At 46.2% G+C, this 69248-nt stretch overlaps 7 protein-coding genes, 2 long non-coding RNA genes and 2 pseudogenes across 10 annotated transcripts; 5 read left to right on the top strand and 6 right to left on the bottom strand.

Moving 5' to 3' along the window:
* Window positions 1-3226: 3226 nt before the first annotated feature.
* On the bottom strand, window positions 3227-5216 carry LOC112881561. The gene is made up of 3 exons (XM_025946305.1): window positions 4919-5216; window positions 4725-4816; window positions 3227-4007 (listed from the first exon to the last, which is right to left on the bottom strand). Exons 1-3 carry the CDS (start codon window positions 5192-5194, stop codon window positions 3887-3889), a joined length of 489 nt encoding a protein of 162 aa, XP_025802090.1. The 5' UTR covers window positions 5195-5216; the 3' UTR covers window positions 3227-3886.
* On the bottom strand, window positions 4806-6244 carry LOC112881560. The gene is made up of 2 exons (XM_025946304.1): window positions 5949-6244; window positions 4806-5858 (listed from the first exon to the last, which is right to left on the bottom strand). Exons 1-2 carry the CDS (start codon window positions 6111-6113, stop codon window positions 5451-5453), a joined length of 573 nt encoding a protein of 190 aa, XP_025802089.1. The 5' UTR covers window positions 6114-6244; the 3' UTR covers window positions 4806-5450.
* A 241-nt stretch (window positions 6245-6485) lies between these two features.
* On the bottom strand, window positions 6486-10710 carry LOC112881559 (uncharacterized protein ycf45). The gene is made up of 9 exons (XM_025946303.1): window positions 10173-10710; window positions 9660-9874; window positions 9356-9506; window positions 9040-9231; window positions 8582-8744; window positions 8117-8418; window positions 7616-7792; window positions 7372-7530; window positions 6486-7002 (listed from the first exon to the last, which is right to left on the bottom strand). Exons 1-9 carry the CDS (start codon window positions 10587-10589, stop codon window positions 6700-6702), a joined length of 2079 nt encoding a protein of 692 aa, XP_025802088.1. The 5' UTR covers window positions 10590-10710; the 3' UTR covers window positions 6486-6699.
* Window positions 10711-13989: 3279 nt separating this feature from the next.
* On the top strand, window positions 13990-18590 carry LOC112883360 (SEC12-like protein 1). The gene is made up of 10 exons (XM_025948651.1): window positions 13990-14319; window positions 14414-14517; window positions 15781-15913; window positions 16224-16315; window positions 16556-16655; window positions 16755-16827; window positions 16912-17032; window positions 17472-17591; window positions 17969-18039; window positions 18136-18590. Exons 1-10 carry the CDS (start codon window positions 14119-14121, stop codon window positions 18312-18314), a joined length of 1194 nt encoding a protein of 397 aa, XP_025804436.1. The 5' UTR covers window positions 13990-14118; the 3' UTR covers window positions 18315-18590.
* Window positions 18591-28023: 9433 nt separating this feature from the next.
* LOC112880218 lies at window positions 28024-29325 on the top strand. The gene has a single exon (XM_025944725.1). It carries the CDS (start codon window positions 28024-28026, stop codon window positions 29323-29325), a length of 1302 nt encoding a protein of 433 aa, XP_025800510.1.
* A 4313-nt stretch (window positions 29326-33638) lies between these two features.
* On the top strand, window positions 33639-34944 carry LOC112880220 (putative F-box protein At3g16210). The gene is made up of 2 exons (XM_025944727.1): window positions 33639-34375; window positions 34744-34944. Exons 1-2 carry the CDS (start codon window positions 33731-33733, stop codon window positions 34942-34944), a joined length of 846 nt encoding a protein of 281 aa, XP_025800512.1. The 5' UTR covers window positions 33639-33730.
* Window positions 34945-36531: 1587 nt separating this feature from the next.
* On the top strand, window positions 36532-40770 carry LOC112880652. 2 transcript variants are annotated; one of them, XR_003226411.1, is made up of 3 exons: window positions 36532-36725; window positions 37747-39480; window positions 39659-40770. It is a non-coding gene; the product is annotated as an uncharacterized LOC112880652 (long non-coding RNA). The 2 variants fall into 2 exon arrangements; XR_003226412.1 differs by having other exon boundaries at window positions 37814-39480.
* LOC112880651 (probable LRR receptor-like serine/threonine-protein kinase At3g47570) lies at window positions 38548-42091 on the bottom strand. The gene is made up of 2 exons (XM_025945383.1): window positions 39288-42091; window positions 38548-39206 (listed from the first exon to the last, which is right to left on the bottom strand). Exons 1-2 carry the CDS (start codon window positions 42052-42054, stop codon window positions 38833-38835), a joined length of 3141 nt encoding a protein of 1046 aa, XP_025801168.1. The 5' UTR covers window positions 42055-42091; the 3' UTR covers window positions 38548-38832.
* LOC112880653 lies at window positions 40812-43024 on the top strand. The gene is made up of 3 exons (XR_003226413.1): window positions 40812-42091; window positions 42183-42290; window positions 42427-43024. It is a non-coding gene; the product is annotated as an uncharacterized LOC112880653 (long non-coding RNA).
* Window positions 43025-54659: 11635 nt separating this feature from the next.
* Window positions 54660-57342, bottom strand: LOC112879314 (annotated as a pseudogene).
* Window positions 57343-68509: 11167 nt separating this feature from the next.
* Window positions 68510-69248, bottom strand: part of LOC112882128 — an 8638-nt pseudogene continuing 7899 nt past the window's right edge.

Here is a 69248-nt window from a genome sequence, read left to right on the forward strand (position 1 = left end):
CGGGATGTCGTCCACAACAAGGGTCCTCGTGTGGCCTATGGCGGGCATAGGAGCCATCCACGAGAAGGTGAGCACGCTAAGAAAGCCGGCGCCAGCGAGCAAGGATATGGACGTGTCGGTGGCGTTGCCGCTGCTCTCATCGGTTGCCTCGTGCGCCGATCAGCAGAGGCTCCTCGGAAGCATAGCCGCGTCCATCCCTCCTCCCGAGGAACCCGGCTAGGAGTAGAACCACTGCTACAATAATAAAGATGGCGTCGAGCGCCCACGACCGGCTGAACATGAGAGCCCGTCGAGGCACGCCACCGTGTGGACACCGACGGCGACGACGGAGAGCAGCATGAACAGCGCCCGCCAGAGCTTGAACGGCGCTGGGAACCGCTCCTGGTGCAGCTGCCGCCCGAAGTCGAACTGCATGGACGCGGCGAGCAGCAGCCATGGTCCAAACATATGTTAAATACAAGGAGAAATATTAGAAAAGAGAGAAAATATATTTAATAGCAAAGAAATTACGTGTCATATATTTGGAGGTATATTTTTACGAAGTTGATGTTAGAAGTAGTAAAATTGGGAAGCGTGATGTTTAGAGTGTTGGATATGCAATTGTCTCTCAGAGACCGAGTGACCGAGCAAGCAAATGGGTCGTGTGTTTTTCTATACGAAAGAACCTGGCTGGAGTTCACGGTGTGCGTTCGGATTTTGGGCTGGGCCTGGCGCCTGAGCGGATGGGCTGCAATGTCCCTAGTCCTCTGTCGGTCTCTCTCTGTGTCCATCGTCCGTGTCACACATGAAATGGCTCTGTTTATATTTCTTAAAAAAAGATGAAATGGCTCTATTTATTTTTCTTAAAAATATGAAATGGCTCTATTTATTTATTTTTTAAATGAAGTGGCTCTGCTAGTGCATAAGGCCAAGTCTGCTGACAAATTTTTTTTGCGATTAAGTCTGCTGATAACATGTTTCGCATGAGGTCTGATTTATCCACTAAAAATTTCAGCAGAAAATACAACCACCTCTGCAGTCTGCCGCCTACCAGACTGCGTGATAGAAAAAATCTATATAACCCTCTAATATTGTACACCCTGAGCTACCCAAAACCATTTAATCTCCCCCCTAAGTGGTTTTCCTTAGTGGTTTTGCCTTGTTGGCACATGGTGGGGCCCACATGCCAGGGCTTGAATGCATTACTATAACTTAAAACAGTTATAGGGGGTTATTTGCAAAAGTGTAAAGACATAAGAAATATATGAATATTTATAGGGTTATCTAAGCGCCTTTTTGAAAAAAAAAGGCTTTCTCTTCCCTGGATTGGCTGCCTGGTTCACTTGGCCGAGGCTTCTCGGCGCCCGACGGCAAGGTCTGCAGCTGGGTGGGTGCGGAGGCGAGGCCTGCGGCTGGGCGGGAAGCGGCTCGGCGGGCAGAAGCGAGGCCCGCGGCGGGGCAAGCTGCAGCGTGGCAAGTGAGGGCGAGGCCAGCGGCCGGGCGGGTAGCGGCGCGGCCGGCGGGAGTGAGGCCCGCAACAAGGTGGGCAGCGGCATGGCCGGCGGAGGCGAGGCCAGTGGCAGGACAGGCGGGGGTGAGGCCAGCGGCTGGGCAGACAGCGGCGCGGCGGGCGGGGCGAGGCCCGCGCTCGAGAGGGCAGCGGTGAAGCATGTGGCGGCCGGGCTGGCAGCGACGAGGCCGCCACGCCAGGCTGCAACGCGACGACCGGTCGGGAGAGCCTATCACCGTGGGCGAGTCAAGCACAATAGATGAAAAAGGGGAAGGTTGAAGAAAGATATGACAAGTGGGTCCATACCAGCATGGCATGTTATGGTGGTAAAACCGCCTAGCAAAACCACTAAAACGGGTCATTTGAATGGTATTGCATAGTTTAAGGTGTATAAAATCCGGTTTTATGTTAGTGGGGTGGAATAGTCCATTTGCTGTAGATTGAGAGGTTATGTAGACTTTTTCCCTACGTGATTGTGTCCAGTGCTAAGAGTCTGCATCCAAATCTATTGGCTCCCAGCCTCCCATGTCCCAGCTACGAGGTTCGGATCAAGTTCCACTACCATTTGATCTTGTCGCCAGCAGGAACGCTGTTTCTGGACTTCAGAAACTTGTCAGCAGCATCACCGACACATCAACCTTGCATAAAAGAGGAAATGAGAATTCTGATAATTCAGTTCTCAAGTTGCATACAAAAGAAAAACTGTTTAAGCAAGCTCATAATGTCAGAACTAGAAATGCAATTGATAGTAAAACCATTCCTGAAATATAATACGGGATAGCTCGTACGTGAGGGGATCGAAGTGTGAGAGAGAGAAACGCGAGGAGGGGAGGAGGCGGTGGTAGCTCACCTGCCGTAGGATACGGTTGGGGCGGCGGCGGCGCCGGCCGGTGGCTCGTGAGAAGAAACGTATGGGTACGGGAGGGAGCGCCGTGGGAGCGAGAAATTTGGATATTTGACATGCAATTCGTACCTCTCATTTTTTAACATCGAATTATTTCAATTTGGGGATTATGTCTCTTTTTTATGCAAAATTACAAGCCGAATTCATACATTGGCGAGAATTCAAATTGACTCTTTAAAAGGTCTTCTGTGTGAATTGTGGAGTCTATTGCTAGTAGTAATTTTCTTTTTTCTTTTTTTTTTTGACTTTGCTAGTAGTAATTTTCTTGGTGTTATTTTAGGATGGGGTAGTTTTGATGTAGCGTGTCTGCGTGTAGCAAATTTCTTGTACCAACAAATTCAGGATAACCAAACTCTACCGGACCTGCAAATTCAGGCCCAAATCGGATCGGGCGCCAACTATTTTCAGTGCAAAAATAAATGTTTTGACATCACATCGAGCTCGATCTTTTTCAAGCCACAAAATTGTGAACACTCTTCGAGCCTGTCGAATATCACCTTGGAAGAAGTTCTCGAGCATTAGGCTGCCATGGCGATGCTAGAACACTCTTTTCAAAGATGAAATGGCTCTAATAGTATCATGAGTTCCCATTTGTCCACCCAAATTTACTGGCCCCCAGCTACGAGGTTCAGAACACCTGGGAGCTAGAAGCTCTTTGATCTTGCAGTCTACAGGACCGCTTTGTCTGGACGTCAGAAACTTGCTAGCATCAACGACACATCAACCTTGCTCAGGAAACGAAACGAGAATTCAGTTCTCAAGTTCCATACAGAGGAACACTGTTTAAGCAAGCCTAGTAACAACACAACTAGAAATGCAATTGCCACTAAAATTAAATCATTTCAGAAATTGTACGGAGTAGCATTGGTTACACCGGGAACATGCGTGCAATTCAGTTAAATCACAGGAACAGGATGCGACTTAATGCCAATAAAGCAGCACAGTTCCTGACTTCAAGTCATATGCAGTAAATAAACCATTTATTTCAGCATTGAAAGTTCTCAAGTATCGTACTGGACACGAAGCTTTTTTTAGATGTTCTTGAGATTAGGGACCATTTGGTAGGGCTCCGCCTCCTCTGGTGGAGCAGCTTCTCTGGCAGAAAAGAAGTCGTTTTGAAAAATATTTGGCAAAACAGCTTCACCCTATTTTCATTAAGGATTAAAGAGGTCAAATGTCCAATATGCCCTTAGCTATTTTTTATTTTCTCTTCCATTCTTTTCTTTTTTATTTTCTTTCCTTCCATTCTCTCTCATCCATTTCCTCCTCCCGTGCACCTCCTTCGCCAACGCCCGCGCCTCCTCCTCCTCCCACCAGCGGCGGCCTCCGCCCGCGCCTCCTCCTCCCGGCGGCAGTGGCCTCAGCCCGCGCCTTTCTGCTTGCGTCGCCAGCCTTCACCCGCGCCTCGCTGCCCCTCGCGAGGACAAGGAGGTCCAACAGCGCGCGGAGCCGTGTGGAGCCACATTTTCTGGCTCCGCCTCCATCCCTAGGCTCTAGAGAGCGTATTTTGGGGGCTCCTCCGGTGGAGCCGCCTCCCCGCACCCCGTTTGGCAGGGCTTCGCGTGGAGCTGGAGCTGGAGCCGGTTTTGAAGCCCTGCCAAAGAGGCTCTTAATCTGCACATGAAGCTAACTTGTATAGTTAAATGAAGTAGCTGTTGAGGCACCATGTTGCCAGCTAATAGCTGTAGCAATATAGAACAGGCCTATAGCTAAACAGGACAGTCATTTTTTGTAGCACTGATAGATCACACATCAAATATAAATAAACTCTGCACAGTCATGCAATTAACATCAACCATATAGTTTTGAGGTTAATGCAGAGAGCTTTTAATTTTAAACTCTCTATTACCATGCATTGCTGGTAACATCTCGAAAATCTAGTCTTTCAGTATAAATAAACATGCAGTGTACTGAAGGGGAGAAAACACAGAGAGCAATCACTCACTAGTGAAGCCAAGGAAAAAGAGTCCATTATATATATAAGGAGACTTATAATTGTGGAACACAAAGGTAGGATTTGTCAGATTTAACCTTGATCCAGAGCATCATAGGTTCTGCAACTACATTCATCGAGTCTAGGAGTAAAGCAGCTTACATATGCATGTCTCAGCAGGCTTGATGTTGTTAATTGGACCACAGAGGCACAGACATGACAAATCCAAGCAGCAACAAAATGTCACTTACTAATTCTACTAGATGTACCCAGTTACTAGCTTACTCCATACTTGGAAGATCTGATTTCAGATGAACATCCCAACAAGTAGCCCACAAGCAACAATGTTTCAGGGCTTATTTTCAAGCACTGACAACTCCAAGTAGTAGGGAACATACCGAGTGATGCACCGATAGCCATGTCCAAGAGTGCAGAGATGACTCACTTCCTTGCTGTCCATGTGATATGATATCAGCTTTCTGTTACAGTGCTGAACAAGATAAACCAAATTGTGATCTGGGTGAATTGCAACCACATTGTAGTCTTTGAATACTTGGCAACTCCTCTTCCCAAACAGATGAAAAAAGCTTACAGTGTCCTTCAGGACCCATTGTTTTGTATCATAGTCCTCAAGAACCCAGATTAATTCATTTCTCCTCCCTTCTTTACAACCAAGATCAAACATTTCTTGTTGAAGATATATGTAGTGCAAGCGCCCTTGGGATTGCCCAACATAATCAGACAACGGCCAGTCCTCGCCCGCCTGAACTGGTGGAGGGATGATCTTCTGTATGTTCCCTTCCACATCAACTGAAACTAACTGATCCTTTCCCTCATACAAGATGCAGCATGCCATTAACATATGCATTGGGTGAGTTTGGTGCTATGCGATAGTAACCCCAGTCACACTTCTTGTGACTCCACGCCCCAGTTTTTGATGAGTAGGTGTGCACTGATCTGTCGCCGATCTCCATCCAGAATTGGACCAAATGGAAGCAAGAATCGTTGGCTGGATCAAAAGTCAAATAAGTGAACGTACATCTAGCAAGCAATAAGAGAACTTGTCCGGCCAGAACTGGTTACGGCCACCCATTGCTCAGTGGCGGGGTTGCACACAATGTAGCTCACTGAGGTGTCCGAATTGCAGGGGCGGCCAAAGAGGAGGAGGCCATTGCAGTAGTGCAAGAGCCTGATGTTCTCACTGCGACGAAATGCCCATACAAGCGTGGCCAGTTGTCGCCGCTGCCGCCGCCTCCATCGTTGCTGCTATCTTCGCAATCCCCGTCCTTGCTGACGCTGTCGTCGCCGCATCTGTCGCTATCGAAGAAGAACCCTTCCAGGGTCTGGGGGAGCTTCTTGCGGTGGAGGGGGTCGGCGATGAGGTCGCGCCAGGCCTTGGACACGCACTTGAACCGGCAGACGGACTTGGCAGGGACGCGGGAGAGGATCTCCGCCAGGGGGTCGTCAGGGAGGCTGGCCACCGCGCCCGCGCACCTCTTGAAGCAGTCCATGTCCATGCCACCGAGAGCAACCTGCGAAGCGGGGGGTCGAGATGGAGATGTGGGGGAATGCGCGTGCGCGACAGAGAAAAATGCAGCGACGGGGAGGCAAGCGGAACGTACCAGCTGCCGGAGATGGTCGGGATCGACGACGTCGTAGCTGATCGGCGCCGAGGAAGAAGACGAGGAAGCGGAAACGCCCGAGGAATTGGGGAATTTCTGGACCCTAGCAATGTGCACCTCTGTCCCGCGAACAGTGGAGCGAGTGGGAGGCAGGAGGCTGGGCATTTCTGGAAAACTCTGGGCTTCAAGGGGGCGTTCTGCAAAATAAATTTATGGGCTGGGCGCCTGGGCCTGACGCCTTGACGGATGGGCCGCAAAGTTTCCAAACCACGCCTTGTCTTCGTCAACATCGCCCCAGAATGCTGTAGTTTACACGCAAAGGATATTCAATTTTGTCTGAATTTGGAGCAAAATTTTTTTTTCTGAATTTCGAAAAATATGCCTGTGCATGAGGATTCTCATATGTCCTAATACTAGCACTATCAAATGCGTCCCGCATAATTCAAACTACCACCCGATCTTTTAATGTCATACTCATGTGACATTGTCTTCTGACACAACAATACTGCATCCAAACAGAAGTGCATCATGAACATGTGAGCTGACCCGACCCGGCTAAGACACCGGAAATGGAATGGATTTTATTCCAGCAAAAGAATGGAAGGCAATGGCAGTTAGCCTTGCTCTTTCGATTCTTCAACGTTCAACACTATTTACAACACTGCACAAGGCTGTACAATAAGAACAATGAGAAGCGAGAGGAATGATGTACATTGTCGACAATGGTGATCAGAGAGTCAATCAAGGTGGGTCACTTTGGCAGAAAGGGCAGCCGAGAAAAACTTGAGCCGCCACCATTCTCATTGACGATCAAATCTGATCCGGTTTGCTTAGTGGGCTTTGACCCCCGACTGTCTTTACTAGAACTCTTCTTGGTTATTTTCACTGGAAGGATCTGTAACCTCGAATTGGAGTCAGTTCCGAAGGTTTCAGCAAGCAGCTGGTAGCTCTCTACAAGCTCCAGCTGCCGAGCCACTATTTCTGAACATCTAGGGAGGAGCTCAACTGGCTCTCCGCCTGGAATTACGATGTACTCGATTGCAAGCCGGGCCTCCTGCATGTGTACAGAGAGTAGAATGTTATTATTTCAGTGTTTAGAAGCTCCATCTTCCATGAACTGGATCAAAAAACAGAGATAAATAGTTGTCACTATTAATGTATTAGCTGAGTATTATAATTCAGAAGTAATACTACGACGACAGCATGTACAAGCCATTCTCATTATGGAAATAGAATATGTAGTATGAATAAGGAGCTGTGTAGTCGACATCTTATAGAGGCTGAAGGAAAGATGAAATGAGAAAAAATGTTCAATCAGGATGGGAGATCATATTACTTCCACCGAGACAATCAATTTAAAATTGGAAAGTATAATAATATATTTAAGTTATCTTAGGAAGCAATCATGTGGTAAAGTGATTACCTCCAACGCATCAATTTCCTCCAATGATGGCTTACGTTTCGGAGCATCATCCTCAATCTCTATCTCTCCCTCCATAACCTTAGGTTGCTTATGTGATGGTGAACTGTCCCTTCCAACAATCATTCTGACAGCCTTTACTATCTGGGCCATCGTATTAGACTGCCATATATAATAAAAAACAGAAGTCTGTTAGTACAAGAACAATCAGGGTAGATAGCACAAACTGAGTGGACCATGTGATGACCTTAACGACAAATATGGGAAGCTTGTGGTATTTAGCAACATTGTGAATCCAAGGATGCTGCTTCATTTCAGAACTTGATGCAAGAATCACATCAGCTGCTCCAATGTCATCTGTTACATCTAGTTCATCATCAAAACCCATCACTGTTGCTACTTGCAATATATCAGCTTCTGAAATCTGGAAGCAGGGCAAAGAAATATCATGAGAATTTTGTTCCTATGAGAATTTTGTTTCTCCACTGCATTGTATTAATTACAGTATTAAAATACTGCATGACTTGTTCAAGGAAAATACTGCATGAATTAAATTAGTATTGAAAATTCAGTGTTCTCTGCTATGAAGGATTATCATAAACAAGATCACAGAAGCAGAAAACAAATTATAAGATTCATGAACGTGACCAGCATCAATAGCCATTCAGGTAATATCAAGTGCTGGGTTACTAAATTGAGTACAACAAAAGTAAAGCCAACAACCCATGTGTTCCATCTCATCTCTTACCTGGTATGTGTATACACGGACTAGAGACTTTCCAGGCACAGATTTCTTGCCTTTTGGTTTCCTTGAAAAAACAAAATCATCACCAAAGTTAGCATCCGATGGCATACTCTTGCTTTTCGTTTGCCTGGAGGGAGCAAAATCATCTCTAAAATTGCCTTCAGATGACATTGTTCTGGCGACCATCTGTTCCTGATATAACGGCAATTGTTCTATTTCACATTCTCTATCAGGTATCACCAACGGCATTTCTGACTCGGTAGACTTATTATGCATCTTGCGAGCTTCAAACTTAGGAGGTTTCCCTGTACCAGAGGATAAACATAAAGTGAACTGAAAGACACACACTGTTGGAGTTGGAAAGAAGAAATATAACCTCAGATCTTTAGAGGCCAAAAGATTTCAGTGAATCCTTCTAATTCAGGCGCTGACTCAGGAGGTTTAATTGCTAAATAATTGAGCAGTTACCTGCAAGAATAGCGTCCACTGTAGTTTCTAACTTGTGATGGACTCGGCATTCAGTCTTCGATATTATCTCAACAGCGCATGAAAATGTTGGGGGACCTTTTCTCTCAAGAATAGTTTTCTGGACTTTCCTCCTTTTTGCTTCCTCATCACCAAGAGTCACACTCTAAATAATAAAGTTAAGATTATTATTGTCACTAACAGAATATCCAAGTCATTTTAACAGTTGAAATAGGGTAAAATGTTACAAGTCTTCACATCTAGAATATGATATAGACAAATTTGAAAAAAACAAAAAGTAGATATACTGGGATCACCATGGTTTAGAATCTAAAACTGTACTAAATCTGTCATGCCAAGTTACATCACTAATTGATTGACTATTGCACTTTAATGACCACCAGAAAGATGCTAAGTTTCAACAGCACACAAATCAATTCAGTAAACAGGAAGAAATGCACCTCAATCCCACCAACGAGCATTTGCAAGCAAGGGTTTTTAATTATGCTCTCGATTGTCACCCCATGAGCAGTTCCGACTAGTTGAACACCTCTCTGAGCAATGGTGCTAGCTGCCATTGCTTCAAGTTCCGTACCAATCTCATCAATAACAATGACTTCCGGCATGTGATTTTCAACAGCTTCAATCATTACCTACAGAAAACAAAGTTTCCTTTCTGTCACTACACTCACTATAGTGAAGCTTTTAAGAGAATGATCAAGACAATTCCTAAAGGAATATATGGAATTGTATCAAAGAACAACTCTGAGAACCTACGTTATGCTGCATGGTAACTTTGGGAACTTGCATTCTCCTAGCACGTCCAATGCCAGAGTGAGGTACGTCACCGTCACCTCCTATTTCATTAGATGTATCCACTATAACCACACGTTTCTTACCTTCGTCCGCCAAAATTCTAGCTATTTCCCTGTATTATTGAAAGCATCATCAGCATCACATTACAACATTAATTAAATTATATTGATCTTCTAAACTACCACAACAAATTAATAGATTTGGCTGTCATTACGTGGAACCATCTGCTGATCTAGAGAAGCAAAATGCATATTAGGTGATGTACCTGATCAGAGTAGTTTTCCCAACTCCAGGAGGCCCAATCACCAATATTGAACCACCGCTCACCACCAGATCACGGATCATCTCAGCACTACCAGATATAGCTCGACCGACACGGCAAGTCAGGCCTATTATCTGTGCCTTCCGGTTCCGGATAGCACTGATCCGATGCAACGAGTGGTTGATCCCAGATCGGTTGTCCTCAGAGAAGTCACCCACCTGTGAACAAACACAAACTATCCAACTGAGCAACTTCGTACAGATAGGGGATTTCCAATTATGAGATAGCACGCATCATGATCAACCACCGTTCATCACTAAGGAGCAGCTAGTCCATTTCAAGACACTGGCAGTTACTTATGAGTTATGATCCAGAGCCACTTTTATGTACAGAGAATTTAGTTCAATTGCTCCCAAAAAAAAAGAATCTAGTTCATTTGCCTTCTCCCCATTTTTTTTTATCAAAGTATGAAGGTGCATCCAGCAGGCAAAATTAAATCACAGGCAGAGCGAACACCTTGGAGACGGCCTGGCGGAGGTCATCGGCGGTGACGGGCTGGTCGGAGATGACCCAGTCCCCGGTGGGGAACCGCGCGATCGGGCGGCGGCCGAGGTCCATGACGACCTCCACGAGCTCCCGCACCTCCGGGTGCTGCGCCAGCCCGCGCCGCATCCTCGCGGGCACCACCTCCAGGAACGCCTCCAGCTCGCCCCGGGGCCTCGCCGCCGCCTCGCTCGCACCAGGCGCCTGCGCCGGCGCCGGCGCCGCGGCGGCGCCCCGCAGCGGCGCGCACAGCCGGTCCCCGGAGGGCCGGCGCACGGGCGGCTGCTGCGGGACCGCCGCGGCGCGTGGCCGCGCCCACGGCCGCCGCCGCGGCGAGGAGCGGCAGGCCGGGCGCGCGCGAAGCGGGGTCGGGTTGAGCGCCCTGAGCATGGTGCGGATGCAGGCTAGTGATGGGTGGGGGTAGCTTGGGGAGGCGGGGAAATGGCGCGCGGGTATATGTAGCGGGGCGGGATATTTCGTCGAACAGGTGGCGCGCGCGGGGAGGGGAGGAGGTGGTGGGGAAGACGGGAGGGTATCGGAGGAAGGAAGATTCCGGGGGAGTACTGCGACCCACCCCGGCCGGAGCAGAGAGTTCCACCAATGGCGGGGACGTGAGGGACTCTTCCAGGCCGTTAACCACAGCGCCATGCTGGGTAGGCGCGGCCTATGGACCACCATTTTTTTTTCTCCCTGCTCGATTTATAAGCTTTCATGTGCTCCTTTTAAAACCGAAGTATTTAGAGTTGGAGCCTTGTTTGAAAGGAGATTGGATCTAGAAGATCCTAATCTTGCATTAGCAGAGAATTTTCTCTGCATCAGGTACATATGATAAAAGAAATGCCAGATGTTTGTATATGAGAAAGAAAGACGAGATGACACCAAATAGTGATATTAGTCTTGTAAAACAACTAAACACGCCATGTTTCTTTTTCTCCAGGAGCCAGTATTTACAGGAGCCAAGTTTGGATACATGTAGTGGCCATGGTGTACTCTCTACAATTATTTTTTCATCTATCTGTGTGGTGTTATTCATGTTGGGCGGGCGGCTCTAGATTGGTGTAATACTATATTTTTTTTCAGAGGGAAGGCCGCAGAGGGGCCTCTAATGCCAGTGTCGGGGTTCGAACCCGGATCGCCGGCTTAGGGGTTGGCTCAAGGAACCACTCGGGGTCACCAGCCCCTCTACTATGTTCTTTCTTCGTATGCTATATCAGTAATCCATTTCTCGAGTTTAGTGTCAGCTTATTTTTTTCCCAACAATGATATTAATGCATTATGGATCAGCCAAACATGATGATGGTTCTTTTAACAAGGAATCATGATAGGTTCCAAACAGTATAACGCGAGTGCGTGGTCCATAGGCCATGTCCAGGGGGGAGATGAGTTAGGAAGGGGGTAGATGCTCGTGGGGCTCCAGGCATCAAGTTCTGTGGACGAGAGAGCAGAGCGTTGCTTTTGGAGATTGGTCTCTCTCTCTCTCTCTCTCTCTCTCTCTCTCTCTGCCAACCTCTCCCTTTGTCCTCTTCTCCTCTTTTCCGTTGGCCCGCTTCAAGGTTTTTTGTTTACCGTTCCAACGCGACGCCTGCCTCTAGTCCTCTACAAACCAAACTGGAGGCCCTCCTTGGATGAGCAAGTCGCCTGCATGCCCCGCAAGAATTTGCATGAGCGGTGGCGAAACAAAATCTTGAATCCAAAGCACGTGCTGTGCAAAGCGGTATGCATGATAAACGGGTCCATTTGAACTTAGACACGTACTCGTCTAGATCAAACCAGTCGGGTCCGGATGCTCAACTAAGCTGCCGAAAAAAAGACGGTTCTGATTGAGTATGTCTGTTAATCAACTGTCACCAATATTTAGATAGACAGACCTACCTGACATAATCGAAGTACTCCCCTAGTCAGTTATACTTGACGTTATAAAAAAAGGGTCAGATCATTTTAGCTTGATTTTAACGTCAGCTATAAATACTCCTATAATTGGAGGAAATACGTTATGAATTTATTTGTGTTGAACCCAGAAGTGCTCAGAAGTTCAAACAAAAAGAGCCTGAGTAGCGAGGAAAATGAGGTTTGCATCGAAGTAATAGGACGGACTTAGCAGAACAGTTCAGATGCCAAAAAAAAAATCAATCGCAAAAGTCAAGAGAAAAAATAGATACAAAACAGGAAAAATGCTCACATGGAGAAGCTGAATGCTCAATTCCATGGTTGCGAAGTTGAGAGGCATTCCGATGCGATCAGGGTACGCCGACCTGTTGTGCTGCTATTGGTTGCTCGGCGCCTTTCACATGCTCAGTTTCCAAAAGCTGAAAGCTACCGGCCTGAATGCGAGGTCATGACGTACGTCGCTCCACGATTGGGGGGGTTGGGGCTATTTCATTATCTTTTCCACTGGTTTAATTGGGTGTTTTTGTGTGGACTGAAAATATGATGAATTTTGGAGCTATTGGTCTTGGAATCCCTGGCTGCTAAATCTTCACCAAAGGCGACTCGATCGATTTCACACATCTCTTCCACGACTCCATTGATTCGACAAGCATGTTGCATTTTGTGCCACCATGACTTTGAATTGGGATGCATATCATTTTTTTACTCGTTTAAGTCCCATCTCAAGTTTCATTTTTGATATTTCCAACAGTGACACGTCATCAAATAATAATTGATTGATAGACCAAAACACCCACTACAATGCATAATTTCAATTTTGGTGTTTCATATGCGTTCATTGCATTTAATTATAAGGCATATGGTGTTTTTATTTACATATCGTATTAGGTTTGTCTTAGTCAAACTTGACCAACTTTAACTAAATTTATAGAAAAGAATAATAACATTTATAATACCAAATTTGTTTCGTTGAATCCACCATAAAATATATATTAATAATGCATAGGTTGGGTAGTATATTTATTGCTATATTTTTCTATAGATTTGATCAAAATTAATCAAGTTTGACTTAGAACAAACCTAATACGACATGTAAATAAAAACGGAGAAAGTACATGGTGTTTCCATCTCCCTCTTCTTTGAAGTTTCGCCTTATCATCCAAATTGTTTATGTGTCATTTTATTAAATGAGAATGAAACTTCCATTGGAAGTGGTCTAAGGACATTTATTTCTTGCATACTATCACATTAGTAGCTAGTTGGCCCGTTCTTGATTATGTTCTTCACTAGCTTATCCATTTATTTGCTTGTGTTCTTAACCTTCTTGTACTTGGTGCGACAGCCGACTGCCTCACACTTACACTACTTGCACTTGCAAATGCCATTTTTAGCATGAATGACTGAAATATAGTAGCAAATTCCTCCTGCAGTAGTCCACAATTAGACGAGGTAATAACCCTATATGTCGGCAAGACAGTTAGTCATGCACGCTGGAAAAATTGCCCAATTTTAATGATTTGTCCAATTAGAATGGACTTTTGCAAATCGTATCCCAGTCTCTCCTATATCATTGTTACCCATCTCCATGGATTGATGCAATGATCCTTTGAGTAATACACCACAAGGTCAACCAATTAACATTTGTAATATATCGCTCACGAGATGGCAACCACCATGGAGGCCAATCATAATTCCCAATCATCCATGCTAAACCAGCCTTAATCAGACTGTCAGAGAGAACAAACAAACAAACAAACAAGCAAAAAGAGAGAAAAAAAAATCCTCAGTTGGCGTTGACCAGCACAGAAGTCAGCGAATCACGAGGGAATATCCGGTGGGCCCACGCGTAAACCCCCATCTAAACACAATGATTTGGTTTGGTCGTCGCTTTCGCCGCCGTCCCCCCTCCTCTGTTCTCCACCCATCCCCACCTCCGCCGCATTCTCGAGCTCGGCTCGCCCCCTTCCCATTTAAATCCCTGTCCCCGAAATTTAAACCCGGCAGCAGCAGATTGCCACCACCAACACCACCCATGAATAGCGCCGGCGGCGAGGCTTCGGCGGCGGGGGGAGGGAAGGTGGCGTGCGCGGCGTGGATCCGGCGCCGGGACGAGAAGGCGGCGGCGGCGCGGGTGTTCGCGGCGTACGGCCGGGCGGGGGCGGCGGGCTCCCCGCCCGCGATCGAGGTGCTCGGCTTCGACGCCAAGGAGTGCGCCCTCTCCCCCGAGCCCCTGGTGCGGAAGCGGCGCGTTTGACCCCAGCCCTGTCCCTCGGTTTGCTTGGCTCGGAATTTGGTTGTGTCTGACCTTGGAGTCGGATGCGTTGCAGGCGAGGGCCGTGCTCGGGGAGGGCGGCGCGGGCGAAGCGCCGCGCGGCATCGCGGTGCACCCCGCCGGCGACGAGCTCGTCTGCGCCACGGCCAAGGGCTGCAGGTGCGCGATTCTGCTCCTCCATGGATACTGCTTGTTGGTGCTGGTGTTAGTGTTGGTGTAGGTGGTGAAATTTTAAGGTGCGCGGGGGAGAGGACATTCTCTCGGCGATGGATTGGGTGGGTGTGGGCTCGATCCCCACTGGCCGCGCAGGAATTTCCAGATTTTGTCCATTTGGGTGATTTCAATTCGAGTGCGGTGTTGGACCGTTGCTCTGTATTGCGGATTGTTAGTACTTATATTACTGTTGGCAGTCGCGTGCGAGTTCAATGTGACTTAAGATAATTCCTCCGGTTGGATTTCTGAAGTGAAGTCTGACTTGCTATTTTAGGGAGGCTCATTTGGGGCTCTGTGTTGGAAACCCCTAGAGCATCCTCTAATCATGGTTTTAAACTTTCTTTTTATAATATTGCTGAATTGTACTGTACCGTTATTAGGACAGATTCGCTGGTATAAGTTGGACGATTCTGAGTCACATTTTGTGGCATTGGATTTTAGGGAGATCAATTAATTACTAGTGAGAGCACTGATCTGTACACTCCTTGAAAGCGCTTCCACAAAATTGGCATTTCCTTGTACTTATCGGTCTTTTGTGGCACCATAGTACCAAATGATCAAATGCCTTAAATAGATTGTGCTCAGATGCAATTGATTAATGAATTTCGCAAAATTAGTTGGGATTATAAATTATGAAAATCTTTGTGACCTTCCAAAAGTGTAGTTATTTTAATGTCTAACGGCAATAATTTCTCCTCTGGTAGTTTAGTTATGTAAGAAATGCATGGCTTGTAATTTGCGACATATAGGTAATGCTTACACTTTGAGTTTAGTGACTTTTAGTAAATCTAATGTTATTTGCAATATCTATAGATTTATGAGATTGTGTGATACAAAATCATAGATGAATGAAAAATTACCAATGTCTTTGATACTTATAGGCTTATAGCTATACGCAGCTGGCTTCTAATTGTGTTTGGTCATCAATTTTACAACACTGTTCATTTTAATGGTCATCTGGGCTGATTTGAAGCAGACTTAATTTAGTTAATGAAGTATCATTAAAGTGCGCTAGAAATATTCTTCCTCACTTTCCTTGATAATCTAGCCTGTTCACATTTTTAATTTCCGCATTTATTTCATTCCTTTTTAGTTTTGATTATATTAATGTTGAAAACTTCTCTCTTTGCTGTTCCATTTTGTTTGTCCTTTTCTACATACTCTCATCAAGTTCATGGCTTCATTATCATATATCTATTGAAACTGTAGGTTATTCAAACTGATTTTTGAAGAGTTCTCTGTTCGCATTATTCCACGAGATGCCCCACCTCTAGAATCTGTTGGACCACAGAAGTGTCTTGCTTTCAGCACAGACGGTGCCAAATTTGCCATTGGTGGAGAGGTATGGATTTGTATTATGTTCTTATCTGAATTCTGTGGGATCCTCAATTTTCTATTTCTTCTTTTGCATTCCTATTGTTTGCTGTACATGCTAAGAAGAAAGTTGTCAGCAGTATGATGTTTTTAACTACTCTCTTGCATTTAAAATCATTCTTTCATACATGCTTTGAAGACTATTTCTTCTAACTGCTTCATTTTGTTGTATGTAATCCTATTGTTCATGCAGTGTCTTGTCTGATAGCCATACTCTTCTAGCTGTATCTGATACCCATGACTACTTATGGTTCTTGACTTCGTTTGTACCTCTATAGGATGGACGTCTCAGAATATTCCATTGGCCAAGCATGAATGTGCTCTTGGATGAACCTAAAGCTCATAAGTCCTTCCGAGACATGGATATCAGGTTAGAACAAGATTAAATCATTAATTTTCTTTTTCATTCACTGTTCACAGAAGATTGCTAGAAATATCATCATAAGATTAACTAAATGCTTATTTAAATGGACACACTCACTAGAGTATAACATTGACAATGTAGTGTACTGACATTAATTTCTGAACCTATATCTTAAGTGTTACGGTTTCAGGCTACTGGTCACTTTCATCACCAACTGATACAACATCGGTGCCTTTTCTATTGTAGCTTAGACTCGGAGTTTTTAGTTTCAACATCCACTGATGGATCTGCAAGAATATGGAAGATAGATGAGGGCACACCACTGGTCAATTTGACTCGATCCTCCGTATGCTATATCTGATAAGTTTCTTCAATTTACATTTACATGTTAAGATGGTTGAGATTTTTACTATTGTTTTCCCCCCATTTCTTTGTATGCTTACAGGATGAGAAGATTGAGTGTTGTCGCTTTTCTAGGGATGGCATGAAGCCATTCCTGTTTTGCACAGTTGCAAAAGGTGTGCTTTTAATTGAACCTGAGAATCATATTTATTAATAGAAGGAGCTGATTTTGACTAGATCTGTGTTCATCACTGGAGCAGGTTCCAAAGTTGTTACTGTTGTCTGGAACATAAGTGATTGGAAGAGAATTGGATACAAAAGACTTCTGGGAAAGCCTATAGCCACACTTTCAGTTAGCTTGGATGGAAAGTATCTGGCATTGTGAGTCGATAAAATACTGCTTCTACTGTCATGCTGTACTGCTGTTGTTTGAGTCCATTTAGCATTGCTAGGGACATCTGCTCATTTTGGAATTAACATACTTCAGACTTCAGCATCTCATAGTTAATGTATTTTTTCCCCTTCAAGAGTTTAGCCTATTTTTCAGTATGATTCTGCCTCCTTGTATATCTGATTATATATGTGTTCAACTTGAATATAATATATTGACTTCATCATCTATGAAACATTAGTTGGGCAATCTGACAACATGCTAATCTTGTTGGCAAGAGTTTAATGTTGCAAATTACAATGGAAAGGAAGTCATACTATCTAGTTCTGATTATCGCTTCATAACTATGTGCTAGTTCATTGTCATCAATGCACAAATCTTTGGACTTGCTTGTATAGCATTGTTCACAAGGATCAATATTTCTTTCAGAGGAAGCCATGACGGTGACTTCTGTGCTGTTGATGTAAAGAAAATGGAAGTTTCTCACTGGAGCAAGAAGGCCCATCTTGGTTCCCCTGTCACATCCATTGAGTTCTGCCCTACTGAAAGGTAACTATCGGCTATAGCTTCACTGTTTAGATATGTAGTTTTGATGGGCAAGTTAGGCATGCTTGTTTATCATTCATCACTAGGTAGGTGGCATAGTATAGATTCATGATTGTATGCCTTGCTTAGGTATGCCCACTAAGTATTCATCGGTTGGAAATGCCCATGAGTTTCTGAATCTGAAAGTCCTTATATTCCAGCATGTGGCATTCAAATAATGTGTAGTTCAGGTTCCAGCTTAGGCCACCTTGTCCTGAATAGACTGCAAATTAGTATGGATTTCTCCCGCTAGGTTGGCATGAAATCTGAAAATACATTAAATTCACTTTTGCCATCCAAATTTCAGAAATTTCTCCTTATACCAACTGCCGGTGTTGCAGGGTCGTAATCTCCACATCCAATCAATGGGGAGCAGAGCTAACGAAACTGAACGTGCCTGCTGACTGGAAAGGTATGCGTTACACGCCCAAGTGCTATTTGGCCCTTCTGCCCCGTGATATGGTTTTGTAACCGATCTCTTTTGGTTCCTGTTTCTCTTCTCTGGCAGAATGGCAGCTCTGGCTTGTGCTCCTGGCTCTCTTCCTGGCGTCTGCTGCCCTGTTCTACATGTTCTATGAGCGCTCGGACTCATTCTGGAACTTTCCCATGGGGCGGAACCAGCCCGCCAAGCCGTGGAGCGTGCTGAAGGAGTCCCCTCCGGTCCCAGAGGACCAGACTCCATGGTGATGTTTTGCATTAGATCATCCACTTGCAGCGATCGTCTCTGGAAGTCCATCGAGTGTTGTTTTATTTCACTAAAAATCGTCAATGATTGTTCTACCACTACGGTTTTCCACTGATCTATGATCTGACCACACAAATTTGTAACCGCGGACTGCGATAATTCAGAACAAAGTGGTAGTACCTGAACACTTTCTGTATATTGAGGGGACATGCTGTGTGATTCTGTATTCTAACATTGCTCGTTTACCGGTAATTTGAAGGGAGTTAGAGCTTGCAGAAGCTATGGGGACCATTCTCACACGTATTTAAGAGCTCCTCCACCAAGATGGTCCAGAGAAGATTTAAACAATTAGCATAAGATTTAGAATTTTGTTTAGTGCTAGTTTATACCGTTTAGCGTATTGCTTTTGGTGCTTAGCCTAGAGTTTAAGCAAGGTTTGCTCTCCTCTTATTGTTAGTGCTTGCATGCACTAGGAGTTGCAATTCCCAACTTGTAAGTCTTGCAAGACTCTCCAACCATCCTACGGTTTGTGAGCTCTACATAATGAGGAGCATCAGAAAAAAAGCAGGGCGGAGATTTACTTGCATGTGGGTAAGGTCCATCTGTTATCCATGGAGTTATAGTTGATAAGATTGGGATATCATGTGTATAATATTGGAGCGGTTGAGATAGCAAGGCAGCATCTAAAAATAGATAATTCCCATCTAGATAGAAAACTGTGCAAGTTTTTTGAGCTTTAGTTTTTAGAAGGCAAAATACGCGTTTTGTCCCTCAACTTTGCCCTGAGAGTCAAGTTGGTCCCTCAAACTTTTATTTTTGGTTAAACTTGTCCTTTGTGCTGATGTGACTCTCCGTGCTAACATGAGACTAATGTGAAAAGTAATTTTTGCCATTAATTCTTTCCCATACTTAGTTTTCATTGTTGTATCGCTATGATTAATCAAAAATAGAACACAACGGATCCACAATTCTATCTACCGGCTCGCTGTCTCTTATACGTGTTGAAGTACCCTTTTAGATTTAATTTGATCTAGATCATACAAGAACGCATGTTTGTTCAACTTTCTACAACACCACTCAACATGCAAATTGAGGAGGGGAACAAATAGCCAAGGGTAAAGAGAACTTTTCGCACTAGTCTTGTACTATTATTGAGCACTTTTCGCACTAATCTCATACTATAATAGAGCATCACATCATCACATCAGTATAAGGATGGATTTTGACCTAAAAATAGCAGGGACTAAATAGGACTTTTTGAAAGTTGAGGCCATGACGAACTTGACCCTCGGAGTAAAATTGAGGGACCAAGATATCTATTTTGCTTTTTTAAATAGTGAATTCACTTCCTATCTTACTGGGATCACGGTCCTTCAACCTGTAATAATATCGTAAAATGTGCAATAATGCTGATCTTATTTGTCTATCTATTCTGCTGAGACAAATTCCAAATTGAACACTTGAATATTCGGAAATGCTATGCAAGGTTTAAGCATTTTTTTCCTTCTAGCACCTAGATTTTTTTCTAATAGGGTATAAAACATAATGTATTAGAAAGAAAGCATAAACCAATGTGTTATAAATGATCGACAACGAGCTTCTCAAGAGCTGTTGGCTTGGAATTGAATTAGTTGGTTGTGTCTAGAGCTAAAGTTAGCTGGCTGAGCTAGCCAGCTAATTAGGTGCCTTCACCGAGCTAATTCTAGCTAATTAGCCATAAGCTCTAGCCGATCAAAACAGGACGAATTGGTTCCTTAATCCTATAAAGGATAGGTAACTTCTTTTGTAAGTGTAACAAGAGATGGAGATCGATGTAATGCAATACTAGATCGCCTGCAACGTGTGTTTATGTGCGAAACAAGGAAGGGGAGCGTGTGTGTGAGGTACACAAGTGAGAGTGTTCACAAGGAAAAGGAAGGTGTGCGTGTGTGTGAGAGAGTGTTCACAAGGAAAAGGAAGGTGTGCCGTTATTAGGGATTGACGGCCTGCTGCAGGAGTCCTGAGTCTTGATTACCTCTTTAGCTATACGTACCTTCCATCTCGCCGCGACGCTCGTGAAGGTCCTCTCCAAGCCCCTCCGTGGCCGCTCCAAGTTCGTCGTCGATCTCCACAGCCCGGCACGAGAGCTAGACCTACACGGCGGCCCCGGCCCTCCACCGCACGGAGCTGACCCAACCCTACAGGGCTTCTTCTACGTTGGCGGCAACATCGGCGACAAGCTGGAGGAGGACCTGCCTCACGAAAAATACAGCCGTTAATTTGCCAGCCTTGTTGGAATGAAACATCTGTCGCGCCCTTCCTTGAGCCCTCCACCTTCTTCCTGACCAATGCAAGGTACTGCCTGGGACCTCGCACATTATCTTCTCCTGGACTCTTTCACCGGGACGATCCTCTTCGGCCACATCCTTCATCTTTATGAATCCCCGACTTGTGAAGTAGTTTGCTAAGGGTCTGTATGGATCCCAGCTTCTAAAGCAAAGTGACTAAAAACAGTGACTAAATTTTAATCACCTCTATTTGGATCAAGTGACTAAATATTATTAATGCTGTCCACAAAGACAAAAGTACCCCCATCTCGTCTCGTCCCTCCCTCCACCCGTCCTCGATCTCGTCTCCTCCCCACCCAAACCCGCCAGTGCCTCCTCTGCCACTGCCGGCCCTCATCATGGGGCTGCTTATCCTCACCGTATGGTTCTGATTCGAGGCCGGGGCGCAGGCCAAGCCGGCCCCCACGCCGGTACGCCCGTCGCCGGTGAAGGTCGATGCCGACGTGGATGTGGACGACGGCCGGAGGCGTTTCACCATCTTCTTCGGCACGCAGACTGGCACCGCCGAGGGATTCGCCAAGGTCGATACCCGATCCGATCCGGCAGCTTGCCTGTGCTCGCCCCTTTGTCCTTCCATGGTGGATCCGACATGGAGAGAAGCGGGGGCGTTAGTGGCGGCGGCACCGGCGTAGGGAGGTCATGGGTAGAGCGAGAGAGACCGAGCGGGCGAGAGAATGGAATAATAAATAAGGGGTAGGTCCTGTCAACTCTTCCTTTCCTTTTAGCTCCTTTTAGTCACTCTTTGGGGGCTAACTAAAATATTTTAGTCACTTTGTTTGGAACTTTAGTACCTAGTTTAGTCACTTTGCTTTAGGAGTTGGGATCCAAATAAGCCCTAATTTGTTCCGTCCTTGTGTGTAAGATGAGAAACAACTGCGAAAACTGACAATGAAGTGTAAGATTGTGTGTGCGCGCACGCGCGCAACACATGCGGAAACACCTATCTGATCTTGATCCAGCCGTCTCCACCCATTTCCACCAGCTGGTCCTCTTCTGGGAGAGACTGGGTCCATGCAATACAGGGCACACCCCATCAACTCGTCGGAGACAGAGCATGGAGTCACAACGAGAGTGACTGGAGCGAAGAAGAATGGCAAGGGCCATGAGAAGGATGACGCGTTGAAATCAACGATAGAGGATGGACTTTTTCTTTCTTCCACTACTGTCGGGTGACTGCCATAGCGCCATGCATCTAGATTGCAATTTAGTTTCCTTTGTTTAGCACTGGGATGGCCAGATGATATCGTATGACATTGACCGTCACGAAGTTCGCGCTCTCGACACGACTCTGAGATTACAATTTAGTCCGAATGGTGTGAGCGCGCGCGTGTGGCACACAACAAGTGAGACAGAGTGGAAGTGAGTGGTTCATTTCTAATTAACACGTTGCCCGGGACCCCCGACACATCTTCCTCCTGGACTCTGGCAACGGGCTCATCCTCTTTGGCTATGTTGGGTAATTTATAAATAGTTATAGGGGTATTTTTGTGTTATATTTTTTGTAATGTAATTGTAGTGGTGGGTATTTTTTTTCTTTTATCTACTTTAACATTATAATTTCTATTAAGAACAATCATAGAAGGTTCTTTTAGGTTCTAGTTACTAAAATAATAGATATTTAGGTGCATCGGTTCCATAAAAAGACATAATTAGGTATATCTTTACTAGACTTGAGTTAATTCATGTAAAGCGAGAACAAAATGTTGTTGCCGACAAGCTGTTGCAGCTGGCAAAGCAGCTAAATCTTAGCGCAGGATTGCATGATCGCTTAATTTCATGTGTGTCATATTGTAACTTTTCTATATATAATAAAGGTAAATCTTTATTAGCCTAATTCATAAAAAAGATGTCCATCCGTGTCATTTGTTGTCACACACTTTTCCTGCATAACTAATAACCCATTTTCACACACACTTCCAAAAAAAAAATGTTGCTTCCACATTGTTCGCCATTTATGCTTAACAAATGTAGTCTACACATTGTTTACCAACAAATGTAGCTTCCACACTAATTTAAATTTTTATCTAAATGATGGTTGAAGCTATCCTTTGGGAGAAAAAGACATTCTGTTTATTCGGCAATTCGCTTGCAGCAGAGAGTAATTGGTGGTTGAAGATTTTTTTACATTTCTTTCTGCACTGTAATGCTTTTTTAATTTTTAGTAACTGATGAGTTTCCGACCTGGCTCTTACCTGACTTGGTGATTTCTACACGTTTTTTTTGGATAAAGCTAGCCGTTAGGTTGGGGCTGCAGGAGCGCCGGGCTGAAACTCTCATAGTTATAAATGGTCCAGACCCTCTCTCCTTCCCACAACCCTTGCTCACCCGCCGCTAGGCAAGTCACCCATGGCACTAGGGCGGCGGCGGCGGCGTGCATGCACACGCGAGCAAGCGAGTAACTACGCTCCGGCCGCCCCACTGCATCTCCATCCTATGGGAGACTGGATCCTGTGATGAAGACGGCCTAGGTCTACTCGTCGGAGACCAGGATGTGGAGCGGTGAGGGTGACTCGAGCCAAGAAGAAAGGCTAGGGCTACTAGAAGGATGGCGGTTTCACAATGCCCATGACAGGGCCACATCCCCAAGTCCCTGAGCACCAAGGCGAATGGCATTGTACCTGATCTCCGGGAGCAATTGAATGCTCCAGGTGGATGCGCAAGGCAAGATGCAGCGCATCGCCGGGGGTTCGGCATTAGGAGGGGCTTTACTTCATCAACATGCACTACTGGAAAACACGCTGTCAGCATCAGTTGAAAAGGATCGTTAGTACCGGTTAGGCATGATGGTTAAAAATATGCTATCAGCACCGGTTGAAAAGGACTGTTAGTACCGGTTGAAAATGTTGCTTCCACATTGTTCGCCATTTATGCTTAACAAATGTAGTTTACACATTGTTTACCAACAAATGTAGCTTCCACACTAATTTAGAATTTTATCTGAATGATGGTCGAAGCTATCCGTTGGGAGAAAAAGATATCATTTATTCAACTTATTCAACAATTCGCTGGCGGTAGAGTAATCGGTAGAGTAGAAACACTCGAGTGTTTTTTAGTAACTGATGAATTTCCGACCTGGCTCTTACCTGACTCTCTGATTTCTACGCGTTATTTTGGATAGAGCTAGCCGTTAGGTTAGGGCTGAGGAACGCCGGGCGTTTCATCGTTATAAATGCTCCAGATCCTCTCTCTCCTTCCCACAACCCTTTCTCACCGCCGCCAGGCAAGTGCAAGTCACCCACGGCACCAGGGCGGCGGCGGCGGCGCGCAGGCATACGGCGAGCAAGCGATCGATCCCCGTCGTCATCTCGGCCGGCAGGTACGCTCCGGCCGCCCCACTGCATTTCAATCCTACCTCTCTTGCTCGCGCGCGACGGCGCGAGAACATTCGCGAGGGCTGGGCTGCTCATCCTTTGATCTCACCTCTCCGGCCGGCCGGCTCCTTCCCATCCAACAGCGAGCGGAAATGGAAGAGGTCCGCCGGCTCCCCAGCGACGCGCTCGTAGAGGCCGTCCCCGCCAGGGAGCCCCTCCGCGGCCGCTCCAGGTTCGCCGTCTCCACGGCCCGGCGCGAGATCCACGTCGACGCCCTCCACCGCACAGAGCTGCCCCCGACCCTTCTGGGATCTTCTTCTGCGGCCGCGGCGACGACGTCGAGTATGCCGACGACGGCAACCACGACGGGGAGGAGACCGAGGAGCGGAGGAGGACGACGCGCTCCTGCCCTACCTCCTGCCCCAGAAGAAATACGGGCGCTTCGCCAAGCTGTCGTCGTCGAGCTCTGCCGCGCCGTTCGTGGACCCCGCCCCTCCTCTGGGAGAATCCGGCGATGACGACGGCCCAGGCCTACTCGTCGGAGGCCAGGGCGTGGAGCAGCGAGGATGACTGGAGCCTACATGAGAGGCTAGGGCCACTGGAACGATGGCGATTCCGCAATGCCCGTAACAGAGACCTCATCCCCGGCGAGTCCCTGGGCGCTAAGGTGAACGGCATGCTGTACCTGATCTCCGGGAGCGATCGGATCCTCCAGGTGGACGCCAAGGGGAAAACGCGGCGCATCATCCGGGCGCCAAAGGTTCGGCACACCAGTACATAAACGATCTTTTGTCTTTATCATTTGTCCTGGCCGTTTTTATCCGGAAATGATGAAAGTATTAGTTCCAGATCCAACGGCTAAGAATCCGGTGATTTTAAATCCTGGTTGAAGCATCCAACCGAGACTATTTTTAGTCCCAGAGTTATTTCTCAGGGTCATTGGTGCTCACAAATTAGCACACTAGAAGTGCTGCTGCTTAGGGAGTACTTGTCAGTATCTTCAGTAAGAATTGTAATTTATCTTCCAAGTATATGGAGCAGCTAGCTGCTAGTAACATGAGCTAGTAAGAGTTAGATTTATTTATTTGCTTAATACAAAGCCAGTTTAGACATTCATGTAAGGCCGGTAGCACTTCACATGTGAGAGCTATCCCAAAGAGTGTATTTCCCCATTCATGTTGCTGAACTTGTGATCAATGTTTTACTTTCCAGTCAAATATATGTTCCAAATGTTGTTTTTCTTTCCAGTCAAAATATATGGCTAATGATGTTTTGCTTAACTTCTGCGCGTGCTTCTAGAATTGCAATCCTCTTTGTATATCGTAACAGTTTTTTCTTAGCTTCATCATCAATAGTTCCTATTGCCACCATAAATACTGAAAATTCTGCAACATCAAACTAAAAGGTTGCCTACTACATTATGTGTCTAGTTTTTAGAGAAGTTTCGAAAATTAAGTTTATGAAATACCTAAAAACACTTAAAGAGGAGAGCTTGCTGGTTCTTAGTAGCTTTGTCAAATACATTCGTATTATTTTTAAATTTTTTTCATTGTAGCACTTAATTTGTTACGGCAATCATTGGTTGAGTTAGTACTTTATTATTTGCAACTTCTTATTTCTTTCTGTGCAACTTACATCAGCAAAGTATGTATGCTGTAGTGATATCAATGTTTGTGAACTTAGAAGGACTTTGATCCAACACTCGAGAAATAATAAAGATCGAATTCGTGATTTAGACTCCAAATGACGCATCTCCTACAGGTAAAGTTGGCATTTTCTAAATGTAATACCGATCCAAGCTGCAGCCTCCAAGCAAAATGTTGAAGTTCGCATATCTATTGATTATGTCGCTTAGCATTATTATTTCATATATTTTATGTGGCAGGGTATTTCACGGTGTAACTTAGATGCAATAATAGATTTATTTGAAAGTGTCATGAGTCTACACGTAGCCATATGACATGGATATTGTAAGGAAGTGAGTGTTATCATTGGTCTATGCATATTATTGTTCCTCGTTTCTATCAGTGGAGCTCACAAGTATGTTCCTCGTTTCTATCACATGAACAACAATACCTGCTGATTATATTACATATGAAATGTCTAGTTTGTGAACAAATCTTCTTGATGCTGTATGCTTCTGAACAATGACTGAAACCATATGCACTAGGAGAGACTGCAGCCAGAGCAGAGATTGATTGATTGGACCTACTTTAGCAGAGCTGCAGATGATGCTTGTAATAATTTAACAGTGTAAAGCTCTAGAGTGTGATACAGATTGCAACAATGCTTAAGCTTACTGCTCCGATCGAGATTCTGACACAAGCCTATACGATCCTATTGCTTCAGGTCTTCAAGCTTCAAAACCTGCCCAGAAATCATCAGTTTTTCATCTACATTAAGATCGATCTGCGTGGGGCTTCAGTAGAGGGGCGCATCATCTAGTTCTTCAAGCATTTTTTCAAGGGGCAGTGATCCAGCTGGGTTTGCTTGAAAGAATTGTATATATATCAGCTGTCAATACCAAGCAAAAAAAAAGACAATTTCTCGCTTTGTTTGCGATTGAAAAGGTCCGCCCTAGAATAATTTAATGGTGGACCAACTTGATGCTGAAAGAAGAAAAGTTATTTCTCTATTAGTCTATTTCTATAAGACCCAAAGACCAATTGTATATTTTATTTAGCTATAGCCAACAATTGTCTTTTGGTATAGCAATTAATAGTTGAGATTGTGCTTTCACGATAACTTGTGGCCTACTATTTGAATGGGACTCAGTCCAAATCTCTATTGCAGAAATTTCTAAACAAAAAGCCCAAAAACTTGTCAAGTACTACTAAGTAGCCGCTGGAAGATGAGAGCACGGACATCACTAAGAATGAAAATTATATATGGATATAATCCATATTATCCAATTTCACATCCCACAAAACAACCTTTGTATATATCTGAAATTCGATTTTCAAATGTGGATATGAATATAGATGTGCGTAAGTCTCCATGGATATGAATAATACCCACATCCAAAATAAAAAGGCATCAAGCAAATAGGAATAGAATATAAAAAAGTTACAGTTTTAACCATCTAACCCAATATTTGGCTTAATTTTTTATATTTTCTATTTAGTAACATGATTCCAATAAATTATGTAGAAAACAATTAAAAGACTAATTATTTTTTATTCATATAACTCAATATATGATTTTAAAATATTTTTATTTGTAATAGTATAAAAATAATGTGAACTCGATCAATATTAGTTATCATAATGTGAAGGAGCAGCAAGCAACCGGGAAGAGAAGAGGAACTAGAAGACCAATAAAGAAAACATGGTCTTCAAATATGAGAATGTCTGTGTAGGGGGAAAATTCCTAGGCGGGCGGATGTACTTTTTTAAACAATTCCCTTGCAGTTGCAGCAGCAGAATTTGGGCTAACTGCTGATAGATTTTTTTCCCTTTTGCTCGTTGAATTCCTTCCTGCACTGCAATGTTTCATTAAACTGTAAACTGGGGGTACAGTTAGGATGCAAATTATATATATTCTAGATAATTGGATCGATCCAAAAAAAATAATAAAATGAACATTCTGCGTAAATAATTTGGGAGGAGAAATGAACGAATGAGCTGATCCAAAAAATATTATTAGGTACCCACTTGCATATTTAGATACAGTGTTTAGATAAGCTGCTCAAAAAAAAACGTTTCGATAAAGTGCTGGCCTCGCCTGTAAATCACAAATAATTGCTGGTGATAAATGAAACGGTGCCCTATCTTGAAGGTTTAATTTGCTAGCCGTTGCGACCGGTTTGCTGGCTGGATGGACTAGTATAAATTGACTTCCACCAACCACGCTCTCCTCGCCCAAATCCCTTGACCGCTCACGGGTAACACCAGACGCCGCCGGCCAGCACCAGGCCAGCGCGCACCGACCCTCACGGCGAGCGGCCGATCTCCACCGCCGTCTCCGGTAGGTACGCTCCGACCCGTCGTATAACCTACGACTCCCGCCGCCGCAGTTCTCAATGGTCCTTCGCTCTTCCGTTCTAGCAGCGAGCAGATCGAGCTAGCATCGACATGGAGGCCCGCCGCCGCCAGCTCCGCGGCGACGACGCCGAGGTCGTCCTCGCCGCGCCGCCCCTCCGCCGCCGCGCCTGGTTCGCCGTCTCCACCGCGCGGCGCGAGATCCACGGCGACCCGCTCCACCGCACGGCGCTGCCCCCGACGCTCCAGGGCTTCTTCCACGGCCGTGGAGTAGCTTACGGTGACGACGTGCCGCGCCAGGAGTTCGGCCAGTTCTCCAGCCTGCTCCGGACGCCCGCCGCGCCTGCCATCGACCCTTCCTTCTCCTTCCTCACCAAGGTACTGCCATGGACGGACCACATCTTCCTCCTGGATTCGCGCAACGGGCTCCTCCTCTTCGGCCACCTCGCCCCGGACGCTGACGACACGCCGCCGGAGCTGGGCTACATCGTGTGCAACCCGGCGACGGAGCAGTGGGTTGCCGTGCCCGGCTGCGGCTGCGTCGACGACGACCTAAGCTTCATCATGCTGACAACGCACGTCTCTCTCCTCTTCGACCCGGCCCGTTCCTCCCATTTTCACTTGGTCCTTTTCTGGGACGATCTTGACATTGATGGCACGACACTGACGACAGTCCACACATACTCGTCGAGAGCCGGGGTTTGGAGCCACAGCGAGGGCGATGATTGGAGTGAGGAAGAAAGGCAAGGGCCATTGGAAGGGTGGAGGCGTCGCGACATGCTCACTGACAGCTCCAGCCTCTGTGGGTCCTCGAGGGCCCTGGTCGATGGCATGCTGTACTTGATCCTGGGGAGGAACCGGATACTCCGGGTGGATGCGCAAGGGAAGACAAGGCGCATCGTCACGTCGCCTTCGGTTCATGCGGATTCAGAAACCCATGTGCTCTTCGTTGGTCAATCCCAGGGGCTTCTGCATTGCATTGTGGAAGAAGGTGTCCCATCTCTGCTGGCCAGTGATGATCCTCGCAAGAGATGGAGCTATGGACTCTCGGTGTGGGTTCTTCAGGGCCCGGACACGCAACAGTGGACCTTCAAGCACAGAATGAGCAATCTGCAGCTCTTCGGGAACAGGAGTTATCGAAACATGCTCGACTACCATGTGGTCACCATGCATCCAGATTGCAACCTGATCTTCTTCGTGCAGCACCGGGATGCGCAAATAGTATCGTATGATATTGACCGGCAGGAAGTGCGAGCTCTCCAATCCTTGCGGCATGACTTTGGGCCAATTACTCTATTTAATCGTATTACTCTTACTCCTTATGTTCCGTATTTGTCGGAGCTGTTTCTCGGAATCATTGGTGCTCACAAACAGGCAGTGGAAGTGCTTCTTTAGGAATCAGGATCGAGTTTGTATCTTCCAAATGCTGCTTTGCATACTATTATTTTCTATTTGTAGTCTCTAATTAATGTTTTCTTCATCTCAACAAAACATGAAATGTATGAGGCTCCCATATCTCTCCACCATTGTACTTTGTTTTACTATATGGTAGTAATGAGAACTCTTTCGCATCTACGGTTTGCTCTATCGCTTGCTACTTCTATCTTCTGTTTATTTTGTCTGACAGCGTGTTTCATAGGGTAACTAGACAGCTTAGATCTGAAATTGTCATCATTCTATATCTAGCCATATGACATATGCATAAATGTTAAGGGAAGTGACTGTTATTGTTTATGCATATTGTTCCTTATTTTCCTATTCTTGGAGTCAGTGGCACTCAAAAATATGCACTGAAAGTTCTTGTTTCAAGTATTGTAACGTGATCTGCCTGGTCCTGGATGTATACTTTTTTTGAAAGACCCTGGATGTATACTCCTTCTCATGATGTTTTATCTAATTAATTCTGCCAGACAGGTGAGATATCCATGTATGGATACCTTCATATATATGCTTGTTATGTTAAGTTAATGAAATGCAGCTGCCCAAGTTGCTGAATTTATGAATTTCGGTGTTCAAATAATCTATGTGTCGAGTAGCATCTTTTGTGTTTCAGAATGATAACAATCTTAAATGTGCTGCCTTCCTTTTTCGTGGTATCAATATTATTGTTTCCTCGGTCATGTATCTGTTTATTTATGCCGAATGAATAAATGTATCTTCTATATGTTGCAAATAATGCATGCAATAACAAGTTTCAAACTGAAGGCTTACATTAACATAAAATGCTTCCTTGTTTATTTTTGAAGGATAAGAGGACCGGTTCTGTATTCATGAAATATCTAGTTTCCAAACAGAGTTTCCTCATGTATGCTACTTAACAGGGACTTAAACTTTTGCGGCAGGACATTTTAATTCAGCCCGAGCAGAACTTTTTATACCTATACTTAATTAGGCACTGAGCAGAGCTGCAGGAGATGACTGTTACTTCTTTTTTTTGTGCTACTATTACATCAAGTAGATGCCTCGGTTCCAACTTAAAATGGAACCGAGTGTAAAAGCTCAAGCATGTGATACAGATAGCAACATTGCTCAAGGCTACTGCTCCAAGCCTCTGACACACAGACACAACAAATCTCTAAGTTTGAACTATATCTGTTTCAGTCCCCACAGCCTATATATGTTTATTGATTGATTTTTAATTACCCACGTGATAAAAAACAAGCCTTCCTCACTCTATTTCAGCTTCAGTGTCTATGTGTTTTCTTTATTGTACATCTTAGTGCTTTGAGTCTTCAAGCTTTAGTGCCTGAAAAATCATCAGCATCTCATCTTCTTTTCACGGTGCAATCATCAGGAAGAATGATTGTATAGTACATGCATGGCAGTCCCCAATTAAGTCCTATTTCATGAGTTTATGTTTGGGCGAGCGAGGCAAATTTTGGATGGTATGTCGTATTTTAATTGCAGCTTATTAAGGAAATGATATAGAAATCTTTGTATCAAGCATATATACACTTTCTTAGAAGAAAATCAAGATACTTCTATTTCCTGTGCTTAACCAATATCAACTCAGTGTGCCTTATTCATTTGCAATTATTTATTTGGTCGTCAAATTATTTCCATACAATAGTGGTGTATTTTTTACTGTTCTGTGTCGTAGATTGGTGTGAGTTAACAATGGTTCTGTGATGATTGATGTAATTTGTTGGGAATAATCAAAGGTGTTTATATTGGGGGATTTGTGGTCCTATGTGATATATCAGCAGAAATTGTTCCGGTCGTTAAATGAATAAGTGTTGTCTAGAATAAGGCTTTTTTAAGATGGTCAGGGTGGTACATTAATCTACTTTCTCCCTGACTGCATAATGGTGATACTGCTCATCTATTGTTGTAACTTGGCCATATTTAGTTAGATAATGGTACTGTAGAAAATTTCATTGACTTACAGGTTGTCGCAGTCATTAATCCGTACATGATTCAGCTGCAGCTATGCTTAGGTATGCATGATCTTACATTTAGGCTGGACACACCGTATATATTTTCTTTACAATTTATTTGTTATCAATTAAAGCATTTAGATGTTGCAGTTATGTTATCAGAGTAACTAAAATCTGACATGTTTTTGTTTGAAGTCTAACTATATCCTTTTGTGCCACAGCAACTTGTCTTGGTTCAGTTGTTCGATTGGTGTTGAGTAGTTCCAAGTTAATACAGTACATGAGCCGCACTCAGAACTGTTCATGTTATTTTTTGGAAACTTGATTGACATAAAGGATTGACTGTTACCCCTCAACAGTTATCTGAGAGAGTTTCTGATGACTTGCACACTGGAAACATATGCCTAGCTGTTGTCTCCGTCAACCCGATTCGCATGTGCCTGTTAATCTGCTATTATTTGTTAGTGGTAGAATTTGATTCTTGCATGATGCATGAGTTTTCGAGTTGGATTGAATGCTTGCCTGCCTGATGTGCCCATTGCTATATATAATTTCTGTTATGGATTTTTTTTACTCCATTCAATCTGAATTGTAACAACAGATGTTATGTATATCTTGTTCTCGTTTTCTGGTACTAGGAACTAGAGGAACAGAATTTGAGCAGCAAACTAAGGCACATTCCTATGTTTTTATCATGATCTATCATCTTCAGCTGCCCCCCTTTTGATCTCTTGAACATGATCTACGTATGTCGTCGTTCCCAAGAGATCAATCTTGCCTAATTGATTGAGCCCACCTATCTATTGAATTAGTAGGTATGTTGGCCATGCTGAAAAATATGCCCTGATTTTGCCAATCAAAGGTTAAGCAGGACTCCTTTGCCATGTTCATCCTTAGAGCAAGTATTATGAGCGACTAAAAGCGGGCGAGATCTTACGTGGAAAAGAGAGAAAGTAGGAGGGAGAGGAGAGCGGGTGGCTTGCAAGACGTCCGCTTTTTGCTGGCGAAATGCACTGTTTCGCCTTGTTTATTAGCTCCTCCGACTTAAATCCTTCCACGTTGCACAGAGCATTCAATTGTGGGCGGGGTCTGCCACTTTGCTTGGGTGATCTGGCGCTGCTTGCCGCCGGCAGCTGGCGTAACCATTAGCCTTGCTCTTAGACCTTAGGTGCTATACCACTCGCAGAGACTAGGGATGCAACCAATCCAAACCCACTAAGTTTTGCTATCCCAAATCCAAACTCATGAAAAATATCTAAATCCATTAAAAACCTATACCCATGATGGGTTTAGAAGTTTGCCCAAATCCAAACCGATCGGGTTAATGGGTACCCACGGATCACCTGTGGGTCTACATTTTACCATACTAATTTTTACCATGATCAACAAGTCTAATATAGTAAGCATCAAATTTATAGCGTATAGAAATACACGATGAGTAAGAAGTCCATCGTTTATTAAAAATTACTAAAAGAAATAAAAAATATAAATAACACGTTTTATATTCAAATGATCATAACACCACACAAAGTCACAAATCCATCATGTGTATATATAAACACTACACCTGTTGCTGCTACCCAAAACATTTAGGGTTCACCAGAATCCAAAACATTCAGGGTTCACCGGAATAAGAAGTAAAGGGAAGGGATGTTAAATTTACTATAAATTTTAAAAATAAAATGATAATTGCACTAGGTTGGATCGGGTTTAAAAAATCCACGGGTTTACGGGTTCGGATGTTGTAGGAACAAACCCGTGCCTATAAATCCAACGGGCAGGACTTTGTGTCCATTAATAAACCCACGGATCTAAAAGTTAATCCAAACACATGTTCTAATGGAGTAAAAACCCATCCCATTTTAGGTCTCAGGTACCTATTGCTAACCCTAACAGAGACATGTGCCTAAAGCTGTTGGATGAGCAAACGGAGGGATAAGATCTTCCACTTCCCTAACACCCCCTAGGAATGATCAGGATCTTCCAAAAAGAAATCTTTACCAATCTGACCTGGAGAAAGTCTTTGAACGGGGATGGCGAGATTGAATTGCAAGAATGTTTCTGCTCATGTTAAAAGCCACTGTACTTGAGTTCAAAATACTGGAGTAAGTCATTTAGGGGGGACATGGGGTAGTAAAAATTTGAACTTGTTTCAGATAGGGAGGGATTTGTTACAATTTCTAGACTTGGCCTCAAATTATAGAAGAAAATGCTCAGCCAGTCAGCCGTGGACTCACGCACTCGCTCTCTCCGCCCTGTCGCTCCTCCCCGGGAGCCGCCACCGGCGAGCGACGCCATCCCGACCCTCTCCGGCAGCGGGCACGCCTCGGCTTCGCCTCATTTCTTCTCCTTCCGTCGCGTGCACCCCCATTCCTTCACATCTCCGGCCGGATTCCCCCCTTTTGCAGCTCCTTTGCGGCGGCATGGACTGCCCCAACCCCAAGAGGAGAGCCGCGGAGGAGGCGGCGGCGGCGGCCGGCCTCCCTGACGAAGCCCTCGTGGAGATCCTCTCACGCCTCCCCGTCAAGCCGCTGTGCCGATCCAAGTGCGTCGCCAAGGCCTGGCGCGACCTCATCGCCGACCCCCTCCACCGCAGGAAGCTGCCCCGAACCCTAGTGGGGTTCTTCTATGGCAGCGTCGGGCGCACGGCCTGCTGGCCGCGCCAGCGCCAGGAGTATGTGAATTTCATCAACCTGATGTGGACATCCCCCGCGCCTTTCGTCGACCCGCCATTCCCCTTCCTGGAGGACCTTCCCGGCATCGAGAATGTCCGTCTCCTGGGTTCCGGCAACGGGCTCCTCCTCTTCGATTACGTCCCCACATCGCTGGATCTGGGCCTCGTCGTGTGCAACCCCGCCACGAAGCAATGGGTGGCCGTGCCGGGCAAATGTACTCCGGAATACCCAGGCTACCCTGTGAAGCACACCAGTTTGATCTTCGATCCGGCCGCCTCCTCTGACTTCCATGTGGTCCAGTTCTGGGAGAAGTCGTGCAAGACATTGGTGCACGTCTACTCATCGAAGACGGGGTGTGGCGTTGCAGCAGATGTCACTGGGGTCGCCTTCACATAGAGCGTGACCTGGCTAGTGCTTTTGTTAACGGCAAGCTGTATCTGACCTTACATGGAGGACTTTCAGAATGCGATTGTTGCTTGGGATACGGAATGGGGCACACGGAAGATCATCCCCTTGCCGTTTCTAGCAGGCCTGAAGTGGTGCTTGCCGATGTCTGATTATATTGGCCAATCCCAAGGGTGACTGCATAACATCTACCACGAGCAAGGTCTCGAAGCTGATGATGACACAGATCTTGTCGGTGCAAAATGGTGGAGCTATGAACTGTGCATCTGGGATCTTGAGGACTATGATACACAACAATGGGTCCTGAAGCCACAGTTAGCTGTTTGGAGCTGTTTGGGAGAGTGAATTGCCAAAAGGGCTCTGGCTACAATGTGATCGCCATCCATCCAGATCACAATTTGATTTTTCTTTTTCAGAACTGGAACCAAAAGCTGATATCGTATGACATGGATAGTAGGGAAGTGCGTGATATATGTACTCTTGCACGTGGCTATGGGGGCATTACTCCTTATGTTCCTTTCTTCTTGGAGTTGGCTGCCCTTGAAAATAAGGACTAAAAATGTTGGCCATGGACTATTCAGTGTTCACTGAGACACTCAACTAGAATCAGATCTTCAAATGCAAGTATGGAGTAGCTAGCAACTTGGGTAATTCTAGTAGAATTAGATGACTTGTTTCCCTGCTGCTTGAAGTTGTCATGCTTGTAGTCCAATTAATACTGCAAACCAGTTTGAGGCATGTAATTGTAAGCTAGCTTACGTCTAGCTATCTTTAATGAATGCAGTTTCTGAACTTATGATGACCTATGTTCAAGTTATATCTGTCAAATGCTACCTTTGTGTTTCCAGAAATCTCCTTATATAACTTGTTCCTTTTTCTTTGGCATCACTACTGAAGGATTTGACACCATTATGATTGTATTGACATGGTTCTGCTTAATGTTACACCTTAGTCCTGCACATGTTTAGTTGTACTGAAAGACTAAATCTTTCCAGATGTTGCCAGCAATCCATGGTAACTGAAAGTTCAAAATTGAAAGTTCTGCTGTGTTAACCTCAAATCTGTCTGATTGATGCTAATTGCATGATGTGTCTAGTTCCCATATCAAATTTTGTCATGCACGCTGTTGAATATCAAATTTCCACTAGTGGTTGGTGCTATTAGCTTTTGAGGAAAGCTGCTGAACCTTGTATTTAGAATTCAGAGACTTTGGACAGATTGTAGAGCAGGGCTAGCTTGTACATGCTGCTTGCTCGTGTCTATCCATTTATGATAGCATCATATTTTCGCTCTAGCCTTTGTGTTTGTTGCCGCAGCTAATAGTTGATATGATACTTTTGCAGCTAAGTGTTTTTATTGGCAGACTTTGCCTCTTATAAATTCACAGTTCACTTTGGCTACTAGACACCTTGCTCCCTGTATTAGATCAGAAATTATTTTATTAGTAAGGCTACTTTTGATATGATGGGCCGCTGGCCCTCTTCGCTGCACATTGCTACAACTATGATGTTGCTTTTTGAATTTTCAGTAATCTTGGGAGGAGCTTCTATTTTTACTAAATTTCTGAGTTTTCCTCATTTTTACTGAATTTGTAAAACTGTTTTTTGCTCATTGGGAATTTGGGATGTCTATCCCTTGTTTCCAAACAGGGGCAGGGGATGTTCCTCACGTTACTTCCAAACAAGGCCTGTCTGGGCTGTGCTTTGTTGTTAATTGATCATTACTGCACGACTAATTATGTCAAATTTCTGGAACAGGAACGATGGGATCTTGCTACTTGCATTGCTTTGTTTGAACTCTGAATTTCTTGCAGTGTTTGGAAACCAGACAATTTCTATCAAATAATTATTGTTCCTCGTTCATGCTGGTCCATGTCTATCAAATTTTTGAGGGTTCTAAAAACTGCAGTGGGCTAGTTATCTGTGGAAGTGTGGACTCATCAAATTTCGTACCGACCTAGGGCCGCTAGTGGTGGCCCAAAAATTCATGGTACCTCTTATTTTTACGGCCCAGAAACTTTTATACTTTGGGCTGGCTGGTCCTAACCGCGGTCCGCGCGGCCCAACTCTGGCCCAGGTTCCTGGGCCCAACACTGTCTACTGTAGCTCGCTCTTGTTGTGTGAACCCCGCCGCGGGCGACGACGGCGAGCCACCGACACCCCGGGCGACTGCGGCTCTGCGTCCCTGGTCGGTCCCTCCGTGGATCCAGCTTGCTGCGGGCGCCGGCGAGAGATCAGCCCCCACGCGCAGGCGGAGGGAGAGGCCATAGGGCACGTACAGGGGAGAGGCGCGACGACACGAGGCAGAGCTTGGTGCGGTGCGGGCAACGGTACCTCAGGTATCTTGTTCGGTTTTTCCCGCAGTCCCCAATCTCCGTTTCCTCAATCATGTGTTGTTCGGTTGGAATCAAACGACAAATCTCTGTTGCCTCGTTTGCTTTGTTCATTTTGCGCGAATTTTAGACGGCGGAGGATCAAAAGTGTTTTAAATCAAAATCAAGAGATTGGGGTAGAAGTAGAAAAGGGCAAGGGAGAGCAGGAGAAACCAAATCATGTTGCACGATGAATTGGTTGTAGAATAGTAATGGCATGTATATTTGGGTCAAACTTAAAACTGAAAAAAAAACACACACGCCAAAACGGATTTGTGCAGCTTCAGTTTTCATGGTAACAATTTTGGTTGTGAGACCGAGACTCACAATTTTGGTTGTGAGACTGAGACTCGTAGCAACAATGTGCTAAAACCTGAAATATTTATACACCAAGAAGAATCCGAATAGATCCAAACCAAAATAACCGCATACGCAGGTAGTCACGCTCAGTCGGTATGGGTGGTTTGTATTGTACTATTGTATATAGCGATTTTCTCGTATGCTATGTAGTTTAGACCTAGTCTTGGCGTCTGAACAGTTCCGCCACTGGCTCTAATGCTCTTGTGGAAGTACAATTTTTTACATCCACGGTAAAATTCATTGACATAGATTTTTTGACTTGTTTCTGAGAAACATAGCTAAAGCTAACTGAAATAACCACGCTATTTCATTGTCATGTCCCCTAGCATGCTTGATCGTTGCTGTACTGAATTCTGCTGTGTGAAGGCTTCTCATTCTATTCTTAAGGATACAAGTGCCAGCAATCTAATGTTAGCTAGAAAGCACATCTTGCCCTGCCTTCAGCTCTGTTTGTTCTGTTACAATTCGCTGCAGAGGTTCTGTGCAGTGTGCAGTGAGTTTCTTTTCCTTGCTTTGTTTCCGTTGCATGTGTTATAATCTGTTGCTTTAGTTTTATCACCTTCTGTAATACAATGGCATGCAGTTCTCAGTAAAGTGATATTTTTTCTCTTCGATGTTCTCCTATCAGCTAACCGGTATTTTTAATTGCATGCATCTCCACCACACTGCTACAATTTCCCTGGGGTGTCACTAAGAGCAAGGCGAGCAAACACAAAGACAGCTGAGGTATTTCTGATTTCTACATCTTCTACTACTCTCATTGGATTCTATGGGCACCATGATTACCATATAGTCAGTCTGTCGGTGTAGCCTGCTTAGTTATAAATGAAATTTTCGTGGAGACATTACCCTTTTTTTGGTTAAAGGTGATAATGAATCTGTAGTCATTTGAAATCATATGTAACACTTTAAGCCAGTCATTTTTCATATTTTTATTCATTACTGGTATGAGAATGTGCAGTAAGGCATTAGGTTTAAATGAGATGCCTCAAAAGAGAGAGACAGACGTTAATTCAGAAGCATATATGGCTCATTATTTCTGATAACTACTTACTACACACATCTACGATGTATCCTGTTCTACTTTGCGAATGACTGCAATTGGTCTCTTGTCGATCTAACAGGAAAACATAATTTATGAATCTCTGATGCTGTGCAGCTCTCATAATTATTCAGTGCCTTGGATATTGATTTGAGCAGGGTATAGCAAGCCTGAAGAAAGAAACCCAGGAAATAATATACTTGATTTTGCTCTTCATAATGATATACTGACTCTTTGCAACCCCGGTAATTGAAATTTCAGAGCCTTCCCCATATTGTACAAAATGTGCAAACCATGCTATTTGAAGACAACTGTTTCAGAGGTTATTATTTCGAGCAACATAACCAAAAACAGTCTCTTATTCTAACCATGCTATTTGAATTTAGCAGGGGATTGGCTGTACTTTCTATTTTGACTCTACATCTTACTGTGTCCTCTACAAAAATAAAGAGTTTTACTAACAACTGTGGATTTGTTTGGTTTACACATTTACTAGGCGTCATTTAAACTTACATGTATCTGATGTAAACAAATGAAGATTGCTGGGGAACAAATGATTGAAGCATCCTACAATCTTCAATAATTTCAGATAAGTGACCACCTGCATGGACCTTGCCCATTTTCAGCTTATTCACTGTTGTTGCAAATCACTGCAGACTTTCTGCTACTCCATTATCCACCTTGAGACTGTGCAGCCTTAACGTAAGCATCTCTTATAGCATGCATCTCAATCATTGCATCCCTTATCGGTATCCGCTCTCTAGGTTGTTTCTTTGAGCATGATATTCCAAGTGCAACAACAGAAAACAAGCAATTCTGAATTCGACTTCTTGAAGTGCTGTTATAGATATCTATATGCATGCTCATTGTAGGATCAACTAGCTCCCATATTCTCTCTGGAAGGGCATCCTCTGCAAACGTGTGCAAATCCAATGAACCTCGGAACATATCATCTGTTGGGCTCCTTCCTGTAAACATCTCAAGCAGCAATATGCCGAGGCTATAAACATCACCAAGAGTTGATACGGAAGAACCTTCACCATATTCTGCAATTGTGCAAAAAAATATGATTAGTATACTGTGTTTGATGTTTATATATGGAGGGATAATGAATAAAGATCAATAACCTGGAGCAACATAACCAATGGAACCTCTTATTCCAATTGTGCTACTCGAATTTTGTAGGGATTTGCTATCACTTTCTAGAAGGATTCTTGATATACCAAAGTCTCCAACTCGGGCACTCATGTCTTCTGCAAGAAGGATATTGCTTGGCTTGAGATCGCAGTGAATGATTGGTGGTTGACAGCGATTATGAAGGTAATCCAATGCATCCATTATATTGACGGCAATATTGAGCCTTTGTGCTAGGCTGAGCGTATTGTTTAGAGTGCGCAAATCAGATTGTGGATGAAGCCAAACATTTAAGTTACCATTGGGCATGAACTCAAAAATGAGTGCCTTGAACTCTTGATCTTCATGATTGACACTTGAGCAGCAGGTGATGATCTTTAGAAGACAACGGTGGCGCACCCTTCTCAGTGCCTCACATTCAGCCATAAAACTTCTAGTAGATCCAGATTGTTCAAGATTAAAAACCTTTACGGCAGTAATAGTTCCATCACCTTCAAGAGTGCATTTATAGACAGACCCAAAGCTTCCTTTACCAAGCAAATTGGCTTCTGAAAATCCATTGGTTCCATTTGCTAATGCGTGATAAGAAATTCTTGCAAACTGGTCATCAACTCTTTGTGGTTGAAATGGGCTCTTCTGCTTTTGTTGTAGCTTCTTACGGAACAAATGAGTGAGTACAACAACAAAAGCTAATAATAAGAGTGCACTGGTTACTGCAAGAGCTAGGGTGAGAGACTTCATGTGTCCTCTTCTGTTCTTTTTCACAGAGTTTGTCTGACATGGTGCTAGATGAAGCTGAGGAATTCCACCACAAAGCTTATTATTTCCAGTGACTGACATGTTCACAAAGTTTGTGAAAATTCCTCCTTTTGGCACTTCTCCTTGCAGATTGTTGAAGGACAGATCCAACACTGACAATGATGTCAAATTCTGCAGAGCTGATGGGATGGGCCCTGACAAGTTGTTGTGTGCCAGATACAGTCGTTGCAGGTTGCGGATGCTACCAATGGCATCAGGAATCTTACCAGACAGGTTATTCATAGACAATTTCAGCTCATTGAGACCCTTCAGATTACTGAGAGATTGAGGTATGCTTCCCTCAAATGAGTTATTGTCCAACCAAAGTCGTTGCAGAATGGTGCAGTCCCCAATACCATCAGGTATCACACCAGACAATTGGTTTCCAGATAAGAAAAGGTTGTTAAGATTTCCCAAGCTACCAACTTCAGACGGAAGTGGTCCTGAGAGTGAATTATACGATAAGTCCAAGTTACTTGAAAGGACTGGTAGGTTGAAAATGTCTTTGGGAATTGAACCATTCAGGCGGTTCATCGACAGATCAAGGGCTAACAGATTCTTTAACTTCCCTATGCTTGATGGAATTGGTCCCTCCAAGTTGCAACGGTGTGCATCAAGAAAAGTCAACATTGAGATATTTCCAATAGATGAAGGTATTTGCCCTGACAGGTTAGTGTTGTGGAGACAGAGCTCGCCCAAGTGTACTAGCTTGCCAATGCTATCTGGAATCACTCCTGATATGAAAGTATTGCTTGCATTGAGGAAGTTGAGGTTGACCAAATTTCCAATGGCTGAGGGGATACTCCCCGAGATCCTAGTGTCCTGGACGTTGAGTATTTGCATGGTTGTTGAGAGGTTCACTATTGAAATTGGCATCTTCCCTGTGAAAGCATCATTGTCGTTAATAAATAACTGTTGGAGCTGGCTGCAGTTTGACATCGCAGTGATAAATTCCCACCCCTCCCTGTTGTCTGCTTCTAGCATGTTGGTACCCAAGTCTGCACGTTGAAGATCTTGTAATCTCCCCAGCATGTGAGGCACATATCCAGTGAGCCAATTGTCATGGAGGTCGAGCACCTCGAGTTCAGTGAGGTTGGAGAGTGAAGTAGGGATGGATCCAGTGAAATCATTGATACCAAAACAAAGAATCACCATTCTGGGGAACCTGGTGCCAATATCGGTAGGAATGCTACCCCGGAGCATATTTTCTTGGATCTGCAACATTTTCAATGAAGATAAATTGTACAGTGAAACTGGAGGCTCGCCAGAGAGGTTGTTGAAGGCGAGGCAGAGGTAATAGAGGCCCACAATGTTGCCGAACCCAGGAGGGATGGTGCCCTCTAGCTGGTTAAGTGGGAGGTCCAAGATTGTAAGTGATGATAAGTTGGCCAGTGACACCGGGATGGCTCCGGTGAGGTTGTTTCTTCTTAGGCTTAATATACTAAGGCTTGTCAGTTTGTTGCCAATCTCAGATGGCACATGTCCATGAAGCTGGTTCAAGCTGATGTCCATGACCATTAGGCTGGTACAAGAGCTCAGGTTGACAGGGATCTCACCGGAGAATGCATTGTCGCTCAGGTCGAGAGTATGGAGGCGGTGCAGGCGGCCAAGGCTCGCAGGGATGCTCCCACTGAACCCGTTGGAGCTTAGATTGAGAAACCTGAGGGATGACAGGTTGCCAACTGCTGGTGAGAGGATGCCGGTAAGCCTGTGGGAAGGCAGGCTCAGTGCCACCACTCGTCGGTGCCTGCCGCGGCACCTCACCCCCTCCCAGTTGCAGTATCCGCTGGTGCTACCGTTCCATGAAGCAAGCGCGGCACCGTTGCCAGCACCACCGATTGCTGCAGCCTTGAAGGCGAGCAAAGTGGCCCCGTCGTCGGCTTCTGCGGCCAGGAGGGTCGAAATGGACATGAAGGAGGACAGGATCATCAGAAGCAGCAAGCCCCCTGAATGCTTTGCCATGCCGGTTGGTTTGGTGCGCAGTGGCGATTGGTGTTTGGTAAGCATCTGGTGCTTGCGAGTGCTATTATTGTAAATTCCTTGCGTTTATTCTTGACTTGAGTCGGTCTTCAGTCGCCAACTTGTGCCAGTTTGGCATGCAGGAGCAAGCAGCAGCTAGTGCCCTGTCTCGCTGAGTGGACGTCGTTTGTCGGCAGGACCTGCTTCATATTTCCACGCTCTGAGCTGCTGAAAAACTTGTACTCCATATATGACGACGTTTAGAACAAACTAGTCAATTTATTTTTGAAATAATTAGCTTATCCTAAATGTTTTTTTATTTAAGAACAGAAGGGAGTACAAACTACAATTAATAGAAAATTATGTGTATTTTAGGATTCACACTTTTATCCAAGCATGGGATGTGCATAGCCAGGGCCGAGGCAGGACACAAGATCTGAGGGGTGCCGGTCCTCTTGAACATGTGACCAACTGACCATTGGTTAACAAATGTTCAGTACAAGGTGAGAGAACTAAAGAAAACAACAGACTACACTGGGTTTCTTGAGTACATGCAAAGTGAGCTGTGGTACTACAAACACATCACTGAAGCCTGAAGCATATACTACAACAAAGTGTCATAGGTCCAGCGCCTGATATTCTTGTTCTTCTTTTGCTCTAGATAATTTCTCTCTTATGTCAACTAGGAAAAGGTCCATTTTATTCTCATAAGTCTGCTCCAGTTGCTCTGAAACACGGTTTTTAGAGTCATACAGGATCGCGTACTGAGCCTTTGTCTTAGTGGGTCTTCTCCAACGTGCAGTGCCTCTGGGGAGGTCTTTCCCGCCATGGTGTTTAGTTTTTTCACCTTCTAAATCATGTTTTTGTTTACTTATGATATCTTTGGATTGTTGGTAATTGAAGGGAAATTTGTAGGGTTTAAATCCTTATGAAATTTGCCTATACAGGTCCTTTTGGGGCAAAGAATTGACTATGCTAATTCTCCTTTTTTTTGTCTGTGATTGTTGATGGTGTTGGACTTGCACTCTTTCCCCGTTTCTTCCTCTTTCTTCTTTTTCTTTGCAAGTTAACCTGGAAGTCTTTGATGGTAATGATGAAGGGGAAAATATGTTGGACCATCGAAGGCACGTGTGAATGTGCAGACTCCAAATTCAAAGCTTGGCGTCAACAGACTGGAGTATTTATTTCCAAATAGCCAAGTTTGAATTCCTTGGCACTACAAGACTTGTCATTATTCCCTACAGTTTTTCCAAGCGGCTTACATAAGTGGTCACACTCAACAGTGTTTGTAGTACAATTTTCTATTATTCCCTTTCAGTTTTGGTGAATTCACACCAATTTAATAATCCCCCCTAAACCCATTCCCCACAGTTTTGTAGTTAGTGAACAAAATATATACTAGAATTGTTGGCCACTTATGAAACAAACTGTTGGAGAAAATGGTAGGTCTTTTAGAGGCTGTTTGATTGCAGCGCTGCCAGCCACACGCGTCCGAAATCGGACGATTGGCAGCTCCGGCCACGAGTAAACCAAACAACCCCTACGTGTGTGCCACCGTCACATCTTACTGAGTATGCGCTAGTCTTAGGGTCTATTTACATGAGCTAAAATTGAATGCTAAATTTTAGCATATATTAGCACTCATGTATATGCTAGAGTTTTTAGTCTTGGCTAAAGTTTTAGTCCATCCCATTAGTACTCGTATTTGGATGAGATGTGTTAAAGTTTAACACTTTCACCCATTGGCACTTGAATTCTAACGGAGCTTTAGTTAAAACTTGGCTACTTGGCTACCAATTTGAGATCTCTTCCTATTTTCCCTTTCTCCACGATGAGCAGCAAAACAGCAAAAGCATTGGTTCTACTGTCATATATATATATCTTGTGTCCTGAATGAGATCAGATATTTACATGCTATGATCATCGTTTTACTTCTGAAAACTATGCTAACCTCTGTTTCTTGCTCCACTTCATGAAAGATGTCCAGCTCTAAGCTAGAGTCCTTGCCTAAAAATTTATATTGGTCTCTCTCTCTCCACTCTACACGCAGCGCTCGGCTGGCAAGCGAATCCACTGCAATTCCTGGCAGGGCATCAGTTGAACTCCCAAGATGTTCAGAAATATTTACTCTGCAGCTGGAGCTTGATGGTTGAGAATTAACATCGCTGAAACTTCCAGAACAGCTTGCAATCGAGGTCACAGGCTCTTGCAGATTTCTTCCGGTGAAACAACCAAGAACAGCTCAGTTAAAAGGCAGTCGAGGATCCATGCCGACCCAGCAAACTTTGCTCATATTTAGCTTACTGTAATCGTTTCCCGTTCATGGATTGCAAGATTAAGGCTGACTATAATCTCTTCACATTCTTCTAATGAAATTCGTAATCTCTTGAATTTGCCAGGTCAGCTCAACGTGTCAGCGCATGTAGCATTTTTTTTTAACCTCTGCTAGGCTACATGGCCGTCTCTCTTTGGTTTCTTTACTTGAAAGATTAAAATGGAAATACGTGCACCCGTAACGAATTTCGTAGAAAAAGAAATTATTCAAAAGGTACACTTTTTCTGTCAAATTCTCCCGAAGTCGGGAATGTTAAATTCAAAAAAAGGAAGCCCAAAATTTCGTAAAAACAACGCACCATTTGCCTGCCGCTGGTCTCGCCTGCCCAAATCCTTTATAAATAAAGAAAAGAAAAAGGAAACGAAAAATCAAATCCCTCGTCTGGTAGCTTCCCAGTTCCCACTCACCGCCGCACCAAAAGTCCGGCGATCCCCGGCGGCAGGTACGCTCTGAAAAAATTGTGATTATAGGACTCCAAACAATGCGTTTTGCAGTTTTGCCATTTGTAACGTTGACATCGTAGAATTAGAACTCGAAACATATGCCTTTTGATTATACTACCATTTGGTATATTTTCCTTTTTTTGTATGATCTTGTTGCCCCTCTGTGTTGCATGGATCTGTAGACGCATCGTCTTCTCGTTTTTTCCACCGATCCGTCACCGGCCGCCGGCTCCCGTGCCCCACCACCGGCTGCCGGCTCCTGCACCCCACCACCGCCCGCCGCCGCGCCACGCCTTGCCCGCCGCCGCGCCGCGCCATGGCCGCGCCCGCCATGGCCGAGGGCGGCGGCGCCCTGGGCGCACCCGGCTTGGCCGTGCCGTTCGCGAGGTGGACAGCTCCACCGCCCTGGAGTACGACCGCCCTAGAGTGCGACAGGTCCACCGCTGGTCGCATCGCCGTGGGCGCCAAGCGTATCCCCACCGGTGGCCTTCTCCAGGGGTCCGGAGGTACCCACGTCTCTCTGCTTCTTCTCACCATTGATTGATGTTCCAGCTGCTTGCATATTTGTTGCTTTTCATTGCTTTATGTCACGTATATGGCAGGAGTTGTTTGGAATAGCTTACAGATAGTGGAGACACATGATGAGGAAGGTTGAATTGCACTTATAAGTGAAAATCAGATGTATGAACTTTTAGGCTTGAGAGAAGAGGAGACAACTAATGTATCTATAGAGATTTTTGATCGTCGAATGGATCAACAGGGTCTTGATTATGATGGTGCTGCCATTCCTATTAGTGATGCCGTACCAAGTGAGGTGGTGATTTCATATGATAAGAACAACCCACCAATAGTTGTTGGTACACTCTACCCAACAATGGAGGAGTTCAAGATGGCCGTGCGACAGTATGCCATCAATAAGGAGTTTGATTTAGGGACAGAGAAGTCAGATACGAAGAGATATAGGTGTTTTTGCAAGTCAAGTGATGATTGCTCTTGGAAAATAAATAGCAGCAAACATAAAGGGCAAAGCACCGTAGAGGTGAATAATTTGATTTGTTTTTTATTAATTCTCTTTTTTTGCAAAATTAATATGGTTCTCATTATTTGTGTGCTTTGCAGGTAACAGTTTTGGTTGATCGCCATACATGTGTTTCTACCATGAGGGTTAAAACTACAACTCCATCCCAAAAGTGGGTAGCTAGCAAAGCTGTGGATATCCTTAGAGATAATCCAAAAATTGGGGCTAAGGAATTGCAGGACAAGTTGCACAGTCAACACAAGATCACAATTCCCTATGATACTGTATGGGGGGACAAAAAAAAGCTCTTGCCAAGGTTTATGGTAAATGGGAAGAGAGTTTTGAGTTGTTGTTCAGGTGGAAGGCCGAGTTACTTAAGAGGTGCCCTAGGAGTGTTGTGGAGATTGAGGTACTTGAAGATGGTGGTGAAGTGTATTTCCATCATTTTTTTTTGCTCTTAAACCATGCATTGATGGTTTCTTGGAAGGTTGTAGGCCTCATTTGAGCATAGATGCTACAGCACTTAATGAAAGGTGGAATGACCAGTTAGCTGCAGCTGTAGGAGTGGATGGTCATAATTGGATGTATCCAGTTGCTTATAGCTTCATAGCTTCTGAAACACAAGACAACTGGACTTGGTTCATGCAACAATTAAAGAAGGCAATAGATGGTCCTCCACTCCTTGCTATTTGTTCGGATGCTTGCAAGGGCTTAGAGAATACAGTGAAGATATTTTTCCAAATGCAGAGCAAAGAGAATGCTTTTATCATCTTATGAAAAATTTTATGAAAAGGTATAGAGGGTTCGGCCAGATACATCCTGCTGCAAGAGCTTACAAAGAAGATATATTCTATGACTGTATGGTAACAATTATGACTCAATCACTGGAAGCAATGAAGTGGTTACAAACCCATCATAAGCTACTATGGTACAAGTGTGGCTTCAATCCAGACATTAAATGTGACTACATCACTAGTAATATTGCAGAGTCATTCAATAACTGGATAAGAGACCATAAAGACTTACCTGTCGCCGACCTTGCTGACAAGATTAGAGAAATGATCATGCGACTATGGAACAAGAGAAGAGAACTTGCATACAGGCTACCTGAAGGTAGGATACTTCCAGCCATTATGCTTCAGTTGAAGGCAAATACTAGAGTTTTGGGGCACTTGAGATTTGTACCATGTGTTATTAGAGTGCAGAGGTCTGGCACCACAGCAGGAAAGTTGAGAGGCATATTGTGAAGTTAAATCAAAGAATTTGTACTTATCTTGAGCACACTGGTAAGCTATGTCAACATGTATTGGCCTTTGTAAGTATTCCAAGGGGACTTGACCTTGAACAATTTGTGCATGAGTACTACTCGGTGGATAGGTTCAGGGTTGCTTATGCTAGAGAGATTGAGCTAATGACAGACAAAACGCAATAGCCACATATGGAACTATCATTTGTTGTTAGTGCACCTCTTGCTAAAGGAGAGGTCGGAAGACGAAGGAAAGCTGAAAGGATTTATGGAAGGTGGCCACAAGAAGAAAGGTGCCAAAGATGGTGACAGTACAACGGAAGGTGGAGGAACCAACATAGGTACCAATACTATTGCTCCCATCAATGCAAAAGGACAGAAAATGAAAAGAGGACCTATGACTTGCTTAAAGTGCGGTGAACAGGGTCACAGGCAAAAGCTAGTTCCAAGTGCCGACTCAATGGGCAAAAAAGGCAAGGATTGATTTCTTTCATCTACAATTTGAATACCACCGGATGTCATTTTAAATTAAATCTATTTTACTTGTAGGAAGCGGAAGCAACCTAGTAAGAATGTTACAAAAGCTGCACCAAAGGAACTTAGCACACCAAAAAGACCAACTAGAGAAGAAATACTGCGTGATAGTTTTGGAAGGATCACTAGAAGGTAAGGAATAATAATACATTTACTATATAATAAGTATTTACATATATTTAATTATCATGCTATATTTCTGTGCAGTGGACTTGCAAAATTATTAGAAGAGGGCAACTCTTCACAACCCATCGCTGCTAGTCCTGAGAGGATGCCTATTGCGGCTGCAAAAAAAGATGACTCCAAAAAGAAAGCTTAATATTGGATGACTCCAAAAAGAAGGCTTAATATTGCCTATGATTTGTGATGGTTTTATTCGTGATGAGATGTAAACTCATATTTTATTTGATATAAGATGGAACTCGTTTAGAATAAAATTATTAAAGTTCGTGAGATGAAGTTTTTTAAACTAAATTCGTGGATTTTCGAGATAAACTTATAAATATTGTGCTTATAAACGTGTCCAGATTACTTTCTTGTGCTCATTTTAATGTCCCGAATTTTTTCATAAAAATGATCTGCACTTTTTTTCCAGCAGTCAGCGGCGGCGGATGGCAGCCAGCCAGCCTGCCTGCTCAGGCGGCAGTGGCAGCCAGCCAGCCGGCCTGCTCAGCGGCGGCGGACGGCAGCCAGCCAGCCTGCTCAGGCGGCGGCAGCCAACCAGCCTGCCTGCCCTTCCACGCGAGAGAGCAGAAACGAACAGAAGTGGTGAAAAAAGAGAGGCAAGAAGTTCATTTCAGACTGCCAAATATCTGAAAGAAAAGAGAAAAAAATATACCAAATGGTAGTATAATTAAAGGGTTTTCTAATTTTACGATGTAAACGTTAAAACTGCGAAGTGCGTTGTTTGGGGTCCTAATCTCAATTTTCCCGTACGCTCTGCCCCACCCTCCCGATTCCCGCAGTGCTCGCGCGTTCATCGCCTCACTGCTCTCAGCCGCTCTGTTTTGCTTCTCCGTTGGCAGCGGCATGGAGCGCCCGAAGAAGAGCGGCGCGGTGGCCGACCTCCTCGACGACCCTCTCTGGAGATCCTCTCGCGCGTCCCCGTCAAGGAGCTCCACCGATCCAAGTGCGTCTCCAAAGGCTGGCGCGACCTCATCGCCGACCCCCTCCACCGCAGGAAGCTCCCCCAAACCCTGGAGGGGTTTTTCCACGCCGGGGATTTCATCCGCCTGTTTGGCGGAATCCCGCCCCCCGTCGACCCTTCCTTCCCCTTCCTGAGGAAGCTGCCCGGCATTGGCATGATCTGGCTCAAGGGGTCCTGCAATGGGCTCCTCCTCTTTAGGCACGCTCCCAGTCGCACGATCAGCTACATTGTGTGCAACCCCGCGACAGAGCAATGGGCGGCGGTGCCCAGCGAGCATACTCCGGCGGATAAGCATGATGGAGTGAGCCGCACCTATTTGGTCTTCGACCCGGCTGTCTCCTCCCACTTCCAGTTGGTCACCATCTGTGTGGAGGAGGGGAGCCTGGCAACATGGCACACCTACTCCTCGAAAACAGGGGTGTGGAGGCACAACCAGACTGACTGGGCTGAAGAAGAAAAGCAGTTAGGACACTGGAGAGGGTTGAATCCTAAGATGAGTGCCAGGGTCCGTGCTGCCTTTTATAATGGCATGCTGTATGTGATGTTGAGTGATGATCAGGTTGCTGTGGTGGATGTGGAAGGGAAGATACAAGGGATCATCTCAGCGCCGTCTTCGGGGGGTAGGCATAGTGCCGGCAGTCCACTTTTCATTGGTCAATCCCAAGGGCGCCTATATTGCATCTTTGAAAAATTGTGAACGGATGATTTCCCCTCTGAACTGTCCATTGGTGTTTATACAAGGGGCTTCGATGATGATCGTCATCTAGTGTCATTCTAGGTTCTTGAGGACTATGATACACAAAAATGGGTACTTAAGCACAGTGTGAGGCGTATGTGTCTGTTTGGGAGCAGGTCTTACGAAGCTAGTCGTGACTATGATGTGGTTGCCATTCATCCAGACAGCAATTTGGTTTTCATTTTTCTATATGGGAAACAGCAGCTGATATCATTTGGCCTGGATAGCAAGGAAGTGCGATCTCTTGGCACACTTGAACAAGACCCTCTATGGTTTACTCCTTATGTACCCTGTTTCTTGGATTTCTTATCAGTGCCAGAACATGATGAGAAACTAAATGGGCGGCACGAGCCAAGCAGGAAGGACGGCATCAGAGCAGGTGAGCGCAGTGTCCATTGATCACTCAGGGCGAAGAGCACAGAGGCTGGCAAATAGAACCATGTCCCAGCTGTTAAGCTCATGTGGTCATTCTAGCATGCACAAGCTTTTGTATTTGCTTATGAAATGGGCTGTCTGCTTGTGCAGTTATAGTTTTGTTTGGGGAATGGGCGCTACGCCCCCTTTTCGGCCACAACTACTCTCACCACCGCTTCTTATCCAATTAATATTTAGTACTGCAAGTCAGTTGGGCTCCTGCAAGAAAAACACTGCATGCTGGGCAGCTAGTCAATAGAGTCGAGATATATATGTAAGGTAGCTTTAATTGCCAGTTAGCCCAATGGATGCAGTTTTCCCAAGTTGTCCAACTTAGATGTTTTGCATTCAAGTAATTAATATGTTTCAAATGTACCTGAGGTGTTCCCAGAATTGCAATCATCTTCGTTGCTGGTATCGTTTTGGTTGGCCTTTCATGTTGCTAGTGAGTGATTGCTAACTATGTACATATTTAGTTTTCTTCATTCTGGTATATCTTTATTTATTCTGAAGTTATATGTGTAGCTTCCACCTTCAAATCCGTTTGCCAACAATGCATGGTCATGAATGTTCAGAACTGGAAATTCTGCCGTGCTAACCTCAAAAACTGCCTGCCGACTTGATTACATGACCTTTCTAGTTCTACAGACAAAACTTTCCAATATATCGTGTTGAATTATATAGCTGGCATCTTGTTTTATGTTCTTGTCCACGCGACCTGTACTACTAGTTGAGAGTTGAAACATGCTTGTAAGCTAGTTTTACATATGCGGTCATCTCAATAAGTGTTCAGGTCAGCAAAAGAGGGGGGAAATGAGGTACTAAATCTCAACCAGTGTGATGTCCAAGTCTCCCAACTTATGCTATTTTGCATTCAAGTCATTTATTTCAAATGGTACCTATGGTGTTTCCAGAATTGCAATCATCTTATATACTGGACTCTTTTTTCCGTAGTCTTTCATGTTGATTGGCTGTTTGCGAACTATATATTTTCTTTAGTCTTCTTTAGGGTATATGTTTATGCTGAAGTAATAAACTAAATGTGGCTTCAGATATTTTTCCAACAATGCATGGCGTTGAAAGTTCAGTACCCTCAAAAGTCACCTATTCCATAACATGCCATTTATAGGTGTGGACGGATATTCCATTATGTGGTACTGAATCATAACTGCCATGTTGCAAAGATGATAATTTGGACAGATCATGACTTGGTTGTTGATGCTGGTACTAGACGTGTGTTGGTACTTGGTAGTAGTAGTGTGGACAGATTATGACTTGGTTGTTGATGCTGGTACTACACCTGTGTTGGTACTGATGGAATTATATTTATTTATATCCATTTTTTTTGTTGTAACAGCATTCGTCAGTTTGAACTTGGATTTGTAGCCTGTACAATTTAGCTCTGTCCACAATATCCTACTTGAGAACTTTTGAAGGTGACTGATAGTTTATTTTATAAGCTCCAAGTTGTGCATATTGTTCAGATAAAGTTGAATTAGATCAGTGGCTAGGTGATTAGGAGTCAAAAACCTGGAAAGTTCAGGAAACGAACTTGCGAGGAGGAACCATAACAGTAAAAAATCCCAAGGGCGTCTGCACTGCATCAATGAAGAACGGTGGGCGCGTGATATCCCCTCTGATCTGTCCAGTCGTGTTCATACAAGAGACTCTAATGATGATTGTGATCTAGTGTCAATCTGGGTTCTTGATGACCGTGATACACAGAAATGGGTGCTTAATCACAGTGTGAGCCGGATGCGTCTGTTTGGGAGCAGATTTTCCGAAGCTAATGTGGTTGCCATTCATCCAGACAGCAATTTGGTGTTCATTTTTCTGAAGCGGCAGCTGATGTCGTATGGCCTGGATAGCAAGGAAGTGCGTGCTGTTAGCACACCTAATCAAGAAGCTCTATGGTTTACTCCTTATGTTCCCTGTTTCTTGGATTTCTTATCAGTGGCATGAAGAGAAACTAATGGGGTGCGGCGAGGCAAGCACCAAGGACGTGGCCAGGGTAGGCGAGTGCGGAAGCCGTGATTGCTCACGGCGGCGAGCACAGGGGCCGGCAAAGCAAATCCTGGCAGGCTGGCAGCTGTTGAGCTCATGTGGTCGTTCTATCGTGAACAAGCTTATGTATTTGCTTATGAGATGGCTGCTTTTGCACTAATGTGAATGAGCTAGCTAATACACCAGGTTGTTCACTAGTTTTGTTTGGGGAATGGGGCACAATGGCTCCTTCAGCTATGCTCAACCACGGCTTTTTATCCAAGTAATGTGTACTCATGCAAGGAAAACACTGCAAGCTTGGCAGCTAGCCAATAAAGTTGAGACATGAATGTAAGCTAGATTTACATATGCTAGTTATCCCAATGGATGCAGTTTTCCCAAGTTATCCAACTTAGATGTTTTGCATTCAAGTAATATGTCTCCAATGTACCTGTGGTGTTCCCAGAATTGCAATCATCTTCAATGCTGGTATCTTTTTTTAGTCTTTCTTAATGCTAACTGGAAATTCCGCTGTGCTAACCTCAACAGGCTGCCAACTTGATTTCATGATCTGTCTAGTTTTGCTGACAAAAATTTCCAATATATGGTATCGAATTATATAGCTGTCATCTTGTTTTTTCTCCCTTTGTTCTCTGTTTCTTGTACCTTTTGACCAATCAATACTAAACCACCTGTACTACTACAAGGTAGCCAGTTGAGAGTCGAGACATGCTTGTAAGCTGTTTTACATATGCAGTTACCTCAACAAGGGTTCGGGTCACCAAAAAAGAGGGGAAAATGAGTAATAATATCCAATGTAGTTTCCGAAGTTTCCCAACTTCTGCTGTTTTGCATTCGAGTCATATGTTTCAAATGATAGCTGTGGTGTTTCCCAAATTGCAACCACCTTGCACTTTTTTTTTGTAGCCATTCATGTTACTAGTGAGTGATTGAGTGATTGGTCGTTTACGAACTATATACTTCTTTAATCTTCTTTCAGATATATGTTTATGCTGAAGTAATAATCTAATGTGGCTTCGGATAGTTTGCCAACAATGCATGGCACAGTTAAAAGTTCAGTAGCCTCAATAGTCATGTATCTGATAACATGTCATTCCTAGGTTGTGGATAAATTTTCCCCGCATCTATCTGTTTTTCCCCTTGTCTGTCTTGTTGACTCGTTCCTTAGTATGCCATGATAAATGTGTGCAATTTACTTCAATCTGTTGAGAAGGTTGGATGTTTGAATCTAGTTTTTCGCTTTTAATTGTGTGTTTGCTGGACGAGAGACTGGGTGCTGCCCCTTTTCTAGGGATGGCATCAGACCATAACCGTTCCTGTGTCCATCTCTCCACATTTTTCACTTTTTCAGTTAGCATGGATAAGAAGCATCTGTCTTTGTAAGTGGATAAACTAATGCTTATCCTGACTCAATTTCTACTGTAGATGTGTGATGCTGTTTAGCATTTCTATGAACATCTGCGCAACTGCACTTGCCCAGTTTTGGGATTGAACATGCACGTTTAGCATGTCTCAATTGCCTTTCCTTTCCAAAAAAATGATTCTGCTCCCTGCATATCCGATTATGTAGAAGCAGCATTGGCTGACCGCCCCAGTACTTCTCAATGTGGACCCTGGCAGAAGCAACCTAAGGGTAGTAACTGGACATTCTGTGTAACATGCAACCTGCGCTGTGATTCTGGATCGTGAGGCTTCCAAGCTGATCGAGCTGCCTGTTACTGCAGTTTCGTTTCCTGAAACTTTCAGTCGTGATGGGAGATTAGGACTAGAACCGGCTGGGTACGCACGATCTCTTTTTTTTTCTCTGTGAAATCCTTTGTTGACACTTTCTGTCAGCATGGATGGGGAGTGCCTGGCTCTGCAAAATGGATGAGGTACTGCTTACTATGGTCTGTCCGTCCCGCCTTACTACTGCAGCCGTGCAATTCTGTTTAGGAAAACACCTGCACCGCTGCACTTGCCCCAGTTTTTCTCGGATCAACATGCAGAGTCTCCGCTTCCCAGTCTCGCCGTTCATCTCCAGGGAGTCGTGTGTGTTCCGCTGCTCGGCTTGGATTCGAAACGCTGACCTGACACTCTTACAGTCAGTTCGTAACGATGTCATCGCACAGGTTCGTTCAGAAACAATGCTACCCAGACCTAACAGGAATCATGATCGAAACGCTTGCATCTGAATCTCTGATCATGGGCCGCCATGGCCGACCGCGTAGAATACTGAAACCTGGCAACCTGAAGGCAGCAGGCTAGTTTTTCCTATTCGATTCGATTCGGTTTCGGTTCTGCGCGAGGAGGGTTCGTGGTCACCCGGCCGGCCAGCAACCACGGATGAGCGGAGCGGAGGCTGTGGAGGACCTCGAGCCCGACGCCGCACATGGCGCATTCAAAGCCGCTAGTACGGCGGTGGACGGGGACATGCCCCGCCCGCGAGCTGGATCCAGGTCGGTCGCCTACCCTGCCCACCACCACCCTCCTGCACCGCTCCGAGGTCGTAGCGTGAGCGACCGTAGGCGTAGGCTGGCCGGCCATCGTGGTGATGGCGTCCTCAATCGGACATCGCGGACGCTTAGCGAGACACGCACCCGTACGCACGCACGCTTCGTCTCCTTTAGTCGCTTGTAGTCGCTAACAAAAGTTTGAGATACGGAGAACGTTCCGGGACGCCTATTCATAGCACGTGCAACTATCCATCGTATTATCGTACATATCTGCTGAAGATAATAATATTTTAAAATAAAATAAAAAGCTGAAGATAATAATATTTTAAAATATCCAGCGAATATGTACAATAATACAGCAGCTCGTCGCATGTACGATGAATACACGCCCAAGCGTCCGCGGTGGCACGTCCGTTCGGTGCGCGATGCGTCTCTTGCGTTGGCTTCTTCCTCGTTCCCCCGGCGGGCGCCCACGGCACGCGGTGGTGGTACGCGACAAACCACCACCTGGACCCGGACCCGCAACTGCCAGCCGTCGCTGCCTGACATGGCGCGGGCCCGCCCGCCACGTGCCGTGCAGGCCACAGCGTTGCACGGCGCGACCCGTTCCCCACCTGCACTGGGGCCCCGACCCTGATCAGCACGCGGCGGGGATTGGACTGGACAAGAGGGTGAAAAGTAATTGCACGGGGTGCATGGAAAACAAATAGGAGTAGATATATAAATATGTATATATATATACATGCAGGGCCCACTTGTCATTACGCGGTTAAAGACTTCCACTGGCCCACCTGTCGTCCTTACGAAGGCCCCACCTGTCACCGCTCACTCCCGCCGTCTTACTACCAGCTCCCGCGCCAGCAGCCGTCGCCGGGGATCGGGAAACGGAGGCCCAGGAGTCAAACCGCGCCAGTGGGAGGAGGCAGCCGCGTCATCGCCTTTGACCGAGTCAAAAATCCGAGCTGGCCAGCTTCCGCGACCCCCGCTCACCCTTTCCCGCCGTTGACAGCCGCCTCCCCCTCCTCCTCCTGCGCCTCCGCTCCCGGCCACTGCGGCTGCCCGACCGGCAGGCGGCCGCCGTCCTTCTTCTCCCCCTCCTCCTCCCGGAACCTCGCGTAGATGTCGCCCCTGTAGAACCCCCACGTCCGCCACACCAGCACCAGCGACACCGCCGCGCCGAGCGCCGTCGCCGCCGCGATGATCAGGAACGACCGCCTGAAGCACTCCACGCCCAGGCACGCCGCCCCGCCTCCCCCTCCTCCACCCACCGCGGTGCCCCGCTGCCGCGCGGCCTCGGCGTCGTAGAGCCGCCCCGCCACGCGCACGTTCAGCAGGTAGGACCCCACGGGGCTCGCCATGCCGCCGAAGTTGTAGAGCGTCGAGTAGTACTTGAGCCCGAACACCTCCGAGATCACGGCGAACACCAGCGGCCACTGCGCGCCGAAGCAGAACCCGATCACCACCGACGCCGCGTAGAGCGACCGCGGCACGCCGAAGGCGATGAGGAGGTGCCCCGCGCATGCGAGGAGGAGGACGAGGGTGAGGAGGAGCGGCCGGGGCACGCGGTGCCGGGACAGGACCGCCTCCGAGGCGTAGCCGGCGGTCACGCGGCCGGCGTAGTTCCAGATGCTGATGAGGGAGACGAAGGTGTTGATGCTCCGGGGCGGGTAGCCCAGGGACTGCCCGATCTGGCCCATGTTATCGATCGCCGTCAGCGTGCCGCCCACGCCGCAGATGGTCGCCACGAAGAGGACCAGCATGTCCACGCTCACCAGCGCCTGCAGGATCGTGTGGTCCTCGCCGCGCGCCGGCGGCCGGAACATGGTCCTCACGCACCTGCCGAACCTCCCCAAGCAGGAAGACGGGCTCGACGTGGGCGGCGCCGGCGCCGCGTCCGGCTGCAGCTCTGTTTTCTTGGTGTCCGTTGACATCTGGACGCCGTTGGATGCGGCGTCGACGACGGTGATGGTGGGCGGCGGGCCGGCGGCGCGGAGGGCATCGTCGAGCTGCCTCTCGCGGTAGATCTTGTACTCCTGCTTGATGACGACGCAGAGGGGCATGAGGAGGAGGATGAGCAGCGGCATGGCGGCGACGCCGCAGGCGGCACGGGAGAAGTGCACCTGCCCCCGCACGACGATCATGACGAGGAGGAAGCAGGCGAGCGCGATGGAGAGGTACAGGAAACAGAAGAATGGGTCGGTGCTGGTCTCCTGCCCGCCGCGGCGGCGCGGGTACGGCAGGTACCGGACGGTGTACACGAACACGACGGACACCGCCGCGGGGAGCCACGCGATGAGCAGGATCAGCGACTCGGGGTCCTCGCCGCCGTAGAAGGCGAGGTAGAGCTGCGTGTACACGGCGCCGCTGAGGCCGACGAAGCCTTTCAGGATCCCGATCACCACCCCGCGGCTCTCCGGGAAGTTCTTGACGCAGGTGACGAGCGCGCCGGTGTTGGCGAACGACTGCGAGTTGGCGCCCGCGAAGACGTAGAGGCAGAGGAGCCCGAGCGGCGGGCGCGCGGTGCGGCCGGAGACGGCGAGGTAGACCATGAGGTAGCCGGCGAGGTTCATGGCGGCGCCCGCGGCAAGCACGACCCAGGGCGGGGTGACCTCGTTGAGGAGCCCCGAGAGGACGCCCAGGTTGGCGCCCAGGTCCTTGGCGAAGGAGACGGTGTTGAGCGCGCGCTGGTCGTACCCCAGCGACGACTTGAGCGCGCCGGAGTAGGCGCCGAAGATGTACGTCGCGCCGGAGGCCGCCATGATGAGCAGGCTCGCGAACACCGTGAACCACCGCCCCGCGAGCACCTGCCGCGCGAAGCCCCGCGTCAGGATCACGCGCAGCGGGTTCCCCGACGGCGGCGCCGCCGGCGAGCTGCCGGCGCCCGCGTCGAACACCATGGCGCGCGGCGCGGCGCTGGTGGGAGGCTGGCTGGTTGGTGTCCGTTGGGGTGTCTCCGAGGGTTGCGAGTGATGAGGTTGGGTTAGGCAGATGCTGTTGGATTTAACGAGCTGGTTCGAGGGAGGAAGAAAGGAGTGTGGATGGAGTGACACTGTGACAGGCTTGGGGCGTCCTCTGTTGCTGTCCCTTTCACACACGTTAGTGTCGGGGAGGTTGAGGCGAGCTGTCTGATTGGGAAGTTGGATCTTCAGAATGGGGCACGGTTCCGAATTGTGATCGCTTTCGATGGACGCCAGCGCTGCACGTGACGAAGCGCACGGGAGCTTGACTCGGGAGTGGCACGCGAAGAATTCTTTTTTAGTTTTTTTCTGACGGAGAAACAGAGAGGATCGGATCATGAGGTCCTGACCCAAACGACGTGGAAGAAATGGCCATCCACGCCGGCCTGCTCGACACCCGCGTGGTCGTGGCGGTCGCGTCGAGCTCTCAAGCGACGTCGTGCGCACGACCAATCTGCCGCCGGGACATCCGGATCGTCGCGCGGGCCACGGCGAGGACGAGGAGCTTGGCTCGCGAGCGCCGCGCCAGGACTTCCCTGCCCCAGGTGTGGCGCGCGCGGGGGGGCATCTCTTTCTAGATGGACAGCGACGCGTCCGTGCGGACGCTCCGGCTCCGGCTGCTCTCCCCGGCGATCGGCGCGGGCGGCGGCGGCGTCGCGCCCTTGTGAACGCGCGGCGGCGGCGTCGGCGCGGAGCGCGACGTGTGAACCGGGAGACCCGGGGCCGCGTGGTTAGGCTGGACGATTGTGAGCGCCTGCTCGCTAGCTTACGGAGCAGTACGCAACTAGTTTATCACTCACGTCTTGGTCATGTTTTGTTAATTGATTTCCGTTGTTGCTGAGGTAGGTGCGTGGTCGTTCATGGCGCCTCCAATCCAGCGTGGCCAGCGCGAGGGGAGCTTTGTCATAATGTTAATGTGATGGGAGTAGTTAGTTGGCACATAGGAGACCCTGCTTACCCTTGGCTGGTAATGCGAAAAGACGGTTCCTCCACAGTTTGTTGTGGAGGGACTCGGGTGGCTTGCAGGTGGGTCCTGATCGTCCGAAGATGCACGGGTATTCGGTGTATCCTACTCGCTGCTATGGTTTTTTTTTTTGCGAAATACACTACCAACGTAGACGCTAACGGTTTGTTGTGGATTAGTATGTACTATTAAAATAAATTTTCCACGCAATCAAATGAGGGTGTGGATAGTTAACCTTTTCCTTTTTTTTTTGGTTTGCAAATCCTCGAGGAATTTGGTTTCCTGAGGTTTTTGGTAGTGACCCTTTTGGCCGTTGCTCAACCTACTCACGAAATGGCGGGCACATTCCTTCGCGACGTGTGCGGCGCACACATATGCTTTGCTTGATTGTTGTTGTGGTGGTTAGGGTATGGCAGGCCTGAACTGAAGCATGACATAGCAGGTCTTTTGCCCTGTATTATATTGCATCTGCAGCATCTAACTTTAGACTACCAAGGCACAGATCTTCCTGTCATCAGTACTGCTATATGAATATCTCCATCTAGATGCTTGGGAGACCAGAAAGTCTTATCACTGCTACCTGTTGGTTGGACTTGGGTTGTTACCAAACATGCACTTGCAGAGCCTTTGCTGACTTGAGGAGAAAACGGCACCAGATCTTTGATGCAGTCCACACTAGACTAGCTCCCTTTCTCTTGGAGTATAAAAATGGGTCTCTCTCTCTCTCCCCCCCCCCTCTCTCTCTCTCTCTCTCTCTCTCTCTTATGTGTGTGTGAGCATGACGTTGCTGTGCTTCAATATTTGTAGGAACTGGATACCTGTGTTTTAGAAAGAAGTGATGACTAGTAATTGGATAAGTGACCTATTTTTCCTAGACGGCATCTGAGCACATTGGCGTTGGTGTTCCGACCATCAAGAAGAGTGAATTTAAGTCTCCCCATCTCATGCACTTGCATATATGGGCATTGCTGACCGTTGATGTAGTCCACACTCCCCTTTTTTCTTCGAGTGTGAAACAGGAGAGTGTGGACCTTTAGGTTTAAACCATGGTGCTTGCCTCTACAATCCCACCAAGATTATGGTCCTAGCTCTTATCCTTATTTAAAAAAAAACAGTACTAAGCTCAATCAAGAAGCTGAGAGCATCTTTTCATGAAAAGTTCTCAGCCATCCTCAGTTCTTTATACATACACTGATATTTTGCATATCTATAGTCGACTTGTAAACGTTCTGCTCAAGTAAAAAAGAATGTTCCTCTTAAGGCAAAAATGTTCGGCTCCAATCTAATTTATGAATGTTGCGCTCAAGAAATATAATGCTCCACTAAACAAAAGAAAATATTCCTCCAGTAGAATTTGTGAACGTTCCCCTTAAGACAAAAATATTATGCTAAAAAGAAGTGTTCTAGCTAGTTTCATAAGAAAAATGTTCCAAAGTGAATAATAATGTTCTAATATTTTAAAAATGGGACCGGCGGATAAGCAAGATACCAGTCACTTTACAAGACCTTATTTTTGAACCCAACCTAGAATAATACTAGTCACTGAGAGTCTGAGACGTGCACTCGAGGAATACCATCTCTGTTTGTTTCATCGGAGACGCAACCACAGTCAAACTAACTAGGATATCATTGGATGGCTATTTCATCAATGATAAGATCGGTCGTTTCTAGTCCTATCAATGCCTTCCACTAGCTATACAGATTGAGCATTTGGGCTCAGATTCTTCTCCTCTCTGTTTGACTGAAATCTTGTTGCATACTTGGCCGCATAGCCCAGGCTGCTGGGTTCAGGTAAGAGTGATTCAGACTTGAGAATGAGATGGAAGGCTACCACCACTAACTGTGCAGGTGGCTCGATCATGATCTCTCGTGCTGATAGCTGACACCACTAGAAGCACATCATTTAACACGAGCAGATAGATATCAAGCAATCTTACGAAAAATTCAGGCACTCATGTACTGGAATATATATACTGCATTTCTGTCAATGGCGTAATACGTTGGCATATCACCAGTCAGCTCCGTGCTCGCAAGTGATTCCCAGGATATTTTGAGAGGAAGATTCTAAGCATATGCTTGCTTTCTTCCTCTGATCCTCTCCGAGAATTTCCAGCTAACCAAAATCATAGAGGGAGATCGAGAAGAGATCACATGTAGGTGCAGTAGTACAACATGAACACGATGATCCTGATTATTTTCCTGGCAGTACTACAGACGTGCAGCAGATTCTGCAAATCAGCAATGTTATTCGTAGAATGAATTAGCACCCACACATTCTCATTTAAAATTAACAAATTAAACACAACAATTTTCAGGCATGGTTTGTTTTCAAAACAGAAAGAAAAAAGGCAAAAATGCATGGCGAACATCAAACAGTAGACACGTATGGACCGAATCTATGAGCGATGAAAGCATTCCTGACAACCTGCTTTTGGCGAGACCGCGAGAGAGCAATGTACAAAGGAAGGAAGGCAATGATTTTGCACCTGTCCAGAATTGAGTTAAATTCCCTTTTCAAAGGGAAAAGGTGTGTCTCTAAATCTTCTCAAAATAGTGGCAAAGAGAGAGTAACGAAGAACAAAACTTCTTTGTGGCAAGAAGGAAGATTTCTCCCCCTTTCATCACAGCAATGCCCTTTTGGTACCTTCCATTTTGGTAGCCCCAACAAGACAAATGGCACAACTACATTTGTTGTGAAACACTATCATGCCAAGAAAGTAATTAAAAAAAGAGCATGAGTAGACTAGAGAGATAACTTCAATGACCAAATCTAATGTACAATTGGGTTGCACCTCACTCTCTTGTATTTATGCATTAGGAGATGTCCCTATTTTCGTACGTATATGAGCCGTCTAAAACTAGTATAGGACTCTTAAATCCAGTGGCGGAGCTAGAATTTAGAAGTTGGGTATTCCCTTGTTAAAAATTATATCAATACAAAAATGCTACAGTTCAAAATTCTACAAATCCTTAAAACTAAAGATGTTTCCATGTAATAAAGAGAAATCACAACAGTTTCTAAATTCTCATGTGACTATTTCTAAATCCCCTTTCACAAAAGTATCTCTACCAAAACAGTTAGTTTTATGCTTGAAAAAGTAGCAAATAAAATAGAATGCACCTGACTCCACGACTATTTCAAATCACTGATTTGCTATTTATTTTTCATAGCTTCACTATCCACGTTAAAAACACACACCTTACAGAACTAAATATTAATAAAAATCGTGCAAGGAAACCAGAAATTTGGATTTGAGATTCCGTCACAAGTCACAAATGCTGCTAGCCTGATGCTCGATTCAACTGCAAGCGGCTGACACTGGTTCACGCCCTGCTGCTGGCTTGCTACCTCTTCTGCTTAATTACAGCTTACTGGTAAGAGTGGCTTGGGCACCTGGCGTCAGTTCTCCTCACGTGCGTGAGCGGGATGTACTACATGGGTAGATCTAGGTCACATTGTTTTTCGAAAGAAAAACTGTGCTCACATTGGCCGAGTGGGCATGTGGAGAATGTCAGCATGTGGCCTCGTGGGCTGTCAACTGTGGCCAGCGGGCCGGAGAGAGAGAGAGAGAGAGCGGGTGGGCTGCGTTGGCTGAGTTACAAGTCAAAAACCAGAGATCTTGGCCCAATATAATATATACATGTGTGTATATTTGATATATACTTGATTTTTTGACAAAATAGTTGGGTATTCCTGGAATACCAGGCACCAATACTGGCTCCGTCCATGCTTAGAGCTACATGGGCCCTATGGGTTAGTTCTGGTTTGTGTCCATGTAGGCCCACGAATGTCAATGTGGTTAGTTCTACACTTACCGTTGACGCAAGTCAATGTCCTTAGTTACACTGAATTTGCATTGAAAACATTATGTTGAAAAACCCTAGTGGGACAAAACACAACTAAGGAAAAAAATAGTGCAATATTTGATCATGTGGATCACGCTGATCAAGTGACATTTGCGTCTATATGGTGGGGGTGCATATGATTAGATCTTGTGAAACTTATTTTTTGTGTGAATTATATGTGTTTTAGTATAGCTGTTGAAAAGTAATAACTTGGCTGGTCTTGGACGCTTAAATAGTTAATCTTTGGAAACTCGCGGGGTGGATGAGCTCTCTAGACTATAAAATAGGGGTTGGTAAAATCTATTTGTAGGAGCTGGTGCGGTACCTGCTCTTATTTCTCGCAGCTACAAATGTTGTTTGCAGGGGCGGCGTGATCCGCCTCTGCAGATCAAATAAAAAATAAAAAAAATCGCCGGCAGCTGCTCCTTCCCCACGCCAACTCGGGACGTGCTGCCGGGGACAGAGAGCATCGCTGCCGCCGCCTGTGCGCTTGCCGCCGAAATCCGGCCATGCGCTCGCTTGCCGACGAATCCACCCGTGCACTCGCCGCCTGATCTACCCACCCGCGTGCTCGCCGCCGGCTCCCGCCGCCGGATCGGGCCTCCGCAACCACATCCGCCTCCCTCACCCCTGCCACGCCGCCACTGCTTCCCCGTACCGTGACGAACCGCTACTCCTCCCCTGTGCCGGCAGCTTCCCCGCACTAGCAGCTCCACGCGCCGCGGAGGCCCCACGTCGGTCGTCCCGCACGCTGCTGTCCCCCTCATGCCGCGCAGCCCTCCTAGCGCGGGGGAGAGAAGGGAGGGGTGATGCGGCGAGAGAGGAGGGGATCGAGAGAGGAAGGGAGGGGATCGAGAGGGGAAGGGAGGAGATCGGAGGGAGAGAGAAGGAAGCAGGCGGGTTGTGCAGAGGCCGTAGCAGCGCGCGATTGGCGGAGGGCGAGGGGGCACGACGCGCGAGAGTTTTTTAGTAGTGCTGCTATTTTTTAATAAACTTATTTCAAAATTCACTTTTAAAAAATCTGTTTTCAAAATTATTTTTCCAAAGTATTGTTTTAAAAACCTCCCACGTTGTTCACCGGCGGTGACAGATGATGACGTGTTTCTCATGGACGATGGTGTGCTTGCTCATACACAATGGGCCCGACACCCCCATCCAATGCCAGGCACTCCACCTCCCTCGTGAACAACAATGGATCCAGGACCTCCTCCAGCGACAGGCGCTCCTATCTGTAGTTGTATCTCAAGTGTGCACTTTACACTCTGAACATAAATACATCTAATGTATAGTACACTCTGAATGTGTGTGTAGCGCACAAACAATTTCAAGATGCTGATGTGCTTGCTACACGGCGCCCGAGATGCTACTTAGAGAAGGAAGACTTCTGACGTGCTCGTCGATACATGGACGCTAGGTTAGCTAAATGTTTCGTGAATCTGGTAATCTGAAGTGCTAATAATTAATCAGCTTTCCTCGAGCGGTGATCACCTCTCGTAGCGGCGTTTCACTCTGATGATGTCGTCCCTGATCTCCCATGGGCACCCAACTCATGTCGAACTTAATGTTGTTGATGGTGGCAGGGGCGCCAGGCATCCTCGCCGTCATCGTCGTCCACGTACGGACCCTTATCTCGAGCTCGACGAATCACACTACCACCATAGGGTCAATCCTGAGGACTCGCAGACACCGAATCAAGTGTGGCGTCTCCTCCTAGTCACTCTCCACGGTGCACTCGCCGCGTCGTCGGCAGCGATGGACGACGACGTGCTAATCATGGACCGTGTGCTCGCTCATCGACAACGGGCCAGACATCCCATCCAGCCCCAGGCACTCCACTACCTTCATCAACAACAACGAATTCGGCACCTACGTAGCTGTACCTCACATATGTAGTATACACTCGGAATGTATACATTAAGTGCCTGTTCGTATCTTCCAAAAGACTAAAGTTCGAAATAAAGCGACTAAAATATTTTAGTTCCGTTAGCCTCCAAAGAGTAACTAAAAGAAGTTAAAAAAGAAATTATGTAGGCCTACCCCTCATTTATTACTCACTCCCAATCCCCATCACACCTGATCCAAACAAGCTCTAAGGTCCACTTTGGTTCCCACTGAAAGTTTAGTCAGTTTAGAGACTAAAATTCCAAACAAAGCGACTAAAAATTACTAACAATATTTTAGCCTATTAGCTCCTAAAGATTAGCTAAAAGGAGCTAAAAGGAGGAGTTGAGAGGGCTTGCCCTTCATTTTAATCCTTTTACTTTTAGTCACTTGATCCAAACAGATCCTAAATATGTAAGAAAGATACTCTGCGAGATAGGTGAAGACTGACTCCGCTTCTCCCTCCCATCTTCATGTTGATCAGATCCAACCCCCTCCCTCTCCTACTCCGGCAACCTCACCTGTCAATCCAGGCCACGGGACTACGCACGTTACCTACATATTCTAGATATAGGATGGGATATAGCCCATACCCTATACCAGCTGTAACTATTCGTATAGGAGTAGGACTGGTCAGAATAGAAGGAAACTATCCGAGTAAGACTCCTAATATCGGGCTAGGATTTCCATGTAACCCTGCTCCCCAGATAATATAAAGGCGGGCAGGGATCCCTCCAAATGAATCCATAAATAAAGTAATATAAACCACCACACATGATGTAGGGTATTACGCATACTGCGGCTCGAACCAGTTTCATGTTCCTTGTACCTTTGAGTTCCTGATCTCGGCGATACCCTACCTACAATATACTAACTGGGGGTGTCCCTCGGTGAGCTTGGAGGTTAAACACCGACAGCCAGGTACAGGTGTTCATCAACGATATCTAGACGAACTCGATGGCATCATTCAACTTCACCTCAACTTCACCAGCGTCGTGCCCGACGAGGGTAAAATGTTCATCTTCATCTCGTGGGTCTGCGTCACGCCAACGGCGCAGGTGATTTTCGCCGGCACCTAGCCGACGACATAAAGCCAGAGGCACCAGCAGCGACACCACGCGGCGATCTCGGCGGGTTGTCGATAATCTCCGCGAGACGCTGCGTCCTGTCCCAGCTAGGAAGATCACGGAACAGTCACCACGGAGGAGACGCTCACGGAGGGAGGAGCAGGAGCCCAGCCACCACGACTTCATCGACACCCGCTGATGACGCTGAACAAGATAGCGGCGCGAGCATCGCGCCTAAACAGTTTAACTTTTTGGTTAGCCTAAACAATTTAACTTTTTGGAACCGGTGGGATGGATAAATTCTCTGTTATTTTTTAATACAAACTTATTTAAAAAAACTCTTTCCAGAAATCCTGTTTTCAAACTTATTTGCTATTGTTGCCAACATCAAATAATATATGGATCAAAGAAATACTACTTCTGGAACCAAATTTAAAGAAATTCAACTTTTTTGCAAATTTTTAATTGAGGAATGAATCATGTAGGTTGTTTAGATATACGCATGAAAGATTGTTTAGATACAAACACGAAGACATACACGCACGCTCTCGTCCCCGTACGCACACACGTATGAAAGTGAGCGGCACATATGAAATGGAAATTTCAGTGTACGCTCCACGGGGATATAGTTTTTTCCCCTGGATGCCACCACTAACTCCATATTCACTTATGTGTGCTACTGTTACTTCATTTGCATCACACTCTCCTTAATTATACGATGAACCTAGATGATTGACGGTTTGAAAAGTCCACATATATTTTTTGCATGCCACTTTAATTTGTTGTGTTTATAGAACTGCATCATATTCAAAAAGAAAATTATTTATGATGGGAAGAGGTAAATACAAGTCCTTGCCACAGCACCATCTGTATCGTTTGCACAGTGCCTATAATATAAACAAAGACTATGAAAATGGGGACTTCCTTTCACTAGGCCTACTTCAAATGTGCAGCATACACTTTGAATGTATACTTTAAACGTGTAGTACACACTCTGAATGTATACACCCAAGGCATGTCAGAGTTCGACGCTGCTGCTGATGGCAGGGTCGCTGCTACTCGCTAGGATGTCATCGCCGTCATCGTCCTCTTAGGGCCCTGACCTTGGTCAGCCCCGAGGGCTCGCCGACACCGAATCAAGTGCGGAGCCGCCTCCTAGTCTCCCCGGTTGGCTCGCCGGCGGCGACGGACTACGACGTGCTCATCATGGGCGGCGTGCTCGCTTGTCGACCACAGTCCCAAGACCCCATCCAGTGCTATCTAGAGCTCCACTTCCTTCGTCAACAACAACGGATTCGACACCTCCAGCGCTAGGCGCCACAATCGTAGTTGCACCTTAAACGTGCAGTATACACTCTACTTGTATATATACATGAAATGCGTAGTGCAGTACACTTTGAATGTGTGTAGCACACTCTGAATGGAGAAGGTCTTGTGACACGCTCGTCGATACATGGTCGCTTGGCTAGATAAATGTTTCGCGAATCTGGTAATCTGCAGTGCTAATCAGATTCCTCGGATGCAGAGATGGGACCCCAGCAACCTCTGCGTCACCTCCGGCAGCGGTGGCAGTGGCCGTAATGGGAATGGGGGCCGCCGCTCGGTGATCACCTTGTCACGGTGCCGCCGCCTCATATTGTCCTCGCCCATGGGCAACCAACTCGCCAGCACCGAGTCAAGAGTGGCGCCTCCTCCTAGTCTCCACGGTGGGCTCGCCGGCAGCGACGGACGACGACGTGCTCATCATGGACGGTGTGCTCCTCGCTGATCGTCAAGGGACCCGGCCGACACCCCATCCAGCACCAGGCATCCCACTAACAACTTCGTCAACGACAACGAATTCGGCACCTTGTCCAGCGCCACGCTGTCCTACGTACTTGCACCTCAAATGTGTAGCATTCACTCAGAATGTACACACTAAATGTGTAGGACACTCTTATCTCATTTTCTTTTCAGACTGTAACCGTGTGTTTGGTTGGGGAGCGAGCGGGAGCGGAGCCGCTCCGCTCCCCTTTTCTGCGCGTTTGGTTGGAAGCAACGAAGAGCGGAGTGGCTCCGGTGCGGAATATTCGCGTGAGATGCGGAACGATCGCGCTCGCCCGAAACGACCGGATGCGAGAGCTCTCATTCGCTGCCTCCGCCTCACCCCCCCCCCCCCCCGCTGGGCGGCATCCACGGCCGCTCCTCGCCGCCGGAAGGAGCACAGGCCCCCCCCCCCCCCCCCCCCCGCGGACGGGATCCAGGCGCCAAGGAGCCCAGGCGGCACAGGCGCCGCCGGCCCCCCGCCGGCGGACGGGATCCAGGCGCCCGAGCCCAGGCGGCCAGGCGCCGCCGCCCCCCGCCCCCCCCCCCCATCCAGGCGCCCGCGGCCGCCGCCGGGAGGAGCCCAGGGCCGCCGCCGCCCTCCGTCCATGCGCCCGCAACCGCCCCCCGCCGGAAGGAGCTCAGCGCCCCCGGCCCCCCCCCCCCCCCCCCCCCCCCCCCCGCCGGAGGAACTCAGGCCGCCCGAGCCGCCGGAGGATCTCGAAGCCACCCTTCGCGGAACGTTGAATGAGATGGTTCTCCAACCAAACACAGAACGGAATGGTTCCGCTCCACCGCGCTCTCCAACCAAACAAAAAATGGAGTGGCTCTGTTCCGCCTACCAAACGTAGAACGGAACGGCTCCGTTCTCAAAAATTGGAATGGAGCCATTCCATTCAAATCAGCTCCCCAACCAAACGGGCCCTAAGTGAGCTGCACCAATCCCATGGCATCACACAGGACACGGAAGTTCCCTTGTTGGGTTCAATGAGCCCTGAGCAAAGTTACCTCAAACCGCTACGTCCCAGAAAATCTGCAGATCTCTGGGCAGCAAGAAAACATTAGCCAACCTCAATTGATATATCTTACAAAAAAAAAACACAAAACAAAACGGCGCCAACAACTAAAACTTCACCAGCAGCACTCATGCAAAATCTATTCGGCAGAGCCATCAGTGCCAGTTCACCACATCCTAAAAGTCGCATCAGCAGCGAACAAGTTCTTACAAAAGCACGGCCTTTTGCAGATCGAGGCCGCCCGCCTGGAGCTGGACATGCACCACAACGGCCACCAGCAGCTCGCGCCGATTCATCAGCAGAAGAACATCACTTCCTTCACTTTGTCCTTGATCTGCGGGAGATGGCGGAGCGCAGCTGGACCGCCACTGACAACGGAAGCTCCATTGGTTCCCTCTGCCTGCACGTCGTAGTACCTCTTGCGGAACGGCGCCAGGTGAGCGTAGTAGGCCGGTGGAACTGCACAGGGAAGGATTGGAATAAATTTTCCAGAGGCAACTATAGAAGGAACTCCAAGAACATATGATGAGCACATGAACACAGAAAGAAAAAAAGAGGAAAACTAATCTCTCCAAATAATTAAGGAGCAATACATCTGCATTGGTATCAAGCTTACGTGTAACACAGGTTGTTAGTTAGCATCTGCAGCGCATCAGCCGAGAAACAGTTCTCGTCGTACAGGACATGATAGTGTGCTGGCCTGCTTGTTCCCTGAAGAAATGCATTTACATTTAGTCTGATGAAAAATATAAAAACTCAGAAGGTCAGCGGCTCCAAAGTATCTGGGACGCACGGCGCCGAAGTGTCGACACATACCTGGATTCCAGCATGGCTACAAAGGTAGAAATCAAACTCGTTGGGATGACAAATGCTGGTATCAACCACAGTTCCTGCAGAACAGCAGAAAAAAGAGTCACAATTCACAATCAAAGATGTGCTAAATTGACTTTCATACTTTGCTGGAAGTGGAGATCTCCCTAGGATACACTGGCCACCCAGCCAACATGGGTTGGGTAGAGGGGTGGTAAACCCAGCCAGCCAGAGTTCAATTCTCACCTACATATTAACGCTACGGTGGATATCTCTTTTCCTTGTTGATATTTTTCTTACTTTTGATTAAAAGTGATAAACAAGGATGGTGACCATCTTACTATTATTAGTAATTGGAGGTTCTTTTTGAAGCCTCTACGTGAAGCCACCTAGGATCCTAGGTGGACACTCTAAAAAATAGAGAAATCATAAAAAATAGAAACATCCGGTAATCAATCCAACAACTTTAATTATAATAGCCACTGGATCTGTTATTTTTTCTAATAAATTACCCACATCTACCATTATAAAAATAGGCTAA

This window comes from Panicum hallii, chromosome 2, assembly GCF_002211085.1.
Source record: "Panicum hallii strain FIL2 chromosome 2, PHallii_v3.1, whole genome shotgun sequence".
NCBI classification, from domain to species: domain Eukaryota; kingdom Viridiplantae; phylum Streptophyta; class Magnoliopsida; order Poales; family Poaceae; genus Panicum; species Panicum hallii.

What these genes read in the sequence shown, in the direction of transcription:
- LOC112881559 (XM_025946303.1), bottom strand. Translation starts at nt 10,589, where the DNA reads ATGCTCAGGGCGCTCAACCCGACCCCGCTTCGCGCGCGCCCGGCCTGC. An exon ending in TCCGCCAGGCCGTCTCCAAG is followed by an intron (nt 9,875 to 10,172) that starts GTGTTCGCTCTG and finishes GTTTGTTCACAG; the next exon opens with GTGGGTGACTTCTCTGAGGA. An exon ending in AAGTTACCATGCAGCATAAC is followed by an intron (nt 9,232 to 9,355) that starts GTAGGTTCTCAG and finishes TGTTTTCTGTAG; the next exon opens with GTAATGATTGAAGCTGTTGA.
- LOC112881561 (XM_025946305.1), bottom strand. Translation starts at nt 5,194, where the DNA reads ATGCATATGTTAATGGCATGCTGCATCTTGTATGAGGGAAAGGATCAG. An exon ending in AATGGGTCCTGAAGGACACT is followed by an intron (nt 4,817 to 4,918) that starts GTAAGCTTTTTT and finishes TATCTTGTTCAG; the next exon opens with CACTGTAACAGAAAGCTGAT. An exon ending in GGCTATCGGTGCATCACTCG is followed by an intron (nt 4,008 to 4,724) that starts GTATGTTCCCTA and finishes CTTCATGTGCAG; the next exon opens with ATTAAGAGCCTCTTTGGCAG.
- LOC112881560 (XM_025946304.1), bottom strand. Translation starts at nt 6,113, where the DNA reads ATGCCCAGCCTCCTGCCTCCCACTCGCTCCACTGTTCGCGGGACAGAG. An exon ending in CCGACCATCTCCGGCAGCTG is followed by an intron (nt 5,859 to 5,948) that starts GTACGTTCCGCT and finishes CCCGCTTCGCAG; the next exon opens with GTTGCTCTCGGTGGCATGGA.
- LOC112880220 (XM_025944727.1), top strand. Translation starts at nt 33,731, where the DNA reads ATGGACTGCCCCAACCCCAAGAGGAGAGCCGCGGAGGAGGCGGCGGCG. An exon ending in TCACTGGGGTCGCCTTCACA is followed by an intron (nt 34,376 to 34,743) that starts TAGAGCGTGACC and finishes AATTGCCAAAAG; the next exon opens with GGCTCTGGCTACAATGTGAT.
- LOC112880218 (XM_025944725.1), top strand. Translation starts at nt 28,024, where the DNA reads ATGGAGGCCCGCCGCCGCCAGCTCCGCGGCGACGACGCCGAGGTCGTC.
- LOC112880651 (XM_025945383.1), bottom strand. Translation starts at nt 42,054, where the DNA reads ATGGCAAAGCATTCAGGGGGCTTGCTGCTTCTGATGATCCTGTCCTCC. An exon ending in CATTGGTTATGTTGCTCCAG is followed by an intron (nt 39,207 to 39,287) that starts GTTATTGATCTT and finishes GCACAATTGCAG; the next exon opens with AATATGGTGAAGGTTCTTCC.
- LOC112883360 (XM_025948651.1), top strand. Translation starts at nt 14,119, where the DNA reads ATGAATAGCGCCGGCGGCGAGGCTTCGGCGGCGGGGGGAGGGAAGGTG. An exon ending in GCCACGGCCAAGGGCTGCAG is followed by an intron (nt 14,518 to 15,780) that starts GTGCGCGATTCT and finishes TTGAAACTGTAG; the next exon opens with GTTATTCAAACTGATTTTTG. An exon ending in TCAATTTGACTCGATCCTCC is followed by an intron (nt 16,656 to 16,754) that starts GTATGCTATATC and finishes GTATGCTTACAG; the next exon opens with GATGAGAAGATTGAGTGTTG.